Source organism: Miniopterus natalensis, chromosome 11, assembly GCF_054644295.1.
Source record: "Miniopterus natalensis isolate mMinNat1 chromosome 11, mMinNat1.hap1, whole genome shotgun sequence".
NCBI classification, from domain to species: Eukaryota; Metazoa; Chordata; class Mammalia; order Chiroptera; family Miniopteridae; genus Miniopterus; species Miniopterus natalensis.
In genome coordinates, this window is record NC_142091.1 from 43492489 (window position 1) to 43555573 (window position 63085).

Here is a 63085-nt window from a genome sequence, read left to right on the forward strand (position 1 = left end):
CAACCACTGTGGGAGACCTGGACTTTTACCCCTGCTTTAGAGACAAGAAAGCCCAGACAGAAGGCTTAAGGAGCTGACAAGATTCTACAGTTAGAACAGGCAAGGGTGGAATTATGATGGCTGTTTCTCTGCCTGCAGAATTCACGAGCTTGAGCCCTTTTATAATTTATAGTTCATTAAAATAAATTGGATGAGACTCCCACATTAAACTGAGTTTTTAAAAGGTAGGAATTGAGCCTTCTGTTCCCACTGCCTAGCTCTGAGCAGTATCTGCCAAATGAATAAATGAATGAACAAGCTAGAAGGAAACATGCATCTCTAATAGGGGAATCATATCCTAAGGCAGAAAAGAAATTTGAAACAGGGACCCAGGAATCCTCATAAATCAACCCCTCATATAAATGAAGGGAAATAACAAGGAAAACAGTTTATCGAGACAGTAAAGAGCACCTACATTATTTTTTTACCTTTAGCATTACATCACATCTAGATTGTTTTCAGTACATTTTAAACTGCATTTGTTACAAGTGAACCAAATGTTCCACACAAAGACAGATGCAATATGCTTTGTAGAGGCTCAATCTTCAGTGACTTCTCTCTAGTTCATTAACTAACAAGAAATGTCTTGTAGTAGGTGACATTATATTAACATGATCCCAGACCTGAGAGCAGTCTGTATGCGTATATGTGTGATTTAAAGTATGTTCCTCTACCTTTACATGAGTTCTTCAAGTCTTCCACATTTTGTGACTGAGAATGTCCTCAGGAATGTGTACTCTTTAAACTCTCAGGTATTATACATAAACTGAATTCACTCATCCTTACTAGACAGAATACCTGGGTGCCATCCTGTCTCAAGAAGACAGATGGCAGTTTAAAGATTAGGCCTGTAGTTTTGTCGAAGTTTTCCCAGGCCTAACCTACTTCCTATGTTCCCCAGGTCTCTCAGAGGACCCAGATATCTGATTACAGACAAGTAAACATCTCTTCCCCTGGGCACTGCTACACTGGTTCTCTGCACCAGACACACTGCAACTTTCCTGCTTGGGCTGGCACTTTGTCGACAAGTTCGGTCCTCATTTCAGATTCAATTCATGTGGTTGTGAAAACAAATTTCCCAGAGGGCACAGCATTCAGAAACAGTTTCAAGGCAAGGGCTGTCCTTAAATGAATAGGTTCGTGCCCATCACTGGCTCCCTGGCCATCTGAGCATCTTATGGCAGGACCACTGCCCTTGGCTTTCCTGCAGCCTCAAACCTTGGCTCTGCAGGGCCAGGACTAAAGTCTCTACCTAAAGCTTCCTCTGGTCATTGAAGACCAGAGGTACAAAGGTGTTGTGGGTTTGGAAGTTCTGTTAAGCAGAACAGGGATAAAGGAAGCTAGAGATCCAGGCAGTATCAGAGCAAAACAACCCCCAACAGTCTGCTGAGCCCATTTTCAGGTCCATGTGAGTCTTCTGGCCCTGGTTGTGAGGAAGGAGCTTCAGCTCAGACAGCAAAGTCCTGTCCTGCTCTGGCCCCACCATCCTCAAAAACAAAATGTTCTTTTTTTGAACCCAGGGGACCACTAACCTGCTCAAGGCCCAGAGAATAAGGCATCTTGGACTCTGAAATCTTCACTCTTGCAACCTTAAGTCCTCATCATTTGTAAGCTGCTCTTCGTTCACAGGTAAACCATCTGTTACTCCTAGCACGCAGAGTCGGACCTCTGTCCTTGAGTGGTCCCATCTGTAATCACGATAGAGCAAACAGTTACTCAGTGGATTAATTCTCTGATAGAGGAAAGGCAGGAAGAGAAAGAGCGAGGCCATCTTGTGTTCCTACTAATCTCTATGATGTTGTACAAGGTGACAGGTGTGTGAGCACCAGGGAGGATACATGATATCCATGGTAGCGACCTGATGGGGTATGATATTTAAACACAGAGAATGAAGTAGAGGGCACAGGGCCAAGGATGAAGTCTGAGAGAGAAGAAAAGGTCACCTTGGGACTAGAGTAATGGATATGTCACCAAACTGGCTGTGTTCACTCTAAATCCTGGGGGCTCCGCTTCCTCAATGAGCCCCCTGTACATGCTCCGACAGCGCTGATGCCCAGCCCCTCATCTCTGAAGTCCTGGGGCCGCGCTGCTTTGGTGGTCTCCTCCTGCTCGCTGTTACTGTCTGCAGTGAATCCAGCATTCTCTGCCAAGACAGCGGGATCCTCTTCTTCGTGAAGGCAGCAGGAACATGTTTCTGGCTTTGGGTCACCTGAAGTAACAGAATTCTCTTCCTGGGCTCTGCGGTGAGTGGGCATTTCCCAACCCAAATAGTCCGACTCTTCTTCTAGCAGTCCCATCCCTTCAGCTATTTCCTCAGCAGAGGGCTGTTTTGGGTCCGGGTAATCCACCAGGATTGTTTCTTGCCTACGCTTGATGCAATCTGAAAGGTCATAAATTGGATAAGTCTCTTCAGGGTAACCTAGAGAGAAAAGTAGCACAAAGTCTTATAAAGAATGTCTTCAGAATGAAGTGTCAGGCTCAAAGAGGCTTCTCAGGCAGCAGCCACCCCATCCTGACAAATCCATTCCAGAAATCTCTCAGATGACTAACAGCTCTAAAGTTTCACTTGAGTAAATTTGTAGTGTCTGGTGGACTATCCCAGTGTTCTTTGAAATACAAACCCCTTCAGAGGAAAATCCCTTCTTAAGCGCAGGGTGCTGGGGCAGAGTGTGAGTCTCACACCTCCAGCTTCTGCAGTATGATGAAGACTAAACAAACAACAGGAGCCTTCAGTGAAAAGAAAAAAAAACAAAAAAAACACACCACCAAACACCAGATGGACAGAGCACAGCTCAAGGCTAATGTTTATCATTTCTATTTGGAACCATTTCCAAATCTTCCCAGGGGGTGGAGAGAGGGGTGGGAGGGAAGGAACTCTAAACTCTTTGAAAAATACACCATGAAGCCTTCTACTAATCAAAACAACTGAAATGGCTTGCAAGTGTCAGAAACGGTGCTTTAGCGAGACAGGCCCAAGATCCCAAGGACAGTGCTGTGTTTCAGAAGACAGGATTTCCATTGCTGGCTTCATCGTCACAAAAGAAACAGCAAACTGGTAAACAAAATGACTAATACTGATACTGAATCCCAGCTACATAATGAGAAAAGAGAAAATGCTGCCAAATTAAAGAATGAAATGAAATAAATCTGTGTCAGCAAGCTGAGCCTGAGCAGCAGATGGGCCATGCTGAAACTCATGCCCATGCTGGCAACGGCAGTGAGCTCGCCCCACAGTGTGGAAAAAGCTGGAGGATCCAAAACTCATGTGCACATTATGATAATTGGCAAACCAGACCAACCCAGACGCAAACCACTTTTTGCCTACAAATTCTGAAAAGGGGTGTTCTTTTTGATGCAGTGTAGAGTATGGAAAGATTTTTTTTTTTAACTACATTTACTGGTGGTTTTTTTCTGATTATAAAAGTCACACAGACTCACTGTGGAAAATTTGAAAAATACAAGTTTTGGAAAGAAAACAAATGATCTAGAATCCCCCCCCCCCCCCCCCCACTGACAACGACTTGTATTATTTCTGGCTTTTTATCATATATAAGGATTTTTTTTAACAAAGGATCATACTGTATGTAAAATACTATACCCTGACTTTTTTTCAACATTACATCATAAGCATTTCTCCACGTCATCAGGCACTTTAAAGTTGGCTGCAAAATATTCCGTCACACAGCTGCATAACTGTCTTCCGTGAGACATTTAGATTCTTTCCAATTTTCCCTTGTTATAAGTACCATAGCAGTTAAGATCTCTGAATATAAATCCATGTCTACTTCCCTATTTCTTTAAGATACACTTCTAGACATATGAAAACTAGACCAAAGGGAATGGACATTTTAAAAGCCGCCTTTTACATTCTGCCAAACTGCTTTCCAGAAGAATGGTATAAAGTTTTAGTTCTACTGGTGACATAGATCCTGTCGGTGAACCTGTCCATCTTATCACACCCTCATCATCCCCAACAGGATCTACCGTCCAGGCCTAACTGACTGGATGGAATGCTGGGTACAATGGAGCTCAGCCACCCCAGGCCCTCAGCACCTCCTTGGTCACCGGCAGGGGCTGGGGAAACTTACTTGCTACTCAACTCCTAACCATGAGTCCTTAAGAGAAGTCAATTTTGTGGCATGTTCCTGTCCTCCCACACCAAGAGCAAAGCTTACCTTGGACTTCCATGGCTATCTGCTTTGGTTTAAGAGGGGGAGGCCTGAAGAAAATCGAACAGTGACTCACACAACTGCTGAGGTAGCCTGTATCACCCAACATTACTGGTTACTCAAGAACTTCATTAAAAATATGAGCAAGCAACAAAAAAGTGCTGGTTCTAGGAGGAAATCAGCAGTTCAAAATAGGGGAACCAAACTAAGCAAACTACGTAAAGAGCCCCTTAAAAACAGTCAATGCAGGAAACATGAGTTAATGTCTGTCAACTTTAAACTATATTCCCAGTAATATTCAGAAGGATAATGTACCAATAAAACCAACTAGCCTTCACTATAAAAAAGGGAGCAAAAAGGAAATCAGAGCTATCAGAAATAGAAAGTCATAATTATAAAAAACATTTCAACTTAATACAGGAGGAAAACAGCAGACTGAAATGGATGTGGCTAAAAACCAAATTAGTATATTAGAAGTCCAAGGACAAAGATAAAAATGACAAAGAAATAGAAATTATGAGAAAAAAAAGATAAGCTGCATGGAAGACTGCCCTAGGATATCCAATGTCAGAATTATTGGAATTCTAGAATGAGAGGGCAGATTAGGTTAAGTCGAAGCAACAACCAAAGAAATTATAAAAGAAAATATCCTTTAGCTGAAGAAAGACTCAATTCTTCAGATGGGAAAGATGCACTAAATGCTAGGTAAAAATACTATGAAAAAAAATCTACAGTCATACATACTCAGACATATGCAACTGGCTACAAAATATATGAGAAAGTATTTCAATCTCACCAGTAGTCAAGGAAATGAACACTGGAATTCCTTTTTCCTCCAAATTGCAAATGTTAATTATATAACCCTGTTCCCAAATAAGGAAAAACCCTTATCACTTTATTTTCTACCTACTTCTTAGGTGTTGTGAAATTTTAGCTACAAGTGATATTAACTTTTAAAGATATTAGTCTTTTCTGATTTAAGTATTTAACAATGGCATTGCATTTCTAACCACATTATCACTAGTTATTTTACCTTGATAATGCTTACTGATCATTGTTTGCCACCTTCTTGTATAGAGTATCTTCTTTCATAAAGCAGAAGCTTTTAATTTTGATAAGCCCAATTTGTCTATTTTTCCTTTTATGAATTGTGTTTCTGATTCAAGTCTAAGAACTCTTTGTCCATGCTAGATCCTTTGTTGGACATACGATTTGCAAAGTATTTTCTCTCACTGTGTAGTTTGTCTTTTCATCATTTAAAGGATTTTTTTTTCCTACAAGGATTACAGCTTCACAATTTGCATTTATGTCCACATTATCTGTTCATTTCTGTATAACATGAAGAAGTTAGGTTGAGGTTTCTTTCTTTCTTTTTGCTATGGATAACCAATTGCTCCAGCACCAATAAACTGCTTTGGCACCTTTGTAAAATATCAGTTGTGCATATTTGAGTGGGTCTATCCCTGGGTTCTATGTGTCTATTCCTATACCAATACCTCATGGTCTTAACCACTGAAGCTATATAATAAGTCTAGGAATCAGGTGTACCAATTCCTCCCATTTTTTCTTTTCAAAATAGTTTACTCCATTTCCTCTGCCCCTCCATATACATTTTAGAACACTCTTGTATCTACAAAAAGGCTTGCCAAGGTCTTGATAGGGAAAGTGTTGGACCTGTTTGTCAATTTGGGATGAATGGACATTTGCACTAACTTGAATCTTCCAATCTATGAACATGGTATGTTTCCCCATTTAGACCTTCTCTGATTTCTTTCATCAATGTTGTACAGTTTTCAGCCGACAAGTCCTGTACATGTTTTATTTACACCTAAGTCTTTCTCTTTTCTAATGATTCAAAATTAATTTTGATGCCAAATTGTTAATTTTTATGTCAACATATTCATTGCCAATATACAGAAATACAATAGATTTTTGTATGTTTTTCTTGTATCCTTTAACCTTGCTGGACTATCTTGTAAGTTCTAGGACTTTATAGTAGATTCCTCAGGGTTTTCTACATAGTCAATCATGGAATCTGCATACAGGGGCAGTTTTCTTTCTTCCTTTTTAATCTGTGTGCCTTTTTTCCCTTTTACTTGCCTTACAGCACTTAGAACTTTTAGCACTATGCTGAATAAGTCATCCTTGCCTATTCCCCACCTTAGGGGGAAAGCATTCATCCTTCATCATTAAGTGAGATGTTAGCTGTAGGTTTTTATAGCTTCTCTTTATCAAGTTGAGGAAATTCCCCTCTATTCCTATTTCTGAGAGTTTTTACTATTAATGGATCTTGCATTGCTTTTATTCTCAAAAAGTTCTTTGCTGCTAAAGACCCAATACATATCTGCAACTATTTTTTCTAGTTTTTAAGGTTCCTCTTTTCATCCTTAACTATTTATTATATCTGGAATCACTTGCTGTTAAATATGTAGGTTCTTACCTCTGCTCTGGAAATAATGGAAGTATGGGGACTCCTCCCACTAAACAACCAGAAAACCAAACAGAACATATGAAGCACCAGCTTTCAAACACTGTGTAACAGGTGGTGTAGTGTGATCCCTGAGAAAAGGGAAACAGAGTCCAGTGGTCTCACTGAGTTGGCAAAACAGATTAGAGTTCAGGGAGGCCAGGGCAGCTAGAATTTATAGCGAAGAATACTGGGAAGAAAGGAGTTTCATAGAGAAAGAGCTCCAGAAAGCTTCAGAGGGAATGCTTCATGTTTTTAGTTGAGTTCTGACCTGCGCATATATGGGAAAGAACTTCCCAAGGCCAAGAAAAGAACTACTGAGAACATTAGGCCTAAAAATTCCTGGAGCTCACATATGGCTGGGGGGAGTTCACATTCCTATCAGCCAGAGTAGAAATACTTTGTGGAGCATTAACTAGGTAGAGTCCTGAGAAGGATACAGCCTTACTAGGGGCACTGAATTAGCCACAGACTAAAAGCTGCTCTGGATCCACCCTAACAAATCTTAACAACAAGCCTTGAAGGGAACCAACTGATTTCTGGTAATTTAACTGTGTGCCAGAAAGAATTCCAACACTATCTAAAGCACTAGAACAAAATCCAGCATCCAACAGTGTAAAATTTTCAATACCCATCATCCAATCAAAACTTACTAGGCATGCAAAAAGGGCAGGAAATTAGGGCTCATAACAAGGGAAAAAAATAAGTACTAGAAACACACCAAGAAATGACACAGATGATAAGATCAGCAGGCAAGACTGTTAAGAAGCTGTTATATTAAATAAGTCTCATAATTTTAAGAAGGAAGAAGAAAATATATGGCAAGCACATAAAAAAATGTTCAACATTATTGGTCACTGGGGAAATGCAAATTAAAGTAACAACTGGGATACTACTATCCATTCACTAGAATGGCTAAAGTTTAAAACACTAGCAATACCAAATGTTACCAACGATGTTGTAACTACAATTCTCCTAGGTTACTGGTGGGAAGGCAAAATGGCAGAGCCACTCTGGAAAGCCAGTTGACTAATAAAGGTGAACATACACGCCCTAGAAAACCCAGAAATCTCATTCATAGGTATATACCCCAAAGGAATACAAATATATATACAAAGACATATACGCAAAAGTTCATTGCAGCTTGATTCATGACAGCTCAGAGCTGGAAACAACCCATATGTTCCTAAACTAGCAAATGGAGAGACAAATTATGGTATATCTATACAACAAAATATGATTCAGCAGTGAAAAAAAGAAAGTACTTATATACTCAGAACGCGAAACTCAAAAGCATTATGCTAAATCAAAGAAGCCAGAAATAAAAAAATACATGCAGTACGATCCATTTATATAGAAAAGGTAAGACTACAGAGACAGAAAGCAGTTCAGTTGTTCCCACCAGCAGAAGGAGGGAACTAGCTGCAAAGGAGGGAATGTTCTGAGATGATGGAAATGTTCCATATCATGATTGTGTAATTAAACAACTCTACACACCTGTCAAAACTCATCCAACCATACACTTAAAATTGGTGAATTTTATTGTATATACATTATACTTCAGTAATAAAGCTGATTTTTAAAAAATTTATAAGATCTCTTTTCTGGGCTGACAGCTATCAAAAAATGAGAAGACATTGTTTACCTTCCCAGTCCTCCATGTAAGGGGCCTCCTCAGCCTCTTTCTCGGGAGTGGGTCTGTCAGTGAATCTTCCTTTTTTCATGACCCTGGTGATTTCTCGGAGCTGATGCAGCAACCGTTTTTCTTGGTCAGAAGTCACAGTCTGTGCTCTGCTTAGAAATATCAGGCAATCCAGCTATTTAGTGGTAAGTACTCCTTGGCAATGAACATAAATTAACATCACTATGATCTGTCTGGATCCTAGAACAGGAAGTTCAACAGCAGCAGATAATTATTCTATGAATTGACCCTAGAACAGCATAGTTGGCAACTAGACATGTTAGTTCAACGTTCTGCTTTTATATATGGGAAAACTAAGGCCCAGAACAGATCAAGTGATTGCCCAAGGTCCCACAGTGAGTTATATCAATACTGGGAGCAAACCCCAGATGTCTCAGCTTTGATTCTCTAATTCTCCTAGCAATTTCACTGTTACTTAATATTACTCCATTTACTGCAAGCCACCTTTGTCTGAAGCAAGGTCATCAAAAGAAAATGTGCTGGGCCACTAGCCTCAACTAGGAGAAAATGTGCCACTAGGCCATCCCTACAATCACAAATAAGTTGAGAAGTACATAAAATGAAAGTAAGCAACCTAGAAATCAAAGGACAGCAAAATTTTGAATTTATTCTCTAAATGGGAAATAGTCTGAGTCCTGAAAACCTACCTTTCACCATTAGGTCCCACTCTATTGATTAATTTTTCCATGGCTTCTTCTGTCTCCTTCAGTTTTTCTTGCAGTTGAACAAGCTCAAAATTGGCTGAAAAACAAGCACTGATCTAAGAACCATCACACACAACTCCCTAAGCTCTTTTCTGAGACATAGCTGGCTGCAATACTCCACAGTAATCCAGGCTGGTCCTGAGGCTCAGAGAAGAGACTAAGAGTTTCCCCAGATAATCCAATCAGGATACAAAGGGTACATGTTTAGAGAGTGATGAACAAATTACTCTCTTACACACAGAAATACAGCAGGATGAGCTAAGAAAATATCTAGGACTGAAAAACATACCCCTATAGTCACCCAAGAAGAAATGAAGATAAACATATCCTTTTTCCCCATTTTCTTTTTTATTAAAATTTAGTTAATGTACAGTATTATATTAGTTTCAAGTGTATATTAATATACCTAACGAAGTGATTACCTGTCATCATATAAGGTTATTATATTGACTATATTCCTTATGCTGTACATTACATCCCTGTGACTTTTTTACTTTATAACCAGAATTTTGTACCTCTTACTCGCCTTCACCTTTTTTGCCTTTTCCCCCCACCTCCCACCCCCTCTGGAAATCATCAGTTTGTTCTCTATGTCTATGAAACAGTTTCTGTTTTGTATTGTTTGTTCATTTGTTTTGTTTTTTAGACTCCACATGTAAATGAAATCATACAGTATCTGTCTTGCTCTGTCTGACTTATTTCACTTAGCATAACACCCTCTAGGTCCATCCATGTTGTCTCAAATGGCAAGATTTCATTCTTTTTTACGGTTGAATAATATTCCATTGTATATATGTCCCACATCTTCCTGCTCCATTCATCTATCCATGGACACTTAGGTTGCTTTCATACTTGGCTATTCTAATTCAAATGATGCTCAAGGGTAAAGTACCAAACCTATAAGGTGCTTCGGAAAACTAAATAAAATAAGCAATATTTTACCTGCACCTAAGGTTAAAAAGATATCTGGAAGGTAAGTTTAAATGTCATGCTTCTTCAATAGAGGAATTCTTGAGATCTCCCTGGCCAAGACTGTCTTCCCCAATCATGTGGAGTAAAATGGTATAACCCTGCCTCCCAGAGGTAATTTTCTCAACAAGGGTCCATAGAGAGCATATCTATCTTTTGAAACTAACATTAAGATCTTAAAAGTAGAACAGAAAAAATAAGTCATTCAATCAGTACATGAAGTGAATTTTAAGGCAGTAGTAAAATAAACTGTTGTCCATTATGTAGATAACCTAGTTTTTCTGTTTCACACCCAGTACCATTCTCTACCCAGATGTATTTAATGGGTTACTATAAATATAGTATTTCAAAGGCCTTTTAGTACTTCTGGAACAAGTTCTTATTCATGCAGTTAATATCTATAAAGTGTCTGGAGGACTGTGCCACATAAATGCTTAAGTTATTTTTATTTTCTGCATGATTCAAAAATTGAAGGATAAGGAGCTGATATAACTGCAACTACATTATAAAACAGCGGCTCTTAGGAATTCATTTTATTCTTTCTGTTTTAAATGCACTATGTGAAAGGATATAGAATTTGCTAGTCTTTAAAGAGTCCACAAATCTTTTAAAAATTTATTTTACTGATGCATTTACCATCACTGTTAGATATTATCTCAATTAAGAACACAGCAGCTTTCTTAAAGAATTTCCTGAATAGTTAAGATTTCTAAAAAAGACGCAGTGTGTGACTAAAATATCTATTTCCATAGAGAATCTAGAGTAAATACAAAAAAGCAGTGATAGCCAAGGGCAGATGCCTCTGTGGTCCAGCTTCACTTCATTTGGCTGATGTCTGTCTTAAAAACCTCTGATGAGGCTTCGTTATGTTATCCACAGGATAAAGCAACTTGGCCTCTAAGGCCTCCAATAACATGGCTTAACCTCCCTACTCTTCAGGCCTTCTTTTTATTTTTCCCCACAGCTGCTCTGTGCCAGGCTGTATCTCACTTGCGCTATCCAATCTAGCTGACAGGTCCTCCTGCAGACACCCAGCTAGACATGATTTCCCATGAGGTTTTTGTCAAATCCCTTCTTTCTAGGTAGTAAACTTTTCACAAGTTATTTTTCCTGACATCCATCCTAGACTATAAATTCTTAGAGGGAAGAGCTATGCCATATACATTTCATTTCCCCAGAGAGCACAGAATATTCTTGTTGGTTAGTAAACATTTGATGATCATGTTTCAAGAGCCAGAAATGTAAACTCGGTCCCTGAATCTAATAACTGGCTTTGGCAATGACCTGATCTCTCTGCTTCACTTTTCCTCTGTGAAATAAAGGCATTTGCTACCAATATTCTGAAGTCTGGAAATGATAAGGAAATCATTCCAAATGTGAAATATTAATTTGCTAACACATAAAAAAGTGAGCTGGCGGGTTTTGTGCTCTTTGTAACTATGTTTCCCTTAAAAGCCAACATCAATATGGAAACTTTCGGGAACTCCCAGAGCTAAGGTAAAAATGGCATCAGATGAATTTGGGGCAACTTTTGAGAAATGCTTTTAGGACACATCTAGATTGCCTCTCTGGCTCCATTACAGTTGTCTGACTCAGTCAAAAGTGTGACCATTCTGAAAGGGGCACTTACTAATTTTCCTGTAGGTGTTTCCAGATGTGGTGGTAGAGCATTTCCGGTCCTCTGCAGTAGTTTTCCCCTTTGAAAGCTGAGAATTGAAGGAGGTACAGCACGTCAACAGCAGCTCAGAATCTCAAAGTCATGGAACCCCTCATATTAAATGAAAAAAGAAAAAGAGAAGGTTGGGAGACAAAAATTAAATCAGAAATCCAACTGAAGTGCAACATTATAGAAACATCTCAAAAAATAAAAATAAAATAAAAAGCCAATAGAAGGTTTCCAAGTAAAAAATTAGTGAGGAACAAGGGAAGCAATCTCTCTATAGATCATCTATAGATGCCATGCTCATCTAAGATTCAACTCAGGCTGCCTGCAGAATTTCTGGGCTGGGAGAAGCTCACCTCTTACTCTAGTTAGAAAGGCCAAGTGACACTCCTCCCTCTACTTCACAGTGCCTAGCTAGGCCCATGGCCTGCCAAAGTTGGCCTGGTCACAAGTAGACTGCTAACTTAATTAGCAGTCTACTTGTAAAGGACCCAAACCATGTCTTCCCAGAGCTAAGAAATATCAGGCTTAGTTTCAGGATGTGGCAGTTCAGAAGAATTACTGGAGATGATGTTAAAAAACAGCAGTCAGGCCAGGCGTGGCTCAGCAGCTGAGCATCCACCTAGGATCCAGGAGATCCCAGTTCATATTCTCGTTCAGGGCACATGGCCGGGTTGCAGGCTCGATCCCCAGTAGGGGGTGTGCAGGAGGCAGCTGATCAATGACTCTCTCATCATTGATGTTTCTCTTTCTCTTTCTCTCTCCCTCTCTCTCTCTCTCCCTCCCTCCCTCTGAAATCAATAAAGACATATTTAAGAAAAACACACAAAAACAGCACCTCACACTCCTGGGCAAGAAGGACAAAGTGAGGCCGGTACAGGCATCCTCTGGCCTCACAGACGCGCCTTTTCAGCTTGCAGATATGCCCAGCTGAAAAGAATTGGGGGGCTTTGAACTTTATTGCTAATGGATTAGCAACTAGCAGATCCAGGTTCAAGTCCTGGTTCTGCAGTTTCAGTTGTGAATTCTGGAGAAAATCATTTAAGCTCAGAGTGAAGATTTTCTCATCTGTAAAACTGAGATAACTCCTATCCTAAGTACCTTACTAAGAGGAGGCAAGGTTTAAAGAGATTCTCGATTTGAAAAAAGGGTTATGAACTGTAAAGGGTTTTATGCTGACAATGATTTTTATTACGATAAATATTAGATTGTCACTGACATAATATGATCAAGATGATTCCACTTACCTTAAATAGAATGTACAGTATGTATAGAAAAATCCCAAAACCATAGATTGGAATAATCTGCCCCATCAGGCCTCTTCCACTACCTCCTCCTCCTCCAGCGCCTCCACCTGCTCCTTTGGCCTTTGCAAAGGCCTCCGCAAGGTGAGACCTCTGGCTGCGAGCTGCAGGGGTCTGGCCATCTAAGGGTGCTTGGTGATGATGCATCATAGGTGGAAATTGGCCCAATTTTCCTGAGAAAATAAATTAACCAGTCTTTATTTCTTCTATGTTAAATATAGCTGTTATGAGAACACCTAATGCATTGAGGTACAAACAACAGAAGTGAACTCAAACAAGTTTAAGAAAAAACAGAAACTTGATTATAAGGATATAGAGGCACCACACTGATAATATGATGTGGCAGTCTCTAGCTGTTCACCACACCCATTTATTCTCTGCCTTTTGGGTCCACAGCTAGACATTTTTTCAGTTAAATGTGGCCATGTGACCGAGTTCTGGTCAAAGGAATGTGAGGGATATGTGCTAGTTCAAGGTCTGGCGTACAGAACTTCCCACGTATTCAACTCCATGTTCATTTCTCTTCTGTAAGCTGGATGCTAGCACCTAGGGAGACCTTGCACCTAGGGAGACCTAGCACCTAGGAAGACCTTGCAAGTCATGTGATGATCAGAATGGCAGAGCCTCCATCAACCTGGGGTCCTGAATAAGTGTGGCACAGAGCCTTCCATTGTTGCCACCCCACCAACTTAGAACCTTCTGGACCTGCCTATGTGGGGAAAAATAAACTTCCATTGCGTTAGGGCCACAGTACCCTTTGGAGCCTGTTACAGCAGTTAGCCACCCCTAACTAATACAGATAAGGAAATGCAATCTGGTCTCTGAAGAGAACAGAACTAAAACTGGAAGGCCACCAGGATCCAGGACAGCTACTCTCACCTTCTATCTCATCCTTCTCCCTCTCTATGGGGCTACAAGGCTTTTTTTTCTTTCTTTCTGTTTCTCTGTGCATATCTTCATTCTCCTTTCTCTGCAAACCATTTCTTTAACTTCTTTGGGAACATGGAAGAAGATGGTTATCCCAAAACCCCTCATTTGTATGTCCTTCAAAAGGCCAGCAGAGACTGGTCTCAATTCCAAATTCCTGGAGGGAGATTTTGAATAACCGCCTAGTGTAGGTATGCATACCATTCCAATCAGCTGAGCAGACAGGATTCATGTAGTACAAACACAGTCACAGGAGTCCCTCCCTGTGAGTGAGAGCAGGGCTTACAGAAAGAGGGTGTATCCATTTTCTTGCATTTTTCCTCCATCAGAAGCAGCCAAACATTACCACCAGCTGGCAAACCTACTGAGAGCCAGAGGTGAGAAAGAAAGGGAAGACATTTCTTCAAAAGGCCATGTAAACAGGCTTGTGTGGAAAAACTGCAGGGAGCTAGAATTATAGAGCAGAGAATACTAGAGAGCAGAAAGACTTCATAAATCAGACTCTAAAAAGACAAACTGTACAGTGAAAAACTGTACATTCAACAAAATTATAGATTTCTGTAGAATAAAGAGTACCATGAACAGAGTTAAGACAGATGACAACGAAAACCTTCTGCAACATTTAAAATTGACAAGGAATTAAAATACCTAAAATACACAAGAAATTCCTACAATTAAATATGAACATCACAGGAAACCCAATAGAAAAATGGTTAAAAGATATGAGTAGGGAACTCAGAAAGAAAAGCTTAAATGATTGAAAAAAAGTGTAAAAATTATATAAAGAGATGATCAAAGTAAAACCAATAAGTAAAATATAAATTATAGTATAAATATATTATAGTAGAATATAAATGAGATAGCCCTTAATGCCTAATCAGAAGGGACAATTTTAGAATGGTGGATGATAGAAGTACTGGCAAAGATGTGGGGAGGCAAAAACTCACGCACTGTGCGGTGAGTGTAAACCAACACAGCCATTCTACTAAGTGATCTGGCTACACTTAGTGACAGTAAGTATGTCTATGCCCTATGATCTAGTGACCCTACTCTGGTGCATAAATTACAGAGAAATGCTCAAATAAAGCTGTCTATATCCTGATATGAATTATAGATTTTACAGATGTGTGTGAGAATGTTTGCTGTTGATGATGATGTAGCAGAAGGCTTGAAGAAACTTTGCTTTCTATAACTGGAAAAATGAAATATCAATATGGAGTGGATCCAAATATAAAATTCTATGCAGCTTTTAGAAATCACACTTTAGATGTATCTACAGCAACATGAGTGCATCTTAAAAAGCACAGCATTTGAGTAAAAAAAATAAGCAAATACCATCATGCAAGCTGAAGACATACCACAATTATACTATGTCTTTTCAAGCAAATATTTAGAGGTGTAAAGACATAAAACAGAGGTGTAAAGACATAAAACAAATACATTAGAGTGGGTGTGCATATGAATGGGGAAGATAATGGGCATGAGGATTGAAGATAAAGGGTTAAAAAGAAAACAATAAAAAAAGGAAACTTGCACTGACGCTGTTAATAAGGTGCTATGAACTGCTCCTGAGGTGAGAGAAGGCTGGTGGGTAGGGAGGGAGGTAAGACAGCTAGACCTGCAGCTGCCACCTGCCTCGAATCCTTCCTCAGCCAAGCTCCACTTCTCTTTTCCTGAAAGTGACTTTATGATAAGGAAATCATGGGGAAAATGCTTCTCTGAAAAAGATCAGCAACAGAAACACAGCTTCACACAGCAGAAGAAAGAAACCAGGTTGCCAGTCCTTTTCTGGGTGCTGGTGACTATGCTGCTGTGGAATTAAGGATATTACTATATTAACTGGTTAGTGCTGGCTCAAGGCTATAATGCCCCTTCAAAAAAATGCCAACAGCTAAGCAGCTAGAATTAGATACATAAAGTGGCTAGTGTACAATAAACTAGATTTAATATTTGTAGTAATATGTTGCATTTCATTTTACTGCACTGAGAATACTCTTTTAAGACCTGGCATAAAATAAAAAACAAAAAAATTTTAAAACCAGGTGATGGCACAAAAAGCATTATTTTGCATTTCTAAAATTAAAAAGTGATGATGGTGCTAAACAGTACGCATGTCCCCTCAAAACTTTTACAGATCTGCCAGCCAGGAAGAGTTACTGAACAGTTACTATATGCAGGGCTCTGTGCTATCGGTAGGAAAGGTGGAAAGCCATAAACAAAAGAGCAACACTAGCTGCCACATGGAACAGTGCTTTTACAAAGGAGCATATCCAAAACAACAAAAAAAGGGCAGGGCACTGGAAAAATGCAAGAAGAAAAAATAAGAGGAGTCAAATGGGATCATCATTGCAGGGAATGAGACTCAGAAAAGCAGAGAAGGCACCCAAGAGAAAGAAGAATGTGCACCACGAGGAAGCCACAAGAACAGTGAGATAAAACAAAGAATAAGTGAGGCTAAGTACCAATTAGTCTGGCTCCATTCAGAGAAGTAACCAGATAAGCAGAGGGAGGTGGAGGTGGGGTGTGTAAATGCTCACCTGTGTATTTGGTGTATAAATTTGATAGTGTGGATCTAGGATGGGGAAATGACTTAATGAGAAAGTTGTTTGAGGGGGATTAATCTAGCAGCTGAGTATAGGGCCTAACAGAGAGAAATTAGGGTCTGGGAAAACAGCAAGAAGGCAGTAATTTAGCTCTGAGATGCAAGGGCCTATAGCTATAGGTGCTGGCTACAGCTATAAAGAGGAAAGAATAGGTCCAAGGGCCCCTACCATGTCAGTAACGATCAGCAGCATTTAATACTGAACAGAATACAGAGCTATTGGGGAGGGGGTAAGAATACTCCAAAGTCAGGAGTTTAAGATACATAGAGAAGACAATGAAGAAACTGGGAGGGCTTACAATCAAGGGAAGACTAAGTCCACATTTTTCACATGTTAAATTCCAGGGTTGGTGGCACACTCAGAAGAAATTGTTATTAGACTATAGTTGGGCTTGAGAAGAAACTCTAGGCTATCTAAAGGACAAAGCTAATTAAAATAAAGTGAGTGAACTGTTCCCATAACAAGAAGGTTGGAAGGATATGAGCATTTATGTGTAAAAAGCAGAAGAAAAGAAAACTGAGCTGGTCAAAGAGGGCCAGAAACAAACCAATATCAGAAAAGTCAGAGGAGGATAGACTTGAAAGCAACTGAGAAGTCTAGAAGAATCTGATAAAAGACTGGTAGCAATCCTGTTTTAGACACAGTGTATTCTTGAGAAAAGGGCGGCCATCACAAGAAACCCTGACTGTCTACCTACCTGTTTAGAGAGTAACAGAAACCAATGTTCTACAAAGCATCACAGAGCCTTGAGTCAGAAGGAGCCTTAAAAGTCATCCAGTCTTGGGACATAAAGTGCAGCATAGGAACTACAGTCAATAATATTGTAGTAACTATGTATGATGCCAGGTAGGTACTAGAAATGTCATAGGGGACACTTTGTCAAGCATATGATTGTCTGGCCACTATGCTGTACACCTGAAACTAGTATAAAATAATACTGAATGTAAACTATAATTGACAAATAAATTTTAAAAAAGGCCAGTCTTTTTCAACAAATGGCATGGGGACAACCAGATATTCACAAGCAAAAGGATGAAGCTGGACCCCTAATTCACATCATATTAAATTTAGAAATTAACTCAAAATGGATTAAAAACCTCAATGTAAGAGCTAAAGCTACTAAACTCTTAGAGAAAAACAGACATAACCTGTCATGACCTTGAATGAGGCAATACTTTCTTAGACACAACACCAAGCACAAGCAACCAAAGAAAAGTAAACTGGACTTCATCAAATTTTAAAACTTGTGTGCTACAAAGGACACTATCAAGAAACTTAAGACAACCCAATGAATGAGAAAAAATATTTGCAAATTATATATTTGATAAAGGTCTAATATCCAAAATACATAAAGAACTCCTACCACTCAATGATAACAAAAATAACCCATTTAAAAATGGTCAAAGGCTCTTAATGGACATTTCTCCAAAGCATATTAAAGGCCAATAAGTACATGAAAAGAAGTTCAGCACCACTAGCCATCAAGGAAATGCATATTAACCCCCCAATGAGATACCACTTTATAACCACTAGGATGCAATAATAAAAAAGATAGATGATAAAAAGTGTTGGGATATATCTCCTCAGGCAAGAGAAACAAAAGAAAAAATAAACAAATGGGACTACATCAAACTACAAAGTTTTTGCACAGCAAAGGAAGCAATCAACTAACGGAAAGACAATCTACTGGATGGGAGATATTCACCAATGATACATCTAATGAGGAGTTAACATCCAAAATTTATAAAGAACTCATACAGCTCAACACCAAAAAAACCTAATAACCCAATTAAAAAATGGGCAGAGGACTGGATTAGATAATTTTCCAAGGAGGACATACAGATGCCCAAGAGACATATTAAAAGATGCTCAACATCACTAATCATCAGAGAAATGCAAATTAAAACCAAAATGAGATATCACCTACACACCTTTCAGAATGGCTGTCATCAATAAATCAACAAACAAGTGTTGGCAAGGATGTGGAGAAAAGGGAACCCTCATGCCCTATTGGTGGAATGCAGATTGGTGCAGCCACTATGGAAAACAGTATGATAGGTTCCTCAAAAAATTAAAAATGGAACTGCCTGATGACCCAGCACTTACACTTCTGGGTATATATCTGAAGAAACCCAATACACTAATTCGAAAAGATATTTGCACCCCTAAGTTAATTGTGGCATTATTTATAATAGCCAAGATACGGAAGCAAACCCAGTGCCCATCAATAGATGATTGGATAAGAAAGATGTGATACATATACATAATGGGATATGACTTGGCCATAAAAAAGAATTAAATGTGCCCTGGCCAGTGTGGCTCAGATCGTTGGGCATTGTCCCATGCACCAAAAGGTTGCCAGTTCAATTCCAGATCAGGGCACAAGCCCGGGTTGTGGGCTCAATCCCTAGTATAGGGTGTGCAGGAGGCAGCCAATCGATGTTAACCTCTCATATTGATGTTTCCCTCTCTCCCTCCCTCTCCCTCTGAAAAAAAATCTTTTAAAAAAATGAATGAAATCTTACAATTTGCAACAGCATGGATGAACCTACAAGGTATTATGCTAAGTGAAGTAAGTCAGACAGAGTAAGACAAATACCATGTGATTTCATTTATTTGTGGAATCTAAAGGACAAAATAAATGAACAAACAAAATAGAAACAGACTCACAGATGCAGAGAACAAACTGATGGTTGCCAGAGGGGAGAGGGTTTGGGAGGATGGGTGAAAAAGGCAAAGCGATTAAGAAGTGCAAATTGGTAGTTACAAAATAGTCATGGGGATGTAAAGTTCAGCATAGGGAATACAGTCAATAATATTGTGATAACTAAGCATGGGGTGCCAAGTGAGTACTTGAAACACTGGGGGGAACCACTCTATAAAGTACATGATTTTCTAACCACTATGCTGTACATGTGAAACTAATATAGAATAATAGTGAATGTTAAAAAGAGAAGAAGTGTTCGCGAGGTTGTGGAGAAAACAGAACTTTCATACTCCGCTGATGGGAATGTAAACTAGTGCAGCCACTTTGAAAAACAGTCTGGCAGGTCCTCAAAAGGGTAAACAAAGTTTCCATATGACCCAGCAATTATCCTCTTAGGTATACACCCAAGAAGAGTATGCTTACACAAAAACTTGTATACAAATGTTCATAGCAGCGTTATTTACAATAGCCAGATGTCCATCAACCGACAAATGGATAAACAAAATGTGGTATATCCATATAGTAAAATATTATTTGGCCATAAAAAAGAATGAAGTATGATACTGCTACAATATGGATGAACTTCAAAAACATTATGCTATGTGAAAAAAAGCCAGTCATGCAAGACCACATATTATATGATTCCATTAATATGAAATGCCCAGAACAGGCAAACCTATAGAGACAGGAAGTAGATTAGTGGTTTCTTAGGGGGCGGGGCGTGGAGATGATAAAATATTCTGAAATTGATTGTGGAGATGGACGCACAACTCTGTGACTATATTAAAAACCACCAACTGTACACTTTAACAGGTAAATTGTGTGGTATGTGAATTATATCTCAACAAAGCTATTTTTTGAAGTCATCTAGTCTAACCACCTGTGTTCAATGTCCTTACCTCCCTTAAGTGGTGGTCTTGATTTTGCTGAATCCCATCCAACAGGAAACTTAGTGCTTCCCCCAGGAAGTTCAGGCTACCCCTGTATATCTTTGACAGTTAGAACTCTCTTGAGTTAATAAGTGAGTAATGGTAAGAAGGAAGGAAGCACAATACAGGGTTTCAAAAAGCAACATTGATTGCATGGTGATGAGTCAAGAAGTAGAGAAACATGATTAATAAAGAGAATGTAGACTGGGTTCAAAGAGGAGCTAAAAATGTAGAGAATACTATTTCCTTTTTAAAGATATTTATTTTTTAAAATTTTATTTTAATCTTTAGTGTTTAAAGAATTAGAGATGTCACCTTTTTTCCCCCCATTGACTCCTTCTACCCCGCACCTACCCCCCACCTCAGGATGGGTTGGGGACGAGATTAATCAAAGAATTTATATGCATAAATGCATAACCCATGGACACAGACAACAGTGTGGAATACTATTTTCAAAGGTCACAGAGGAACTGGAGTGCAATGGACCAGATAGGCTAGATAGTAAAAATATGTTTCATATCTTAAGAAATCTAAGCATTTTATATTTGGTGTAACAGTTACATATTTACTACTGAAAATGTACCAGGCACTGTTCCAGACACTGAGATTAAAATGATAAATAAAATACAGTTCCTGTCTTTAAAGAGTTTACAGACAAAAAGTATGATTATAATAATATGGTAACTGTGCCTTAAGCATCAAATCCAATGGCTTTTCCCTTAGTTCTCACTCTTATGACTCCTCTACAACACAAAAAAGTGACAACCACGTACTAGTCATTCAATAAATACTGCATTAATCTGTCAAACTTTTCTGTCCTACTCTCTACAGCACATCACTCTACTGAGCTCTTGTTTTCCCACTGACTGGTGCTTCAACCTATTCCTTCTCAGACTCTTGCAGTGGTTCTTCTTTAATCTTCTCTCCTCAAGATTTTGTCTCAATCTCTGTTCTTTCTTTATATTTTTTCCTTTGGCAAAAATCATTTATTTTCAAGGCATCCATTATTATTTCCAAAATGTATAGCTCTAGTTCTGACCCTTCCCTCAAGCTCTCATTTCTTATCCCTAAATCTCATTACTATATAGAGATCCTTTTATATGTCTATCATCTCAAACCTAAAAATGAGACTAATTTTTACCTTCCGACATCTGTTCTCCTGTATTTCTTTTCTTTGCAGTCATTCTCTCAGACCTTCAGGCTTGAGACCTGTAACCTCTGCCACCTGTGACCAAGGGTATATGTGATATGGCAGGCTTGGGTCAGAATGCTGAACTTGGAAGAGGTTTTTCTTTTTGTAAAGTTAACTGTCCTCAACAGGGAGCAACCTCACCTCTTGGATCTTGGTACCACCATATTTCTCAGAACTTAGCCCAGAATGTTTAAAAAGTCCATGACTATAAAACATTTAGAAATGTCTAGTTGATTTTAAAAAGAATTTAATGAACTACTCCAAGTTTACAAAAAAGTATAAGTAATATATGAGCACATGTATACCTACTTACCATGTAGATTAACTGGAACTCCCATGTACCCTCAGATAGGCACAACTCTGAAATTGGTGATTATTAGGTGTGCTTTTATTATTATCATTATTACTATTATTATTATTTTACTGATTTTGAGAGAGAGAGAGATCAATTTGTTGTCCCACTCATCTATGCATTCATTGTTTGATTCTTGTATGTGCCCTGGCCAGGGATCAAACCTGCAAGCTTGGCGTATCGGGATGATGCTCCAACCAACTTAGCTACCTGACCAGAGCTTAGGTGTGCTTTTAGACTTTACTATGTAAGCACGCATCCATAAACAACATACAATGTTGTCTTGAGTATTTTAAAACTTTATATTGCGAATGAATAGTAGTAATGGTTGTATAACAATGTGAATGTACCTAATGCCACTGAACTGAACATCTAATAGTTAAAATGATAAATTTTATGTTATGTATATATTTACCACAATGTAAGAGACTTTTATAATATGGTATACCATACTCATGCTTCTGCAACTTCCCTTTTTTTTGCCTTTTTTTCTGAGTGGGATCAATATTTTGGTCTAGAAATGCACTGTGTTGATACATGAGCTCTAGTTCATTCTCAAAGCATCTCTTCTTATACGTCCATATCATAACTTATTTACCCCTCCCCAGCTGACGAACATTTAGGTTATTTTCTATCTTTCACTATTACAAACGTTGTACTTTATAGCTACATTACAAACAAGATCTATGTTTTTTAAAAACAAAACGTGCTTAAAAAACTAAAGAGATCAGAACATTGAAGACAGAACATTAATATTGCAGAATTTCCAAATTAAAAAACAGCTGTTTTCACTATCTCTAAATATACCTAAGTATTTCCTAAAATGGGACCTGACTAAATGCTAATTGTTTATTGAAAGCTTTCCCATATATAGGCTTACTCAATTATTAATACTTCACTTAGCATATCATTTAAGCTTGACTAAAAACTTAATGGAACTTTACAAAGTGAAGCCTTTTCACTGTTAATAACCATCCCTACTGCTAAAGACAAAAACAAAAACTCTAGCACTATTAACAAAAGAGCTTCTGAAAGTGACATTAGACCATCTGTAGCATTTCATTCTCAGGGCAAAAAAATCTATAACGAATTGAATGTGTTTTTGTTTCTGATTACACAGTTCAAGAAAGGTCTTAATGGGCTAGTTCCTTCAGGTATGTAAGCATCTTTCTAAATACTGAGGAAGTTCTGGAGGGCATATTTAATTCAGCATTACTTAGTGTGGAGGCTGGGAAACAGCTGTTTCTTCACCATCTGTCTCCAAGGGCCTCTTCTTGTTCCATTCTCCTCCTAACTCTAATTTGTTTACCACTACTTTGATGTTTCTGCTAACTTAACCAGATCTCTCTTCATTTTTTACCAACCTCTCCCCTCCAGTTCATCCTACATATCACTAAAAGAGATATTTATGTGTTGCTTAGCATAGGGCCCGGTCCATGTCAACTATTACTGTTCTGTTACCAGAGTAATCTTCTTGAAGCATAATTCTAACTGGCCTTGTTATTTTTCTGATCCAAAGCTTTCAATGGCTCCCACTGAAGACAACAAACAAGAGGCAACAAAGTGAAGTAAAATGAGTACCATCTTTCTAGTCAGAGTTATTAGTTAAGATCCTGGCTGTGCCTCCAACAATTTAAGTGGAGGTTAAATGAACCTTTATAGAGCTCATTTTCATTACCTGTAAGATGGGAATAATGATACCTATTTCTCAGGGTCATTACAGGATTACAGACTAAATAAAATAACATATACAAAGCATCCAGTACACACAGGTGTTTAACAAGGTCCGATGTTCCCTCCCAACAAATGGAATTCCTAAGCAACGGAATTCCAAATCTAGTTCAAAAGTACCTCTTCACACTGCTTTCCCACCACATACTCCTGATTCTGCATAACTAGACTCCTCACCATGCTTTGAGCCTGCCTTATGATTTCTTGCCTCGAGGTCTTTGTATTCCAGTGATTTTGCGTTTCTCTCCAACTCCATGTAACCTAAACCCAGCCTATCCTTCAAGGCCCAGGCCACTGACCTCACCCCAAAGCATCTTCTCCCCATATACTCAGAACACACTTATCAAACGTCTTTAATTGCACTTATCACACCTGGCTTTATTCAAGAGTTATATTTATGTGTCATACATCCTCTACTTGAATGGACTGGGAAACAGAAATAGGTAAGATCTTCCACTAAGCACCATTTCTACCCAATTTTATTTAGTGCTGACTGAAACCTACAAATCATATCTGAGAAAAAGAAAAGCAGCCTATGACATCCAAAAGCTGACCTGGTTCTATCAGCTTGGCCTTGGTGTTGCTATGAGCTGGTCTGCCACTCACACTTAGGTCTTGGTGTTCTCCTGTTAAACATAAGCAATTTCAGGGCATCAACATCAGAAAAGGCCATTTTGTGACCACGATGGATCAAGACCAAAAAAAAAGGACTAGTCTATAATCCGCCAAAACAGAGACAAAACATGAACACTGTCCCAGCCAAATCTCCAACAGCCCCCATCCCTGGATAATGAGTGACTGCTGCTTCTTTACCAATTACAGCTTCAGTCTTTCTCTCATCTGCTCTCCCTTAGATAAACTCTATTAAGATATCACAGAATTTTCCCCACTTCCTGACAGCACTGCAAAGCCCCACATCCTTAAACCTTCCTCAAAATCACCTAATACAAGCCCAAATCCAATAATAAGGCTTTTCAAACACTCTCCTACTGAGATACCACATGATTCTCCCAGGTGTGCATCTCCCTGGCTACAGTAAGTATCAAACCCAACTTGTTCAACTATAGGTGTATCCCTGTTGCTTTGTGGCTGGAGGAGGAACTAAGAACTTCTTGAATAAAAGTGTCTTCTTGATGCTTGGGGCCCCCACAGGGCATACTCTAGTCTTGCATACTATACACCTTGTATAGTATGAACTGATCTGGATGACTTAAACTGTGCCCGCTGGCCTGTACTGGAATCTCAACACTCAGCCCAGTCACTCTCAGGACTAAAAATAGTTTTTTACTTCATTATTCTAAGTGTTCTCAATTTCACTGTTTTGAGAATAGAAAATGGCAGTCAGGGTGACTGATCAAGGTGTTCCACACATACCACAGTGCTCTACACCCACTTACCTATGTTTCTGAACTTGAAAAAGAACAATTTACATGAATTCACGGGCACTCAAACTGTCTCCTTTCTTCTCTGAACATTCATTCAGAGTAGATACAATTTAAGATAACAAAGGATTACGTATGTACATGCATGTTATATATGTATGCATGTATGCACAAACACAGATGTGTGTATTTTCACATCTCAGAGAACTCAAAATTCAGTGGGCACAACTCACTTGAGAATGTGATGACAAAAGAGTATGAGCTATTCCAGAGAAACAGGGCTACAAGGAAAGGCCTGGTAAGGAATCCTATTTATAAGCATACGAAGTGACACACTCACTCGAAAACATGGGCCAGCAGGGCCAGCAGGAGAGATGCTAGATATGACATTATTATGGGAGCGCTAAGTGGGGGTGGTGAGTAGGACCCCCCTGAAGCCAACTCCAGCACAGCAATTAAGGCTCAACTACAATAGGACAGTGCACACAGCACACACAGGGGCACACCTGGAGTGACCAACTCAGGTGACTGGGATAAAAAGAGAAATCTTGAAAGAATGGAGATAGATAACTATTGCTCCAGTTTGCAAAAAACAGAAGGCGAATGGTAGACTTTTCAACTACAGAGAAGTGAGTCAGCTAGATTCTGAAATGGACTCTTCCATTTTATGATGGAGTGGATGTGAGAGGGAAGAAATAAGTATTGTTTTTCTTATTATAAAAGAAATGCATACCCATGGGAAATTGAGAAAGTACAAAAAAGCGTAAAGAATAACAACCACCCATACTTCACCCAGAAATAACCACTGTTAAAATGTTGACCTATTCCTTTCTGGTAAATATATAATGAGTATATCTTAGCTTTTCAAGTATAGCATGTAATCCCCCCCCCATCATTTAAAGCTCTTCATTAATATAATTTACTGGATTCATAATAGTCCACACATGCATGCACAATAATTTATGTCACCTTTAATAATAATAATAATAATAATAATAATAATAATAATAATAATAGAAAGGTAATGGCTTACAAATGCTAGCAGAGGAAGCCATAACCCCTAGGAGCCAGCATCATTAATTCACTCAACTTACGTATTCTTCCATGCATTAGTAAATATTTACTGTCTACCGCATGCAGGCCTGGTCTAAAGCTACAAATACAGCAGTGAGCAAAACAAAAGCCCCTGCCCTCACTGACCCTCCTCTGTAAGTGAGAAAAGAGATAATAAACAAGATGGTGATAAATACTAAGGAGAAAAAAGTAAGCAAGCAAAGGAGGTAATATGTGTTGGGGGAAGATTTTAGCTCAAGTGGCCAGAGATGGCTCAGGAGATGTCACTCAAGTGAAGGCCTAAAAAAGATGGAGAAAAGGCAGATGGATATTCAAAAAAGAACATTTCAGGCTGAGAGGAAACAGTAAATGTGAAGCCCCTGAGATGGGAGCATGCCTGGCACGTTAAAGGAACAGCAAGAAGGAGGCCAGTGTGGTCAAAGCAAAGTGAGAAAGCAGGAAAAGCAGAAGGCAATGGCCAAGGGGGCTAAGTAGGGCCTTTAGGTCATGTTCAAACTTTGTCTTTTCATCTGACTGAGCCAGAAGCCACTGGAGGGTTTGGTGGAGGGAAGAGACTTAGGCTCTGACAGGATCAATGTGGCTGCTATGTTGGAACAGACTGAAGAGGGAAGGGAAGCAGCAGGCAGGCCACAGTCTAAATCGGACAGAATAATCTGGAGTAAAGCAATCCAGTGACCAACTGGTTGAATAACCTCACAAAAGGCCTCAGTGAATAGACTGGTGGAAGCCCAACAGCAGCTTCAAATGGCGGATATGCTAAGAAGGTAATCTGAGAGATCTGGCCAGAGGGCATGCTGATCATAGTCGAGTGAAACTGAAAAATACCAAGAGGCAGTGAGAGCAATCTGAACACAGACTGGATATTTAATGACATTATGGAACTGCTGATCTTTTAATGTGTGATAATGGTACTATGGCTATGCTTTAAAAATAATTCTCATTATTTAGAGATGGATATCCTATTTTTAAGTATTTAAGGATAAAATGATCCAATGTCTGGGATTTGCTTAAAAAATAATCGAGTATATGGGGGTAAAAAGTAGGTGGAGACACCCATGACACAAAGTGATAGTTGTCGAAGCAGGATGATGTGGATTCATTTTACTACCCACTCTACTTTTGATTATGTTTGAAAATGTCCTAAACAAAAGAGCTGTGTGTTTTGTTTTTTTAAATCAAGTATGGCATAGAGCTGAGAGAGATGGTAAATTAATCCACTGAATGGAAAAATGAATGCTCTAAAAAAACTTCAAGAGGCTAGAATTGTAGACCACATTTAAACAGGTAAAATGCAACAGGGGAGACTATAAAGTACTATATTTGGTTCTAAAACATCAAGTAAACAGTACAAAACAGACAAAAATCTGTTTTAAAAAAAAATCTTAGGATTCTAATATACAAAAAGGTCAGCAAGTGAAATGGCAAAAGTCTAAAGCAATCCCCAGGATGCATTACATATAGAATTTTAAAAAGGAGTGTGGGGAGAGGCAATAGGGGGCTCTTCCATGAGCTAATTGGCTTATACTTGCTGTTATTTGCTTTCTAAGTGGCTAGGTTGAGACACTTGCAATTATGTCATCATACACGTCATATGGGGAATGGAAGAGGGAGCTAGAGATACCAACATAAGAAAAAAAGACTGAAGAAGGGACATGATATTAGTCTTCAAATTCCTGCACTCACCATCTTTCCCCTTAAATCTACTTCTCCTTCATTCCCATTTTGGTGAAGGGCATCACCATCAATTTATTCACCTAAACAATGACCTGAGAATAATCCAAGATACCTGCCTTTCCCTCACCTTCCGCTCCTATTTAAAAATACCTCTTAAAATTGTTCTCCTCCGACCCACTGCTGGCAGTCTCTCGGCTCCGTTTATTTTTCCTCTGGTACGTTTCCCTTTGGGGATCACTCTCAACCTCGAAGTAGTTAATCAGCATGTTCTTTCCACCCAAGCACTGCAAGGAACTTAATTCAAGCCATCAAGATGGGTGTATATGTTAGCTGGAACTACAGGGGAGTAAGAGTGAGGTGGGAATGAAGGAAGAGTTAAAAAAAAAAAAAAAAAGACACACTCTCTCTGAATAGAATGTGAGGAGGTGATGTCAACTGCTGTAACCATTGTTACTACCCTGAGACCAGTCAGAGGACACAACCAATTTGAGAAGGAACCCAGAAGTGAAAAGGTCACAGAAAAATCAGAGCTGGAGCCCTGATGAGACTGTGAATCTCTGGATCAAACAACACTGGAGGCCAGTTCTAACACGGGATCTTTTCATTTACAAGACAATAAATTCCCTTTCTGTGTTAAGACCACAGTTCAAGATGAATTTTCTGTCACTTGTCATGAGTATCCTAACTGAGGAACTTAATGATGCTCATGATGTGTCAACTGGAATACTGCAACAATCCTCTCCCTGAAGAAATCCTCACAAAGCAGCTTCTCTACTGCTGTTTTATAAAACCAAGCTGATGTCTCTCTTCTACTTACAAACTTACAATGGTAAGTTTACCTTTAGAGTAAAATTCAAACTCCGAAAGTACGGCACACACAAGTCTTCGGTTTGGCCCCTTCCAATTTCTCTGGTCTCTCCTCTTACAACTCTAAAGCTATTTCAAGATTCTGTTGTTGTTTTTCTTGTGTTCCCTCCAATGGGAATGCCCTTCTTACTCTGAATGATAAAAACACTTTCAGAGATACCACCTCAGTTTAGCCAAGGAATGCAAGTACATTTTTGCTGCCATCATGGACCCAGTACCCTTGGGCTCACCGCTGTGCAGCCTTTCCCTTTGGATAGCCTCATCCCCCATCCCCTTTAATTAAGCAAATTCAATTTTTCTTTATTCACTGTCTGAGATGGCTATTTAGTCTGCCCGTGCACCACTGACGTTAACCGTTCATTTTGGTGGTGTGTACAGGGATATCCAGAATGGAAGCTTTTCCTTCCTTCTCCTTCCAGTTCCCAAAGATTCTAGAACAATGAGGACCAGCTCTTGAGTTCTCAAGGGAAAGAGCCATGTCTAATCTCTACTCTACACTCTACAACACTCAGAAGAGTGTCTCTCACTCACATTCAATAGAACTTATTAAAGATAGTTCAGCATAATGGGAATTCAACTCAGTAAAAGTTTTAGAAGAGTATTTACTGCTCAAGATCATGAATTTAATCTTCTTCAAGGCAGATAATGTCATTAGACAAGTGAGCAAAACCCTTAGGATTCTGTGATAAAACAAAGAAAAAAATAAGAACATGTAAAGATTTTTTTAGGAGTCTCTTCCAGGTAAACTGTTTGCAAGTATAAAGATTATCAAGCAGATTCCATCAACAGAATTCTGGGTTCCATCTGCCCTCCACCCCTAGAGCCTAGTGCTCTGTATTCGTAGTATTTACAATCTATGATGTGCAAGAGGGTGGAACTACATACAGCCAGTGTGCTCAAATTAGAGGGAAATGGATTTCAGTTTAAAAGGAGCTGTCCAATAGTCAACAGGTTGAACATCAGTGGGAGTGTCTGGAGGCTATAAAACCATGTCTCAAGGATGTTTACAAAGATAATTTACAGGAGACAAAGTATAATCTCATCACATACAAAGAAATGTTCTGGTTCCCTCTCCCAGCCTTTGGCATTCACCTTTACACTCATTCATTACATAAAAGCCCCCGAATGCAACCAACAGTATGAATTTTAAAACGTGATATTATTGACATCATGTCAATAACAAAGGATTAACAAATAAATACTTGTTTAAGTAAGGGGACTATACTTAATTATTCACCTCAATAATTAACAGCTGGAGTAAAACCCAAGTCACACGCATACCTCGCTTCATTGCGCTTCACAGGTGCTGCCTTTCCTTTTTATAAACAAACCGAACGCAAGACCCTCCACCAGCAAAAAGATTACGACTCTCTGTACTGTGATACTTGCTTTATTAGGGTGGCCTGGAAACAGACCCGCAGTATCTACGAGGTATGCCTGTATATAGCCAAAGGCACGCAAAGAGCCCGAAGCAGTGAGCACCCAACATCAATTCAAAACCGCACAACGCATTAAGGTTACCACCACCAACTCCAACTAACTTCACTATATATAAAAGCACAACAGAAAGCACACCCAAGCCCCAAAGAGGGACCCCAGGGGGAAGCCCTCCTGACGCAAAGCACCTGAGAGAGCTGAGCCCGGGAGGGAAGGGCTGGAGTGCGGGGTGTGCGGGCCACTTAGTGCGGGGCGCGTCAGCGCGCATTCCGGGCCCTTGAACGTCCGGAGGGACAGGGCGCCGGGGAGTCGGGCCGCTGCCCACTGACGATGCCAAGGGAACCGTGGGGCTTGGCACCTCCCAAACGCGCCGCCACGTCTGCCTTCTCCAGCCCGTTTTACAGATATGCGGGTGGGGACCGGAGCCTCCAGACCGACCCCTCCCCGGGGCAGCGGGGATGCCGGGCGGCTGGCTCCAGGGGAGCTGGCCGGCGCTTCCTTACCTCCGGGCGCCGGCGGCGGCTCCTGCCGCTTTCCGCGAGACAGGAAGGCCTTGGGCAGCAGCAGCGACACGGCGAGGACGAGCCCCGAGGCCAGGGCCACCCTCTGCACGGTGGAGTACGCCATGGCCGCTCGCGCTCGCCCTCGGCCTCGCCTCAGGTGCAGACGCGAACGGGAGCCGGAACCGGAACCGGAACAGGAACCGGAACCGCAGCGCCGGCCGCCTCCTCAGAGAACTGCGCGTGGCTGCGCCGACGGCGACGCGCGAGGGACAAGCGCGCCAGGCGCCCGCGCGCGCTGCGGGGCTGACCCGCGCCTCCCGCGAGGTTTCACAGTAGATGGCTCCGCGCGCTCCGCACGAGGGAGGAACCGCTCCCTCCCCTCCGCCCCGCCGCCTAAGGGCCCCGCGGCCGCGCTGCTCTCCAGCCCCGCCGCCCGCCGCCCGCGGCCCACGCGGCCCGCACCATCGAGTTCCTCGTTATTTCAAGGCGCTCCCAGCCCTCAGCGCCCCCGCCCGTGTCCCTCGCATCCGTCCTCTGTCGCCTGACTTCTGTGACTTACATTAGTCATTCTCATACTTGACTTTCTCTGACGACAGACCTTGAGTCCAGAAAAGCAGAGTAAGCGGAAGGCTTGGGAAGTCAGGGGTAGGAGACAGAGCCAGTGAAATAGGTACTGAGCAGGATGGCCATAGAAAGATGGGTGGTCTTGGAGGCTTGGACTTAGGGCGGTGGCCAAGGCGAACGGGCGGGGCCATGATCGCATTAGTCCTGGAAGCGGCCTAGAGCAAAGTGGAGACTCAAAGTGATAGTTCAGAGTAGTTAGCTGGGGCCATTTTTATGGCTGCAGCCTGGGGGGGGGGGGGGGGGGAGCTGCAGGAGACAGGTGCCTCCTGCTGGGCGGCTCCTGGAGCTGGGGAGCGCTTGGGGTGGAGGCCTGCTGGCTGGTGGTATTGTGGAACAGGAGTGCAGTACGTATGATTCAAGACCTCTTGAAAAACTCAGGTCTTAGCCCCGAAGTGAGGGCTCAGTTTTTCCAATAAAATATCGACGGAGAGCTGAGATCAGAAGTCCGGTGGCTACAGGCTAAGGAAGGAGTGAGTGACAGGGAAGTAGGGACGCCAAGTACAGCCCACACTCTGGAGCTTTCATGGAAAGAAAAGCTGAAAGGTATAGTGATAACTGGAGGGTGTCTGGGATTTGAGGAGGGTTTGTTATTTTTTAAACAAAGAAGAAGCTTGAGTATGTTTATGCGTTCAGGGGGAAGACATTAGCAAGGGGGAGATGGAAAGTGTGTAGGAGCAAGAGGACCAGTATTGGAGCAAAGTCCAGATTCTGGAGCAAACGTGGGGAACAGACGTTAAGAACCCAGAAGTAGCCCCGCCGGGCGTGGCTCAGCGGTTGAGCATCGACCTAGGATCCAGGGGATCGCAGTTTGATCCCCAGTCAGGGCACATGCCCAGGTTGTGAGCTCGACCCCCAGTTGGGTTGTGCAGGAGGCAGCCAATCAATGATAACTCTCTCATCATTGATGTTTCTCTCTCTCTCTGAAATCAATAACGACGTATTTAGAAAGAACCCAGAAGTAGGAATCAGCTTAGAGGATAGGAAATGGGAGCGAGTTCGGGCATGCATAAAAGTTGTGCAGGGACAGCAAATCAGGGGTTCATTTTTCACTGTGTCAGTCTTCTTGGTAAAGGGTATAGTCAGGCCATTGACTGAGAACGAGCAGGGTGGAAGAGGACTTGTTAGTGTGCTGAAGGGTTGGAAATGGGATAAGAGTTCTTCAGAAACCACTCTAACTTGGCAAAGGAGTTCCCTTTGGGGCTTAAACACAGCCAGGGGTTACCTGTTCTCTCTCTCTCCGGAAACTAAGAGCATCTTCCAGGCAGCACATTCTGGGCAGGACCTGGCACTCCAAAGTGTCCCCTGACACTGGCAGCCTCCAAGGGACCCATGCCAGAAGAATGAAGGTGGAGAGTAGGGGAGACTGGAGAGGCCCTTAGAGAATAGATAGTTACTGTCTTGTTATTGGACCTAACGAAGAACTGAGGTCTGCATCAGGATTGAAACCCAGGTCTCCCAACTCCCAGACTATGCTTCTCTATACCTGCAAGTCTGCCAGTTCTTTTGGGTGGTAATGAAGAAATTGTCTTCAAAAGTAACAGCTAGGCCCTCAATTTGCTGAATTTAACAAATGTGTTGCTGCCCTGGCCAGTGTTGCTCAGTGGTTAGAGGGTCAGCCCACACATCAAAGGGTCATGGGTTCAGTTCCTGGTCAAGGGCATGTACCTGGGATGCAGGCTTGATCCTGGCCCTGGTTGAGGCGCATGGGTGAGGCAACCAATTGATGTGTGTCTCTCACATCAATGTTTCTCTCCACTCCCCTCTCTTTCTCTCCGCACGTGCACCTGAGCGCGTGCACACACGCACACACACATACAACCAATTAGTTCTGTTTCTCTGAAGCACTCTGACTAATACAGTGACTTTGGCTATTTCCAAAAATGGAATTCCCCCATTATTGAAGCTTTTCCACCTCAGAGTAGATTCCAAGGATGTACCTTTGTCTCTGAAAACAATTTTTAAAAAGCCCATAAGGAACCACGGTAGCCCCATTGTAGAGAGTCCTGGACCCTCATTATAGGCAGGAAATTGGGATGGTTAGCAGGGAAATGAGACCCAAGTGCCCAGGACACTGAGCAGAAGGGAGCAAGGCCTACACCCCCAAAGCCCAGAGTGGAGAGGCTGAAGAAGAAAGGCGGGAGAGTGACAGGATGCACACAGAGGGTATGGTGGATCTGGGCCTTGAAGGATGGGTAGAATTCCTGTTGGGGATAAGAGGAGTATGATACACACCTGTCAATTGTGGTTGTCCAAAATCTTTTAACAGGCTTTTTTTTTTTTTTTTTGGTCTGATGCTATTCCCATTGACAACCTCCCGTTCTTAATGTATAGTCCCACAAACTAGAGTTCCCCTTGCCACTAGGTGTAGATACATAACTCTCTTTCTCCAGATACACACCCATCTCTGAGTTTGGTTTGGAAATGATCTCTGAGAGGAAGCAGCAATGCCTGGGCTGCCTATTTTGACTGCTGGAGGTGGCAGCAGAGGACAGATATTCCTGCTGTTAGCGGTGGCCACAAGCAGCTTCCTGACAGGCAGACTGGGGGCCACGCAGGTCTGGGGTTGGTGGCAGCAGACCTCCCTCACGAGGCCAGCTCCATGGTGTGGTTCTTGGAGTTGGTCCAAGCTCCAGAGCCCCTGTGTACTCATCTGTGAAATGGAGTCTGTGTGGCTTCTCTCCCCTGAGGTAGCAAGTGTGATGGAGCCTGGAAGGCAATCGTGTGTGAGGCTGTAACAGCAGCGGTAGCTGCAGCTCAAAGGCAGGTTGGAAGGGAGAAAATTGGAATCAGAGAGGGGAAGACAATTTCAGAGGAAAGCCTATACGGAGGAAGCCTCTAGAAGGCCCATATTCATCACCTAAAGCCATATCCAGATGGGCTGGGTGGGTAAAGATCGGCGGTTTGAGGACCCAGGCTTCCTGGTTGTGAGTGGTCAAGGTGAGACTGTCCTCACCGCTTTCCTACCAGCTCCCCTCACTGGCCCTTGCCCCTGGCTAAGCAGAGCAGAGCAAAGTCACAGTTGGATACCTTGGGCCTTTCTGCCTTGAATGAGAGAAAATAGTCTTTGGCTCCAATTAATTAAGCAAACTGATAGAAATTCCCCTCTTAAGTCACACTTTGCATATCCATAATCTCTGCACTGCATTTTCTGTATACTTTACCCCTGGGTAAAAATTGGTGAGCATTTAAATGCTTCCTCACATAATCTTGCTACAGCACATTCTTGCCTATAAATATTCATGCCACCGCCAAAACATTTGCAAGCTTTCCCCAAAGGTGAAATGTGTGTAATGTACTTTGTCTTCTGGGTATAAATATTATCCAATACATTTTGGTTAATATGAATACACTAATTATTCCTGTAACCCTTTTAAAAAGGGTCATCTCCATGATGTGAATTTTTAAAAAATGTAATTACAGTAATTGGATACTTAATCTAATTAAAATTTGCTTTATCTTTAATGAGAATTTTTCTAAAGAGGCAGAATGACAATTGGCTTTTTGATAATGACTGTTTTCCTTCTGCAGGGGGATCAAGCTGGTACAAACTGGAGAACCAGGCAATTTTGAGTCTATCAGTGTCTTTCTCCTGACTCAGTACTTCCATGGTGAATATGGGTTTTAGTTACTGAGTTACTGAAGAGGGTAGAGGAAAGGACTAGAGGAATCTTTTCTATTTCAACAGATAAAGCCGCTCCCCTTCCTAGGAAGCAAACTTGTGCTTCCCTGGACCTGTGATTGGTCCACGATGGGCACTTGATTTAAGCTACTGGATCAGAATCCCTTACAGGGGGCTGGAGCTGGAGCTGGAGGAGCAGCCTCTCCATGCTGCTTTGGGGGCCATGGTGCTGGAAGGAGGAGTAGTGGATCTTATAGGTGTGTAACTCCTACCTCATTGTTCCACGCTTGAGCTCACCTGAAGCCAGTTTCTGTACACAGGTTAGGGTCCTGTGTTTCTCTGTATAAGGTCATTCTCTGGCTTGGGGAGTAGGCTAGGCGTACTGGAGAGCCATCATCCACAGAGCAACTCTCAGATGCTAAGCTGGTAGGTAAATACTTCAGCCTCCTTGCTCTCTAGGTGGGCAACCTACAGGGTTCTCTGCACACTCTTTCCAAGGCATCCCAGTGGGTCTGATCTCCAGTTGCCCCAGCTGCAACCTGCTCATTCACACACACATTTGGGGGCTTCCTCTCCTTCCTGTCTCACTTTCTACATCTCTCATTGTGTTTCTTGAAATCATCTCCCAAATAGAGTACTGCACCCAACTCTTGCTTTGGAGTCTGCTTTAGGGGAGCCCAAACTAAGACCAGATACAAAGTTGGGGTTTCCACGCAACTTTCTCCACCACATGGAATAGTCCTTTCTGAAGGAGGAGAGATTGAAGCCAGCGGAAATTAGCAGAAATGAGGTGGATGGAGAGTGAGCCTGGTGGTGTTGGATCCTGGCTCCACCTCTCAAGACTCTCCAGCTCCTCCTTTCACTGTGAGCTGCCCTCAACCCTTCCCAGCCACCTGAGCCAGTACATTCCTCCCATTCTTTTTGTATACGTGATGCTTGCTTGAGTTGGATTTCTATCTCTTGCAATGGAAAGTATCATAACTTGCAAAGAATAAGCGAGTTTGCATGGACAGCACTTAGAATAGAGCTGGCCTCACATTAAATGCTACTAGTCAGATGGGTACTAGATTTATCAGGGTGATCACTTTGTAAGTTATATAAGTGTCCAACCACTATGTTACACACCTGAAACTAATATAATATTGTATGTCAACAGTAACTGAAAAAATATTTTAAATTAAAAACAGTATTTTACTAGCTTTGTAACAAATAACCTGGAGATTTCCTTTTCTTTTTATTCACTGAAACAGTTCAATGTCAGAATATTTTGTTCCTCACAGGTATGAACGAATTCACTTGTGAAACTGTGTGTGTGAGTGAGCATGTGTGTGTTCATACAGGAGAAACTTTTTTTTGGCAATTTTCTCAGTATCTCCCATGGTTATTAACATTCTTTAGTCAATTTTGGTAATAACATTTTTCTAGAAATAATTTTACATAGTTTTAAAAATACATTAACATAGCCCTGGCCAGTGTGGCTTGTGGTTAGAGTGTCAGCCTGCCTTCCAAAGGGTTGCAGGTTCGATCCTCGGCCCTGATGTCTCTCTCTCTCTCTCTCTCTCTCTGTCTCTCCACCCCCTTCTTTTCCCTCCCTCCATTACACTTTCTCTAAAAATCAATGGAAAAAATTTCCCCAGGTGAGGATTAAAAACAACAAAAAATACATTAGCCTGGCCGGGCGTGGCTCAGCGGTTGAGCGTTGACCCGGGATCCAGGCGATCGGGGTTTGATTCCCGGTCAGGGCACGTGCCCGGGTTGGGGTCTAGGTAGCCCCATCAATGAGTCTCTCATCACTGATGTTTCTATCTCTCTCTCCCCCCCTCCTTTCCTCTCTCTGAAATCAATAAATATATATTTTAAAAAAACAACAACAAAAAACAAAAAATACATTAACATAGAGTGTGAAATTTCAAAATTATAATTATTTTAATTTTGTACAGATTTGTGGTTATCTCCCTGTTTCATGTGCTTGTGCTTCCTTGCTTCTTTTTTATCTAATTAATTAATAATTTATCTATTTCTATATTTATTATTAATTTCTTACTACTGTTCTTAGGATGATTTTATTTTTTTTCTAATTTCTTTAGTTGGATACTTAAATTACTTATTTTAATTGTTTCCTGTCTAACGTTTAATGCATGGCTGAGACAATGCTCATTGGGTACATATGTGCTATTCTCCTATATATTACACTGTCCCTTGAAGTTTGGTTTCAGCCATGTGACTAGTTCAGCCAATGGACTGTGAGCAGAAGTGATGTATGTTTTTTCTGGGTTGAAATAGTTAAGAGTCAATAAGTTTTCCCCCTCCTCTTCCTTTCACTTTTGCCACAGTTTTGTAGGCCATGTGTTTCAGATGGCCTAGCCACAACACAGAAGACCCTCTATCAGCCTGCATCCCTAAGTGACTGTTTGAAATAGGCATGGAGCATGAACAAGAAATAACCTTTATTGTGTTAAGCCTCTGCAATTTGGGGGTTTGCCTGTCTTGCTAGCTATTACTTATCTTGTCTTACAACGTATTTGAGACTATGACGCTCCCTCTGAGTATAGCTTTAGATATATCCAGAGGTTTTGATATGTAATTAAAATAATGATTTGTTTTCTCCTGCTCAGAAATACATGTACCAGTTCCCCTTTTTTCAGTCTCACAGCTGCAGGATATATCTGCTCAGTCTAGTTCTTTAAATTCCAGTCTAGCCGGAACTCCAAGTCCTCCCACTCCACTTAAGCCTGTCTACAAATGTAAACTATGATTGTCCACCAGGCCCCTCCTTTACCTGCTGCATCCACTCCTGACTCACTTCTGCTCAAATGCCATACCCAACCCGGTTACTAATTCTTGGCTTTTTCTCTCCTTCTCAAACCTGCTTCTCCTCCTTTGGTCTTGGCATTTGCAATCCATCTGTCTAATGTCTTGAGGCTTTCCCATAGACTAACTTGGAGTCAGCTCACTACCTTCAGATGGCCTCAGGCAGCTGGTGCCCCAACCCAGCCCTGCCTGGCCAGTTCAAGAAAGAGGTATGGGGAAAATGCCATCTTTGGGTTTCCCTGTAGATCCCACCCACTCTCATTTCTCCTCCTTCTTATGTTCCCTCTATTGAGGGTCAGATGTACACTCTGCACTAGGTGGGTGCTTGGGGAGGTCTAGCTGGCCTTAGCTTGGCCTAACGAAGGCTTTCTGCAGCTCCTTTGGGAGGCCCAAGGTGGGATGGAGACACAGTGCCACCACCACAGTTTTCACAGCTTTACAACAATCTGTATTCTTGGGCCTCTTCCTTCAGAGGGAGTGTGGGAATGCATATGATTTACAATGTAAACGATATACATTGACAGGACTGCATGAAAAAAGATGGATAAATAAAAGTGCAGGAATCAATAAGCCTCCTACCTTGGTCTTGCTCTGGGCAGTGAGGGAAATGGTAGGAATATCACACAGTAGGGGAGGGCGGCCGGTGGCTGCTGCCTCAGCCTCCTTCGTCACCAGAAGCTGGGCAGCCTCCCTGCCCACTCCGTTCCTAGAGCCCCCGTCCTAGTTGGCCACCCAGATCCTACTTTAGGAGCTGACCTCTTCATGCTGGGGCAGTCTGAGGCACAGACAGAGCACAGGACAGATGCTGACTAGCATTGCAACCTCGAGTGGGTCAGCATCCCTCCCTCCCATGACCCTCCAGGCCTTGGTGTCCCCATCTACAGTCCCTCAGTTTTCAAATGTAATCCGTTCCGGAAGACGGTTCGAGTTCTGAAACGTTCCAAAACCAAGGGATCAACAGATGACACCTAAGCCTCAGGATTTGGCCCTCAGCAGAAGCCGTGTGGCATGTTCCACTTCCGAGGCCAGTCGGAAGACCTAAGCATTTACTTCCAGGTTTATGGCATTCGTAAACAGAAATGTCAACGGAGACGTTTGAAAACTGAGGTACCTCTGTATAAGTGAAAGACTTAGACCAGATGTCCTCTGAGTCCTTCAGGAACGAGCTTTCATAGTTCCTCTTATCAGAAGGGTGGTGTGATGTGCCCTATTTCTGGGCCTCGATTTCTCATACATAAAGTGGGGGCTCTGATGGGAGGTGTCAGAGGGCTCTTCCCTTTCTGGTGCTCCGCTAGGTGGCTCTGACTCGCCTAACTTCCTTCCATATTTCACAAGCAGGAGCACTGCCTGCTCTTCCCCTCCCGTCTTCGGTGCAGCCAGCTCTGGAATGGGGTGGGTCTCTGGCTGCCAGTCCTCAGGCAGACTGAAGCAGCACATCCAGGCAGCCTCCCTCCTGGACCTATGATGGGTCAGGCTCTGTGGCCACCTCCTCCCTGCCTGGCCTGGTCCAACATGACAAAGGGGCAGACATCATTTCCTATGCAAGAGGCCAAAGCCCCCCCCAAAGCCCTGTTCTGGGCTTGCACCTCTGTGCTAGGGCAGGGAGCAAGTACCTAAGGTGGGGAGCTGAGGAAGAGGAACCCAAGGCAAAGAGGGATCAGTACCCTAAGGGAGTGTGAGAGGGCTTGGGAGGCCAAAGGAAGCCAGCAGGGAGTCAGGAAGGGAGGCTGGGGACCTTCTGCCCAGAACTAGCAGGAGAGAGGGGCTTTCTTCGGCTGAGACTTCTGCCTTGGGCCCAAAGGCAGGTCATTCTTTGGGTTGCTCCTCTGTCCTTCCAGCAGATGGCAGTGTGCGTATGGGAACCAAAGTGATGACAGCTCCTGGGATCACCAGAGGACGATTTTACAGGCTAGAGAGCAGGAAGGGGACCACTGTCCCTCTTATCAAAGAGCTGGATGACCAGATAAGGGATCCTCTAGCCTGCTGAAGAGTCATCAATCACCTTGGTGAGCGGCTAAGGGGAGACTTGTCTGGGAGTGCTGACCCAGTGGTAGCGGGTCCCTTCTGTCTCACAGGGATCAGATCCACCGTGCCCTGCCCAGTGCTTGGGCTCCTATGGGCCTGGGCGGGGCCAGGATTTGTCACAGGTCTTCAGGGAATCCCCACATGAGGAAGCCCACCCCTGTGCAGCCAGCTCTGTGGCTGCAGCTTGTCCCTAACTCTCAGGTTAAAGCTGTTTCTGGGTACCTCCCACCTATCTGTCTGTTCTATCCTGTCTCCTGGACCCTGTGGCATGGCTGGCTTATGTGGGCCTGATCTTGTTCTCAGTGGCCCTTAAAGCTCTGTCTCACTGACCTGGCCCCTGCTCCCGACATAACTTTACATGTCCCCCACAGTGCCCTAAAGAACGGGGCCCACAGAAGCAGACAGCTAGCTCTTGTTGCCCCACCCCGGAGCCCCAGGCTGGCCTCTCTGCCCAGACTATAGAGAAGAAAGCGAGCAGATGGGCAGTGATGGGCTTCACCCGACTTTGGCTCTGTGAGGCCTCTTCTGCTGTACTCAGGGGTCTTTGGTGTAAAAGGAACAGAGCAACCCAAGGAAGGGAGGCAAATAAGCAGGGCATCTGAGACTTCCAGCTGTCCAAGGACAGGACCCTAATGAGGCAAGGTGTCAAAAGCCTGACTGGAAACTGGTCCCAGACCTCTGGTGGCTGGAGGACCTCAGCAGCAGGTCGTCACAGTCCTCACTGCAGTGCTCTGTCACTAACCTGACTGGGTCATTCCCTGTGTGCCTGCTTCTCCTCTTCCATACACCTTCTGTGTGCCTTCTGAGTTTCCAGCTCCTTTTTGCTCATAACTTCTCAATTCCAGCTTCCCATGACCTTCCATGGCCCTTCAGAACTTACTGCCTTGTGCTCGACTGCATGGCCTTTCTGGATGTGTCTTTTTTTACCTTCTCCTCCTGGTACTAACTGATTTTCTCCACATTTTATGATCCAGATTCCAAAAGCAAGAATCTTATTTGCCATCTCCTGATCAGATACCAAATTCGTGTTCAATTGGCTGTATTGGGGGTTTGTGTAGTACAACACTTGCTGCCTGGAGAGAGCAATCTCAGATGCTGTGATGGCATGCCAGGAGGCTATTTACTGATGGGCAAGGGTGCCTGGCTGAGGGGTAAGTGGGGGCTGTCATTCCATCTGCCCTCCTTGGCGAGCCATGCAGCTTCGTGTGGGGCTGCATCTGCCCAGAGGAAGGGAGGAGGGATGCCTTTGGCAGAAGAGAAGTGGTTCTGTGATGTGTCAGATGCTATGATTAGCACATAATCTTTTTCATTACTTAGGAGAATACATCTCTTATCTCTTTCCATTCCACCCTGTATTAGCTAGCTTTGCTGCATAACAAACCAACCCTCCCTACTATAGACTGAATGTTTTGTCCCCTCCAAATTCCTATGTTGAAGCCCAATGTGCCCAGTTTAATGGCATTTGGAGGTGGGAACTTTGGGAGATAATTAGGTCTTAAGAGTAGAGACATCATGAATGAAATTAGTACCCTAATAAGAAGACTCACGAGAGAGATGATCTTTCTCTCTCTTCCACAAGTGAGGTTACAAGAAGATGGCCATCTACAAACCAGGAGGAGAATGTTCATCAGGAACCACATCAGCCAGCACCCCAATCATGGCCTTCCCAGCTTCTAGAACTGTGAGGAAAAAGTATTGGCTGTTTAAGCCACTTGGCCTATGGTATTTTGTTATAGCAGCTCAAGGTAAGACACTCCTCCAAATTAGTGACTTAAAATAACAACCATTTATCATTGCTCATGAGTCCATGGGCTGGTTGGGTGGTTCTGCTGATTTGGCCCTGGATCTAGGCTAAGCTTCTTCAGGTGTCTGCCTTTGGCTGGAGGCTTAGCGAGGGGCTGGGTGACCCAGGATGTCATCACTCACGTGACTGACAGTTCTGCTTTTGAAACTTGGGTTGGCTGTCAGCTGGAGGAACAGGGGCAACTGGGCTACATGTTTGTCATCAATTAGCAAGGTAGTCTGAAACTGTTCACATGGCAGCTCAAAGTTCAAGGAAAGCACACAGAAGCATACAAGGCCTCCTTTGTTTGGTACAGGTTCAGAGTTTGCACGATGCCTCTTCTGCCATATTTTACTGACCAACAAGTCACAAAACCACCCAAGATTCAAAAGGTAGGAAAAAGACTCTTGATGAGAAATGCTACAAGTCACATTTCAAAAGGGCAAATAAAGGAAGTATAATTTTGCAGCCATTTCTGCAACCTACCACACACCACTAACTCTGACCACGAGGTTCCATTGCAAGCAGGGAAATGGAGGCCAAGAGGGGACCTAAGCATAGCCCAAGGGAGCTCTTGCAGGTAGAGCTCCTAGGACTGCTCCTAAGCCTTGTATACAGACTTAATGTTCTTAGATATAAGCTGGGCATTGGATGGAGGGAGAAAACCATGGAACTTCTTGTTCACTAAGTGCCCTGTCTTTGCTCTCACAATTCATATAACATGAAATTAGCAAAGCTGTCAATGGCTTCCTGAAATGTATGCCCCCCTGAACACACTTTTTGCCAGCATGAGTGGTGGGGTGAGAGGCTTTGATATCTGTGGTTGGGCCCCCTTAATACCCTGACCTCTCAGCATCTCAGCCTCCGTTCCCCATCTGCACATGGCTCCATTCCCCACCTTCACACTACGTTGACAGTTTTTGCTTAGGGACATACTCTTGACCCTGTTCTTACCCAAACTACTTCACCTGTTAAAGCCTTATTCTCTAGTATTTTCTGGTGACCGCAACCTTATATTTTTGGGGATGTTCACACTTCCTTGCACCTGGAAGCTCTTCGAGTTCTTCTTTGCCTAGAAATGTTTCAGTCTTTTCCTCGCTTCAGTTCCTCTTGATCCTTCCATTGATCCATCACTTCTACCACTGTCTTGTCAACACACTCAATTCAATTGACCTCTGTTTTCCCACTGCCCTTGTTAGTAAACTCCTAATTCTGTGTCAGGCCAAGCATTTATCTTTTCTTCTCTGCATCCCCAGAGCTGAGTGCTACTGGGGAAAATCACCCAAACACAAGGATCAGAATCTTACAAACTATGGGCTCCTCTCTGCCAGACACTCAGTACTGCCCATCCTTCCCTCTGTTGGTCCCCAGTATCTCTACTTCCTGCTTCCCACAGAAACTATTTCAGAATTTTCTCCCTCTTCTCTAACTTTCCTCTTTTTCACTCATATCAGAAGGCCTTAGGAATAGAAACCTTCATAGGGCAACTCCTTTGATGGTCTTCTCTATCAATAACAAATTGCAACCTCTCCCAGTCTCTTGGCTCTGATCTAATTCTAAAACTTCAGCTCTTCCTTTCTCTTCTAGTGAGCCACTTTGAAGATATGCCCATGCTGATCATCTCTTTAGGTTTAACCTAGAGAGGACACAGCCATATAACTGATGCGAGGGGTGCCATGTGGGGGCTCCCACCCAAGGTAAGACCGGGGCCAACTAAAAGACACCTGATTTCAGGAAAAATCAAATTTCATGCATTAGAAACACCCAGAACAAACTCAAAGTCCAAAAGGATAGTGTCAGGAGCAGAGTTTGGGTTGTGGAGCAAGAGTTAAAAGCCACGTGAGATAGTATCACAAGAAAAAGCAGATGAGGAAGGGACAAGGGAGAGTGGGCGTAGATGATTTCTCTGAGCAGCCTTAGAACATCCAGATATACTTTCTTGGCTCTGGGTGCCTTCTGCCAAAGGGATGGGGTATAGATTGATTTAAATGTGTGGGAGAAGTAGGGTGAGACCAGGTTTCCCCTGGATTCTCCCAGGGGAAAAGAGAATGTTCCTACGAAAAGAGGAGGTGACCTGGGGCCTTCTGCCTGCCTTCCTGGCCTCTTCCTCTCATTGACAAGTGCACTGAGCTGTCCATGGCACCTTCCTCTTCTGGGTTGACAGACAGACTGAGGGCTGGAGAAGGGAGAGGGAAGAATGGGGATTGTGACCAGATGTCCTCCACATCCAGGATGTCTTTCAGGACAGTGTGTGGCACATAGTAAGATCTCAGTTAATATTTGCTGAATGAGTTATAAATGACTCAGGACATTCATACTGGTGTGGGCATGTCTGGAAGACGATTTGTCCATTTGTTGCTTTCTTCCATCCAGATGAGGCTATTTGCACCCTGGCTTATTGAAGACTCATCCTCTGTGTGGGTCCCAAGGGCCAGATAAGTTTTACCCTGTTCATACCACACCAGATCAATGCTAGCAAAACAAAGTTCTCCCCCTCCCACCATCCCATCCCGGGAGGTAGTATACTTTTGTGGGAGGAATTCTGGACTCAGAATTAAACACTGATGTCATGGTCCTTTCATCATCACTGACTTGTTGAGTGAGCTTAGAAAGGTCGCCTACTCTTGGGCTCTCCATTTCCCCTGGGAATAATGATCTCTGTCTTTATAGGGTCATTGCAAAATTCAATAAAGTAATGAATTGAAAGAGTTTTACAGATCATAAAACATGGTGCATGGCAGTAGGTCTGTGATGGTAATGATACCAAATGAAGCATTCAAGATAAGATAAGGTCTTAAAATATGCAAGTTCTGTGAGAGCAGAGCATGTGGGTGATTCTTCTCTGTAGTCCCCCAGGACACAATAAGGGAAGTATATGGATGCCAAGTAAGTCATTGAATGGAACTGAACTTTTTTCTTCAAAAGACCCAGGAGTATTTCAGACCTGGAGGTTTCAAGCCCAAGGAAGGTGAGATTCTCCATCACCTGCTATTCCTCAGGGATTAGCTGTTCTTCCTTTGGCTCCCATCCACCCATCCCTCAGCGTCTCAAGGAACAAGCCTGAATTCTGAAGCCTCCAACTTCACCAAGTACCTCTCCTGAACCTTGTCACCATGGACTGCCAGCATCCCTATGTGCAATGTGACTGGCTACCCAAAGGGAGGGAAATGCACAGCATCAACGTCTGCTCATCAATCACTCCCTTGCAGAAATGCCACTCAATGCAAAACCAAAAGCAATAATTATGCTAACTACATCCATCTCTCTCTCTTTAAAAATATATCTTTATTGATTTCAGAGAGAGGAAGGGAGAGGGAGAAAGAGAAATAAAACATCAATGAGAGAGTTATCAATGATCGTCTGCCTCCTGCATGCTGCCAACTGGGGATCGAGCCTGCAACCTGGCATGTGCCCTGACCAGGAATTGAACCCTGATCTCCTGGGTCCTAGGTTGATGCTCAACTGCTGAGCCAGGCCAGGCCAGGCTACATTCATCTTTTGTTATTGGAAGCTATTCAGTAGGGTAGCTATAATTATTGTACAGCTATGTGTCATTTTATAGTTTTCAATTTCTTAGTTATATTTGACAAAAACTTGATAAACACATAAATTGTAGCCCACCCACTGATTCATACCATGCTTAAGACCATGGGGCACGTCCTGGAGCTGCTTTACCAGTGCCCACATGCCTTTCCCGCCCTCCACTGCTGGCCACTGAGGATGCCCAACTTCAGCCCCTGGACATTGTCATGGCGCAATGTTAAGAGAAGAGAAGAAGCTGAGGCTTAGGTGGCTGCAAGGGGGCAGATTTGACCTGAGCCCAGAGAGCAGACCTGGGGCTCAGACAGAAAGGACTGCAAGCTCTCTGGGGTCCATGTGGCACAAGGACTCTCTGATGTTAGTGGACATTTCACAGCCTGTTTGCAGTTGGTCTGGATGGGGAATCCAGATCCAGGGAGGCTGTACTCTCCCAACCCAGTCAAGGTGGCTCATTGCACGATAGTTCTGCTCAACCTCGTCTCCCTTCCTCTGTTCTTCCAAGATGACCCCTGTCCTAGGGCTCTGCCCCAGCCATGCAGCCCCTGGGTCTATCTCTGCCCCATCACACACATCCCTATGGCCATGTCCAGCCCCATATTTGATTCTAAGAATGAACTTGGTGGGGGAAGATTGGGAGAAGAGAATGTGAGGAGCCTCAGCCAAGCTTTCAATGGCTGAGTAGTATCTACCAGCCCACTTCTGTATACCATCCTGATACTGGAGCCACAGGCACCCCTGTAATCAGTCTTTAATTCATGATTTAATAAACATTAATTGTGCACACAGCATGTACCAGGTTCAGTTTAACCACATTGGTTGATTGAAACATGTGAAATACTTATGGGGACATTTTGGTAATAGGTAAAGTGTCAGGGCTAGATGCTTATGGAGTCAGAGCTCTTGGTCTTCCAAAGATGGCATCTGGCTCCACTTACTTGCTCTGTAATTTGGGTAAATTACTTAATTTCTGTACCTTATTTTCCTAATGTGCAATATGGAAAGAGTATTGAGAATGGTAAAGGTATGGTAAGAATTAAATGAGATATTAGGTTGAACCATGTATGATGACAACTAGTTGGCTACTTTTGAGCTACAAAAACACTAATTTTATGTGGTTTGACTTACAAAGTGCTTAGCACAGGGGTTGGTACAGGACAACTGCTCGGTATGTGGTAGCTTTGCTTCGTATTATCCAGATGGTACAGGCCTAGCAGTGAGTTCTCAACTGTTTGTCTATCGCTAACATTTGGAGATGAAGCTCTTTCTCGCACTCAGGAAGGCTTTGACTCAAAGTTTACATTTGAGTTTATGATCATGTCAGAGCAGGCAGTGATGGATGACAGTTAAAGGCCAGCTAAGGAGCTGTCTAGTGTTGGCCTAGGAGTTGGCATTTTATTAGGTCTTATTCAAAGTGGTACATAGCAGTTAAACATAGAGTTAACTATTAAGGCTAATTAATACTCTCTTGATTACTTTGAGTTTTATTTCTAGGAAACCATAAAGGAATGGGAATTATCTCTATACCTAATAACAGATAATGTGTCCATTAACCACAGATACGTATTTTTAAGAGCCAGGGAGAGGCAGAAGCAGGAGCATGGTGACCGTGAGCCCGGAAGAGGGCAGTCCTCTGTCCTAGAGGGGCGAACAGGGGACTGGGAGGTGGGAAGAGAGTCTGTTTTCTGGAAAGCTTGAATCCAGGAGGAACACAGAGCCTGGGAGCCAGAGCCCTAGACAAAGCCCTTCTCTCTCTGCATCTTTTTCTCTTGAATGATCTTCTCAGGCAGCTCTGTCCCTGCAAACATCAAAGGCTCTACCCTGCCAGAAACCAGCCTGCCTAACCTTGCATCCAGAGCTCCTCCCACAGCAGCACTGGTCTCTGTTCTGATGCCGAGAGGTGAAGAGCATCTGTCAGCTTTTTCATGAGCACCTGTCCGCAAGGCAGGCTTCCCAGGGCTTCATGGATTTTCTCAGTGCCCACAGGGCTCTCTTGCATTCCCACCACCCAGGACATAACCCCTGGTTCTCAAGGAAGTGAGAGGAGGCTGCTAGCTCTGTAGCCTCCCAGGCCTTCCAGCTGGGCAGAGCAAATCTGCACCAGTACCTGCTGCAGCTGCGATCCCCCCTCTTCTCCTTGCCTCCCTCCTTCAGCATGCTTCCAGTCCCTGGAAAGAGTTGGATGGGGGCCCTGAAGTTCTTTTGGCTTTTAACAAGGAGGCTGTACTTTTTTTTTTTTTAAATCCTTACCCAAAGATATTTTTTTCATTGGCTTTTCAGAGAGAGTGGAAAGGAGAGAGAGAGAGAGGGGGAGAGGGAAACATCGATGAGAGACATCGATTGGTTGCCTCCTGCATGAGCCCTTACTGGGGCCGGGGATCGAGCCTGCAACCGAGGCATGTGCCCTTGACTGGAATCCAGTCCAAGACCCCTCAGTCTGCAGGCCACTGAGCCAAACCAGCCAGGGCTGTATGTTTATCTACAGTGCCAACAAGCTGAGTGGCGAAGAGAAAGCAGGAATACACGGTGGTTTGCCAGTCATTGCCTCAGAGAGAAGAACCCCACACCACGTGTTGCACAGCCACAATGGAGGCTCCGAGAAGGGGAGGGGCTCACCCAAGGTCACACAGCGAGTCTCTTTTCCTTGCTCTAATAAGCTTTTCTTTCCACAGTTTTGTGCTAAGTGCCAAACTATAGCCCCTCCCCCCCAGAAGAAGAACCAGAGAACCAATCTCAAAGTCTGCATCTTAGCCACAGAGCCCTCTGTGTTACGAGGCTCTAGGGAAATGCAACCCCCCCCCAAGTTTGAAGTGAGGAGGCCCCCCTCTTGAAAAATCAGTTAAAATGCCCTCCTTTATGCACATGCCAACTTTGACTTCAAAAAGACTTTATTCCCAAGGATAAACAACCCCATGTTTGTGTAATATAATTAAGTGAAGGCATCTTTAAATGTCATAGTAGCTTGTGCCCATTTCAAATTGTTATGCATCAACAGAACTTAACGAGATAGCCAAGCCTTCTCCGTGCTGTGAGACTGAGATAAGCCACAGCGCTGTGGGCCCTTTAATAGATTGCCAAAATAAAGCATTTTCTATGCAAATTATTCATGCCGTGGGACAGTTAATCGCTTGCCAAGAGCCCGCCCACTGCCTCTCTGCAATTAGTCCTGAAGTTGAAGGAGCTCCAGACTCCGCAGGCGCACTTGGGGCCTCCTGCCCCGACTGCTGGTTTTCAGGTGAGGGGAAACTTTCTTCCCCCTGGAGGGGGGGCTGGGACGCAGGTGAGGGGAGTGAGGGGCAGGGCAGGAGGTAAAAAGTGAAAGGTGAAAGGGGAGGGCTGCTCCTGGGCTGTTTTACTGGCCCAGCACTCACTGGATGTGTGTGGTGTGCCCTTGGGCAGCCTCAGTTTCTTCATCTGTAAAGTCAGGGTGCACACTGGCCTGAGGCTCTGATATTTCAGGGGCAAATGGCAAAGGAAATCAAGAGCAAGCTTAGTTAGCCCTTCCCCTGCTCAAAGAAGAAGCCACTTTGGGCTCACAGGAAACCAGGCTCTCAAGGCTAGAATAGGGATTTGGAGTCAGGAAAGCCTGCAGATCCCAACCCGCCACCACTCCTGTCCCGGCAACTGTCATCGTAGACACAGGAAGTCTCTGTGGCAGCCCAAGGAGGGTTCCAGGTGATGTAACCAATAACTAGAGCTTCACCTCACCCGCACACAAACCAACTCACTCTCTTGAGGTCCCCTCTTTCTTTCTCCCAAGTCTGTCTCTGAATCTCTCAATGCCTCTCTCTCCATGTCTCTGTCTATCACTGCCTCCCCCTCTCCCTCTTTTTTTCTCCCACCAAGAGCTGGCCATGGGAGCCTCTCCGAGAGGGGCTGGCATCCAGCGGCCTCCTGACACATAACCAGAGCAGATTTGATCAGGGAAAAGATCAGATTGGGCTGTTTTGCTCTCAAACCGGCTTGTGCAGGGCTGCACCCCCGACCTGGAATCACATGTTCACTCCCCAGAGGGGATGGGGCCAACACTATAGCCTACCTTTGGCCTCCAATCCCAAGACTTGATGAGATGGGCCAAATCCAAGTTGTCTAAAGGAGAAGACTTTCTTAGTGAGGGACAAAGGAGGCCTATGAGGGTAAAAGTCATTGGTGTGCACACATGTGGGAGAAGGGACTGCTTTGGGGTTCTGGGTAGCTTTAGAGGCTAATTGCTCACTTGGTAGGTTAGAGCCTATGCAAATCCCTGGGTTCTAAAGTCCACGCTTTGCTTACTTAACGCAAGGTGATTTTTCTCATTAGGGTTTGTTAATACATCACAATGGCAGGCATTTAACAGCAGAATGAAGGGTGATGGATACTTGCCTTGATATTCTTCCACAGCTGTTTGATGCACTGAGAGCCCCAGGGAGGAGTGCGATGAAAGGATCATTTGGTTGGGACCCTGAGCATCTTCCCATGCTGAGTGCTGGTGGCTCCAGCAGCCCACGCAGGCAGAACATGTGGCCGAGCCACCCTTCCATGTGGACATCGTTTCTGTAGAAAATGCATTTTGAATACCTCATGGCTCCCAAATGGATCTCTGGAGCATAAATCCTGCATAGCCAGAGCTGTCTACACTGGTGGACATGTGCAGCCTTGTTCCACTGGACAGGACCCCCAATGGACCATGACCATCACCATGGTAGCCTGTTTCCCTGCCTCTTTGCTAGCCAGTCCTACTATTCCCAGAGTGCCCACCAGCGCTCAGGGCACACACCTCAGTGGGTGAGGGAAAAGTAACTTTCCACCGCATGACCCAGGAATTTGTATATTTAATTCTTCCCCCACCCTAGGTGATTCTAAGACACAGCCAGGAGTGGGAACTCTGGTCTCCTCAATTGCTTCTTAAATTTTAGTGTGCCTCAGAACCACCTAGAGAGCTCACTAAAGCATAGATTCCTGGGCCCTACCCTCTCGAGTTTCAGATTCAGGAGATTTGAGGTGGGGTCCAAGAATTTGTGTTTCGCCCAGCCAGTGCGGCTCAGTGGTTGAGTGTCGACCTATGAACCAGGAGGTCACAGTTTAATTCCCAGTCAGGGCACATGCCTGGGTTGTGGGCTCCATCCCCAGTGGGGGGCATGCAGGAGGCAGCTGATCAATGACTGTCTCATCATTGATGTTTGATGTTTCTATCTCCTCTCACTCTCCCTCCCTCTCTCTAAAATCAATAAAAATAAAATAAAATAAATATAAAAAAAGAATTTGTGTTTCTAACAAGCTCTAAGGTGATGGATGCTGCGGGTCTATGGACCACACTTAGAGTAGCAAGGGCCTGGTCCAACATCTCAGCAAAGCAGGGCAGGAATGCTGGCCACCCATAGGAACGCGAGGGATTGGGCTCCCACTTGAGGAGGGCAACAAAGCTGAAGTTAAACCGAAGCGCTCCCTGTTGCCACGTGTCGGGCCTCTTTCCTGGCCCAGATGGCCAGGGCATCAAGAGTGTCAGCTACGGCCATTGGCTGGTTCCTCATTGACTGATTGTCACTGTCAGCAGAAGCTTGGCCAATGGCAATCAATCAGGGGGCCCGCGCTGCCTTAAATACCAGCAGAGCAAACAGCCTTAGACAAAGCTGCGCCATATATCAATTACCAAGAGGCTGCGTGCTCCTCTGGGCGGCGGGAGCTGGAGCAAGCGGCCAGGGCTGCTGCCCCAGCTGATAAGGGCCCGCATTGTTCGGGGACAGCTGGCGGCCCGATAAGGGCCTGCTCGCCCAAGATAATGGCAGTGGGCAGGCGCCTCGCGGCAGTTTAGAATTTCTTGGGTCTCCAAGAAAGGTTCTATTAAGCCCACTGACCCCAATTGAATATTAATTAGCTAATTAACGGATTTATTGTTCCACGCCATTTCTGGAGAGGCCATTTTTTTCGAGTGCCATTATTTTCGTAAATGATTTTTTGCATTGTGCATAATTGAATCTTTGCAGCTGCCAGCATCTTCTGCATGATTTGGCAAAAAAAGGAAGCAGAAGCACTTAGGGTTCCCCCCCCCCTCCGAACAAATGTTTTCGGCCCCTCCTGCTAATGCTGGAGCTGGGGGAAGAAGGGGGGCTGGCTCTGTTTCACAGGTTTATTTTTTAAGCTGAACTGCAAAGTCCACACTCCTTTTTCCTCTCTTTTGTAGACAGCTGAGGGCCGAGGCACTCTGGGCGGTCCTGAGCTAGGCCTTTGTCTGGCTGTCTTCAAACTGGCCAGACTTAGCTCTTCTCAGCCCAAACTCCTTAAAGCATTCTGCTTTGTATTGGGGGTAGGTATAGGGAACAAGGCCTGAGCATGTCCCACCCAGAGTTCCCAGTGGAGGGATGCCAGCTCTGACCAGCAGGCCAGCATTCCCAGTGGCTCTGCCTCCCTTCCTGCCCTTACCTACCCCAGCCTAGCCTTCCCTGGCTGGAACTACCCTGGATCTGGTTGCTGAGGAGGGAGGGGGGACAGAACCCCACCTGGCACCTCTCTGCTGCTCTTTAATAAGTCTTTGCTCCAAATTCCACGCTAGGGCTGCCTGACTCCCTGGAGCTGGCAACTGCCCATAATAAGCTGACCCAGACGGTCCCACAGGCAAATGGCTGATTGAATCAAACCCATTCCTCAGCAGAGGATCTAGATTGGGGGTTGGGGGTGTATGTGCGCTGGGGTGGAGCTGGGTGGGCGGCTCAGCAATATTGTCAGGCAACACTGAGGAGCCCCTCCGACTCTCAGCCCCTTCAGCATTGTTAATGAAGCTGGGGGCAGGCACAGGCTCCAGGAATATTAGTCAGGGCCCCCCCAGTGGGCGGGTCTAAGAAAGGCTTGTGCCCAGGACCTGCCCTTGGCCTCCAGGGGCCTCAGAGCTTTATTGGGATTTTTTATTAAGCCACCTCTTCCTGCCCCCATCCCTGTCCCTATCCTGCTGCTTGCGCTCAGAAAAAATTTCGAAGGCTTTTCTGAGCAGAGAGGTGAGGCAAGAAAGAGTTCTTGCACCCCTCTCTGCAGACACTGGCCGAGACCAAGCCATCTGCTCATTTCCTTTGCTTTGGACTGGAATAAAGTCCCAGCGGACAGACTGACATGGGCAAAACTGGAAAGGAACCCAAAAGTCGGACTAAGAACTGGAGGTGGCCCTTAGAGTTGGGGAGGGGGCTCAACAGCCTCTGTTTGAACCTCCGGGGGTGGGAAGCTCACAACCACTGAGGCAGCTTTAATAATGGGAAGGGTTGTCCTTATATAGAACCTGCTGCCCCTCTTTATGACCATCCCCTAGTCTCCCTCTCCCCATGACAGCCATTCAGCTAATAACAATAATAATCACAGCAGTATCTAATATTAATCAAAGAACCACTATGTACTACACACAGTACTAGGCACCTGTCTTAGTCTTCCTAATACCCCTGTGAGGCAGGTGGGATTCTGAGGCATAAACATGGGACGTAACCTAGGCAAAGCCACAGATGAGAGCAACAGCACCGGACACGAAACCCCACTTTGCAAGACCCACTGTTGATCACTCTACTCCTCAGTCAGAAAAACCATGGCCCTGAGCTGCTCTAAACAAGCTCAGTTGCCACAGATGCTCCTTGTTTAACAAGATCTTTCCTCTTTCTGCTGTCCTGGACCTGGAGTTCAAAGCCCAGAGGCGGTCTGGCCAGGAGAGAGCAGAGTGAGCCCATCCCCTCCTACATTTCAGACACTCTGCTCTGTTAATGCAGCCTGGTTGGCAGTAAGGTTCTTAGCAAGTGGCCGCACCCCTTTACAACACCTTCCTCCCCTCCAACGTTCAGACTCATTGTTTTGAAAAGAAGCCAAAAAGATCAGACTTGAAAAATAAAGACATCAGAAGTAGGGTGGGCCCCGAGTGTGGACCAACAGGAGCTTCACGTAGGTGTTTCTGTTCCTTCATTCCGCCGTCCTCGGTGTCAGCTTCATGTCAAGGCTGCTTTCCTTTGTGGTCTATAAGATGCTTCCAGTGGCAAACAGGGCTACCTGTTTCCTTATTTATATACAAAAAGAAAGGCAGAAAATCTCTCCTCCAGTAGTAGGATATATGTCCTTAATTTGATCAGGACAACATGGATACCTGTTCACCTGGGCCAATAATAGGCACCAGGTACACGCTTTTGATTTAGACCAACCATCTGTGGAATGGAGGCTGGGAGTCAAGCAAACATCCACCACACAGGGTGTCTCACTTGGATGCTCCTTGTTCCTGTGGGAGAGGGAGATGTCCATCCTTTGGCTCTAGTTCATTCTCTCAACCAGAATGCGCCGCTTCCTCCTCGATTTACCCACGAGAAAGTCACCACTGCAGCAAATGTGATTCTCACTGGAGGAGAGCAGATTCCTCTGAGTAGCCTGATTTTTATTTCTCTCCAATAATGATGGCCTGGAATTATTGTGCTAAGAAAGTGTTTAACTCATTTCTGACCCTGCTTTCACCGGATCCTCCATTCACAGAAAATGCCTCACCCGAGTCTTTGGGAAATTGACACCATTTTCTATTCATTTCTCTATGAGCCCCAAATGTCTTCCTTGATAACGGGGGGCAGAGGAGGTGGCCACAGTCCATCTCAACTCATCCCCAGTTGTTTGCCCAATATGAACACCTTTCCTTCAGCCTTTTATTCTCTGTCCTTGGAAATGCCCTAGAAGCAGGGGGCAGGGGAAAGCCCTTGGGAGGAGATCTGGGAGGCTGGGTTTCCTGAGAAGGGAAAAAGCAGACCTTGCAAGCTGTGGTGGCAGTGGGGTGGGGGGGGAGCATTTCACCTTTGCATCCCAGGAGGGTTCTTGTATATACATTTTCTGAATGGATATAAAAATAAAAAAGCCCAGCAGGGGATCATGAAGAGCAGGCCAGGCAAAACTCATTTCTCACCTGGGCAATTGAAACCACAGGTGTCCCCACCCCTGGTGGCTGCTTCCTCTGATTCACCCCGTGTATCACCCCAGAATGAGCTTTCAAAGAGTGCAGAGCTGGTCGTCCCTGTTCTGCTCACAAAGCTCTGACATTTTCCTGTTGTCTCGAGAATAAAGGCCCCTCTCCCCAGCCCTGCATGAGAGTCTGTGCCAGCAGCCTTGCCGCTCTCCTCCAGGGCCTCTGCGTTCTCCAAGCACAGGGCCACACTCCACCCAAGGCCCGCTCTCTCTCACTTCTGGGCCTTTGCCCACTGCCTCCTTTGTTTGATAGTTCAAGGATCCTTTCCTCAGGAACTTTCCTGTCACCCAGGTGGTTAGTCACCTTCTCTCCCTTCTCTCTGACTCTGTGTCTTCACACGGATCACACTGAGTAGTGACTGTTTCACAGGCTGTCTCCCAACTCCTCTCCTCTCTGTGAGAGTTTCTGAGGGCAAGGACTTTGCTTAGTTTCTTTCGTAGCTCCCTTGCCTTGCACTACCTTAGACACTCTGCATATGTTGGGTAAATAGAAAGGTAGGTTGGAAGGAGGAATGGAAGGAGTGGGGGAGGGTAGGAGGGATGAATGAAGCCAACCTCACTTCTTCCTGCCTAGATCAATAGGCACCCATTGGGGATGCTTTGCGATGTGTGGACTTTTGATACATTTTTTCATAACCTCACCCATGCCTGTGATGGAAAACTGCATTTGACATGGTCCTACTCAGCTGTTTGAAGAACTGCCCCCCCAAAAACACCAAACAATGGTAGCCTGATGGGAGATGCGGAGTGACTAGCCACAGGGCTCTGCCCTAGGCAATACCACACTCAAGTTTTAGCCAAGAGATTGGCCTCATCTCTGCTTTTAATCGATAATATGACTCCTTGGCAGAGGCTGTGTTTAAACATCATCCTATTGTGCTGAACTCTGCCCCCTGCTGAGCCTTCTGGTCTATCAGGCTTTGGAGTCCTCCCCAGTGAAAGGCACTCCTTAACCCCAGTCGTGTGTCTTGTTCCAAAAGACAGAGACCACCCAGTATCTCTGTGAACTGCACCCCTTCACCTGTAGTGTCCTTCCCTACAAGCATAGCCTGGCAGCCCCCCACCCCGCACACCTGGCCTCCTGCTCCTCCAGGAGTTCCCCAAGCACGGTCCCACCTCTAGGCCTTTCCACTTGCTTTTGTCTCAGCCTGAAATGTCCTTTCTCCATGTCTCCACCCAGACAAACCCTAGACCAGCTCAGACAAGCACATTCTGCTTCGTGGGCCCCAAACTGACCCACCAAAAGGCTTCTTCCTCGGTACTCTGGTTCCACCTTGGCTATTCCTCTGCTCCTTCCTTTGTATGTAGTTGTTATCCTTGCCCATTTCTCTGAACAAATCAGAAGGCAGAGCTTGAAAGGTGTACAGGACCGGTAGGGTGTAGGAAAGGGAGTTGGGAATATGATGCCTCACACCTCAATGTGCTGCTGCTGGTGAGGGTCACCAGAGACAAAGCCAATGGTGGCTGGGCAAGTCTGAGCTCTACTTAGACTGGGGAGGGCCCAGGGCTTCACTGAAGAGGCCATGGGGTCCCCAACAGGACAAATGATGCCACTTCTTCCTTATATTCCCACTCTAACAGGGCCTGGTTATGGGCTAAATATTGTAGGGTATCCACTGCTGGTGGGGCTGGGAAAAAAGCATGCAGCAACAGCCCCTCAAATGTCCCTTGGGAGGGGACTCAAGGGCTCCCATAAAGTGGGAGGGGGAGAGGCCTCATGGATTATGTAGCAAAGCTCCAAGTAAATCCAGGGGAGCAGAGCCAGATGGAACCAGTAGTCCAAATTGAGGACCTAAGTTACAGAAAATATGTTAAGTCCTTCCCTATGTGATCTAAAATAAGTATAATATCTAAAGTGCAAAATAAAATTATATTTTTGAAATAGAACAAACTTACATATATGCCGAAACTAGGAATGCCTCTTTTTAAAGAGTCTGATTTTTTAGTTTGGTTTTTCCACTTGTGTGTCCCTGTCAGGAGGCACAGGGGAAGGGTCACAATGGTCACAATGAAAGGCAATGTTGGCATCATTTCCCGGAGTGAGAGGGGCCTGAGCAGGGGCCTCCCTTTGTAGGATAAAGCTGCTTCTGGAGGCAGTGAGCTCCTATTTTCCAGACAAAAACCACATGATAATACTTGGAGGTGCTTTCCACTGCCCCTTCCACTCTGTGCTGATCATGAGCCAAAGCTTGGGGCCAGAAAACTTCAGGACCACGGACAGCTCTAGAGAGGTCTCCTGCCCAGATCTGGGGTCCCTCCTACAGGGTGTGTTCAGCCTTGGATTTGGGCAGCGAAGATTTGCAGCACTGAGGCCCCTGAAAGTCTAGGGGCCAGTATTCAGGGCTGGTTTTCCCTTCCTCCCTCCTCAATACCTATTCTTTGTCTAACCCTGCCAGCCTCCCTGCACTCACTGGGACATCTGCCTGGAGGGGAAAGAGCCTCTGATGCTTCTATCGTCCAGAAATGCTTCTGTGATGAGCCCATTGACTGAAGTAGGGAGGGTGTCAAGACAAGGAGCAGGGTCCCTCTTCAGATGAGAAGTGGTAGTAATTAGCTTTAACGGGGAGGGAAGGGGAGCCCATTCCATTGCAGAAAAATGGAATTTTTAAATCATTTTAAGGGCTGTGTCAGCTCTCAAATGGCCTGTAGTGGGGTCTCAGAGGGGCTGGTAATTAACTCTCTTGTCTCTAATGAAAGCAGAGGGGCAGAAGGAGGGGTCACTTAAAAAACACAGGGATTAGCTTCAAAAATAGGCCCTAAATAAGTAGGCAGGTGCAGGGGAGGGGGTGAGGACAGCTTGGGCCACCTGGGTCCCATGCTGAGGAGCAGGCAGCCTGTAAACTTGGAGAAGGGAATCCAGGGTCTTCTGAGTCCCATGGAACCAGTGTCCACCCAAACCTACACTGTGCAAAGTCCCCCTCATTCCTTCACTGTGAGAGGCTAGGGGTGGATGGTGGCTTCCCCAGCCTAGAAAATCCATAGCCCTGCATGAAAGCCCATGATGAAGCAAGGGGGGGGGCACGGGAGCCACACAAAACAACCTTTCCTACAGGGTGCATGTTGGCAGCAAACATGAGCCCCCATACTTCCACCCAGTGATGCACAGCCAGGACCAACCCACCTGCCTTGGCCTCCCTCTGGACCCCAAGAGACAGGAATGTCCTTTAGGAGCCCTGAGGCTGAGTCTCAGTCCAGAGCTCTGCCCCCCTCAGAACCGACCAGCCGGGCTGAAGAGGGTGAGGTCTAGAGAAAAGGAAAGGAAGGCTCGTCATGCCAGCCCCCATTGTCCGTGGCCCTCTGGGCATCGCCAATTCCTGCTTTTATAGCAGATCCTCCTTTTCCCTGGAAAACTGGTCATGCAGAATCTGCAGAGAAACCTACTTTCTTGATGTGTCCTCTGTGGAGGGCAGGAATTCCAAGAGTTCAGAACAATCAGGCTAGAGTCCCTAGATGCCATGGATCCAGCCACCGTGTCCCAGGTTAGTGGCATCATGGGGCAAGGGGGCTGGCAGTGGCAGCCAGGAACCTGAGCCCAATTTTGTGGTATTTTAAGGAATAATCAGGAGCCAGGGCTGAGCAGTGCTTTCTCTCCTCCACAAAGCTGTGTGCCCCAGCAGGATCCTGGGCTGGAAGGAAGCCTCAGGGTGTAGGAGACAGAACCCTGGGCCAGGCTGAGAGCCAGGATGCCAGGCTTCCAGCCCAGGCTGGCTGCAGTGTACCCTGGCCATCGCTTCCTCTTCGGGCCTCAATTTCCCCAAAGTGTGCACATTGGATGAGATGGTTTCTAAGGGTGGGCGAGAAAAGGTCACTCCTTCCCACTCTGTCTGAAGCAGGCCTCCCTCCAGCCACTTCCCAGCACTCAGCACTATCTGTAGCTCGCTATTGATCTATTTACTAGTTTACTGTCTGTCTGCCCCGCTGCACTGTGGACTCCACATGGAGAAGGACCCTGTCTGCCTGCTCCCCTGGTGCCTCCATGCCTCAGCATCCAGCTTCAGCCTGGCATGTGACAGGCACTTGATTCATCTTGGCCGACTAACCGGCAGGCTGGCTTCCTGACTGAACGAAGGGTGATGCACTGGGGCCTGTCTCACTGAAACACCTCCAGGCCGGGGATCGGGTGAGCTGCCTGGGGTCGGACCACTGCTCCACCCTGCACTGCCTCCGACTACATCATCTGAATAGCTCATCCCACCCAGCACAGCCACCAGCACTCAGTGACAGCTCAGCTAGGATGTGCGAGGGGCAGAGATGCCATGGGCCCTCCTTACCCAAGGACCAAGCCCTCACTGGGGAATGGGTTGTAGAGAGAAACATGGGCTTTGTCATGGGTAAAATCTACTGGATGATTCCACTATGGGGATGCCTCTATGTGTCAGTTTCACATGGAAATTACCAGCATGGAGTCTGGAGTCAGGTTCTATTACTTACTAGAACAGCTCCTTGGGCCTTCGTTTCTTCAACTGCAAAATGGGGCAATGATCCTAACAGTCCCCACAGCAATGGGGATGGTAAAAATAGCACCTCCCTAGTAGAGCTACGGAGGGGCTTGAATAGGTTAGACGTGTTTTCATTTACAAAAGCTCACTAGGTTTGTCCCCCGCTGGTACCAGGGTGCCATGCCCTTTACAAGATCACAGCTGTGGGCCGAGGCATGAGGCTGCTGCGGGAGGGGCCCAGCCTCGGGCCCAGCAGGCCTAGCGTGGGAGGGTAGCGTGAGTGTTCAGCAGCCACTGCGTGTCCCGTGTTCACCATGAGCCAGGGCACCTGTGAACGGGCTGTCCTCGCGATGACTCCTCGGATGTGCAGGGCGGCCCTGAGAAGTCGGCACGGTGACATCCCCTCGTAAAGACGAGGACACTCATCTGTGCGGCTGCCAAGTGGGGGAGCTGTGATCTGAGCCACGTAAGCTGGCTCCTGGGCCACATGCCACCACCGTGCCACACCGCCCTTTGCTGCCATGGCTGCCCTTGTTCCACGCCTTCCGGCAGCTAAAAGATTCTTGCCAGACCCTTTGCCCGTGTCTCTCTCTTTCTCTCCTCTCCTGCCCACTGTCTCATCTCTTTCCGTCTGTCTGTCTGTCTGTCTCCCTCCCCGCTCCTCCTCCCCCATTTCCTCTCTCTCCTTGCCTCCCTTCCTTCCCCCTCTCTCTTACTCTCTCTCGCCTCTCTCTTTATCTCAGGCAAGTGTGCTACCTCTGATGCCTGATCTGTGCTGGCAGGTGGGGAGGAAGGCAGAGGGGAGACGGGGTCATTCTGAAGAGCCCTTGCACCTCCTGTGGGGAGAGCCTCATGTTCTCCAGGTGCTGCAGGAAGACCCATTAGAACAAGGGGTTGGCCCAGAAACTGCCTCAGTCCCTTAGCACCTTCAGACTCTGGAAGACAAAACTACACTTGGCAGAACTGTAGGAAACCCCAGGCTCAGCGGGGCTCCCCACTCTGCTCAAAGAGCAGATCCAGGAGGTGAGGGTCTATAAATCAGACCCCGGGAGGAACCCCTGCACCACATCCTCTCTGGTTGTGCTCCTAGAGAAGGCAGGGGATCCAGGGACTGCAGACCCCACCCTGGTGCCACAGGCAGCCAAAGGGCTCCTGAGCCCCTGAGGGCTCACAGTTTCCCTGCAAAGGCCATACACTGTGCAAAACCCAGTGCCAGTGGGATAGTCTGGGGACCGGGCTGTGTGTCTTGGGCCCAGAGAATCAGGGCCTGGGTAGCACCCATGGCAGTTTCATAGTAAAATACCTTATCTCTGCCCATACCCATGATGGATCCCCTGAGCCCCTAAAGAAGGTCATGAGATCTAACCCAGGTACAAGGATCCCAGCAAGGATGCTCCCTGCTCCAGGAAGAGGGCGCAGGTGGTGAGAGGGAGAAACCACGGGGTGGAAAAAGTTTGATGTGAAACTTATGATGTGAGCGCTGGACCCAGTGTTGAGGGGAGTGGTGAGTGTTGGAGACCACTGGGGCCTGGGGGGGAGTCAACATGTCAGCAGGGGCAGGGAGGTGCTGAGATGGGGCAGACTCAGTGTAGGAGGGGCTGTTGCTGGGTGACAAAAATGGCACCAACTGGAGGGAGCTCAAGAACAGTCTGCCTTGGAGGTCCCAAGAGTCTGAGGGATCTGGGACACCCTCAGCCTCATGTCTGGGGCGGGCAGGACGCTCCCACCGTTGCTGGGGTAAGGTGGTATGAAAGTCTGCCCAGGGCCCAGGTGCAGAGCTGAGGCATACTCATGAGGTTCTGATGAACTCCTTTCTGGGTTTTAGCTGCACACGAGAGTGTGTATGCGTGTGCACATGTGTTTGGTTTATCTGATTGTTTCAAGATGAACGAGGCTTGACCTAGTTTTTTTTTATTGTTGTTGTTTTTAACCCGGACCAACTCATCTTCATATCAGCCTGCCTTTGCTCATTCATTTTTAAGCAATTATAGTTTCAGAGGTAATATATAGCTAAATATCAACTCATAGACGGCCAGCATCCTCTCACAGGAATTTTCACCAAGGGTGATGCCACAAATCACCTTTCCTGAACCTACCCACTTGGTGGCAGCATTCCCAGATGGGTGGTGCTAGGTGTCACTTGACACCAGATTAGTGAGTCTGACCATAGTGACTCTGACAGCTTTAAGAGGGAGCAATTGTCTCCATGTAGAGGTGAGATTTCCCAGGCTAGAATTTCATGTGGATTCTGCCCATGGCCCCTGTGTGTCTCAAGATGTACGGTGTGGTTTCTGGGACCGGGCCCAGGAGAAGAGAGGACCCATGTGAGATTTCACGATGGGCCCTGCAGCATTGTCACGATTAGCATCAAACTTCTTTCCAAACACAGGCTGTGTGGTCCAGCTTTAGTCCAAGGAGGGGGGGCATAGGCAAGTGTCATATTCCATGGGTCTCAGGCCCCTTGTTAGGGTATCTCTCACACCTGGCAACCGAGGAAGGCAGGAGGGAGAGACAGTCCCATGGGCTGGTTGGGGGAAAGGGCACTTGTGCACAGTTACAGCCCAAGGCCTGTCCACATCCCCATCACCCCCATGCCCCAGGCTAAGAACAAAGCTGTTGCAGACTCTAATAATGGTTCGTGTTCAGTGCTCCCTTGCTCCCCTGGACCCCAATCCCTCTGTGATGGGCTATAGCCCAGGCCAGGACCATTTGTGCCCTATACTTAATCAAGCAAGTTTCTCCTATGCAGTGTCTGGGGGGCAGGTCAGGCTTTTCCTGGGTCTCCCAGGGGGCTGCGAATCCTCTCCAAGTGCACAATCCCTGGCCTCCAGTAACCATTCCAACCCTATCTCGGTTCCCCTGCTACAGAGAGAGCTTGGCCTCCACTCTGCTTCCCTCCCCACTGGTTCCATACCTGCACAGGCAAGTATGTCCCCTCCTTGGGGACAGCTCTGGGCTGCTATGAGGCTTCCTGGATGAAGGATCTTCTACTTAGGACCTAAGATGGGCCTCAGGATGGTAAGCACAGCACATCACAGTGCAGGACTCAGCCTTGTGGCTGCCCTGGGAAACAGACCATCCCATTTGCTGGATGAGGGTGGTGAAACAGCATTAAGTGGGCCCATGGTGCTGGACCTGGCATATTCCCGGCCATGCTGAGCTGAGGAAGCTCCCTTCAAGGTCTGGGGTGGAAAGTGTGGGGCTGGGGTCTTTTCAAAGGCCAGTTCTGCTCTTGGGGGCTTTCAAAGCCTGGCTGCCTGACTTTGAGTCTATCTCATTGTGAGTGAATTAATTGTTGTGCAACCTAGAGTGGTGAGACAAGTTAATTACATAATTACTACAAAATGACATGTTATTTCATGGCTGCAATATGGTAACTCTGTTGGAAACAATTGTAATTGCCCAGAAACTGCATTCAAGTGGCTCCGTTATCTCGATAACCATGTAATTAACTTGTGTTACAACTTTTTATCTGCAGCAAACTCAAGTTAGTAGTTGGGAACCTTGGGGTGGGCACAGCCATCTGAGACCTAACGGCCCAGGGAGGGTCTGGTGTCGGGTGCTCTGCTACGATCCAGGAAAATAACTTGCCTTTTCATGTTCTATAAGAAAAATTCCTTATTAGGGACTCCAGCCCTCAAACTCATTCACAATCTCATACGGATAGCCCCCTAGTTTTATCAGACTCATGTTGCACAGAAATAGCCACAGCAGCCAGGCTGACAGTCTCTCTGCCTCTCGTCTCTTACACATATGGATACAGTTCCTTCGCAGGAGGGGGGAGCCCCAAAGCTGACAACTCCTACCCCCAAATCCTTGGCCCTAGCAATCCCTTCCTGTGGAGGAGACCACAGACCACAGAAGTACAACTTAGAGACAAGTGCCCATTAGACCCCAGCTGTCCTCAGGAAGAGCTTGAAGCAGTGGGCTGCCTTCATCAGCCCTGGGCTCTGTTCTGAGGCCAGGATAAAAACAGTCCCTGGGTAATGACAAGCAAATGGCCTGATGGTGGGGGGAGCCTGTCCATACAACCTTCCCTGTCCAGGCTTTAGACTAAGGAATCCCCTTTTCATAATACCTTTTCAGTTCTAGGCTCTGTGCTCCATGCTGTGGCTGCAGCCAGGATAAGACAGCATGCCTGTTGCCCTAGGTGAGCCTGGCCCAGCAGGTAGACAGAAAACGCCCTGGGTGTCTGCCTGTCTGGCTATCTTCTGGCCTGAGTTGAGTGCCTGCCAGCTTGCCTGACTGTCCCTGTCTATCTCTGCCTACACACCCGCCTACATGTGTGTCCATCTCTCCTGCCTGCAAGCACATGCACCTGACTGTGTGTCCACTGGCTGATCTGCCTCTGACTCTCTGGAGCCGTCACCAGAGGTCCTATGTCTGCCGTAGGGAGCTGGCCTGTCCCTGTCTCCCTGCAGTGTTCATCCTCACCGTGACGCGCTCTGTTTGTTTTCCTGGCTTTCTCTCTCCTCTTCAAGGGCACAGACTGTGTCCGATTCATGATTCATTCTCGGGTCTGAGACAGAGTGGATTAAGGTTTGCCGACTGAATGAACGAAGGCCTCCAGCTGCGTGGGCTATTACAGGGCAACAGGGTTGTTCTCAGCCACCCAGAAAAGCAGAAAGCTGGGCCCCATGTCAGGCCCGAGCTGCAGGGAGGAGACGGCAAATGCTGCCCATCACCCCAAGAGCAAAGAGGGATTTTAGGATAGTCCTCCTATGGCAGGGGGCTCAGGATTTGGGGTCCTTTGTGGAGGAGGTCAGAGCTAGGTTACTGTCTGGGCAGACAGAGGGGGTCTCAGTGGATGGATGTAAAAGAGGAACCCAGGGAAGAAAGGGTTTCATCTTGTCTCTCGTCATCTTGGGGGCCTGCTCAGAATCGGGGTATATGCTCAGCCAGGGAAAGGGAA

General features: G+C 45.0%; 1 protein-coding gene across 1 annotated transcript; it reads right to left on the minus strand.

Annotated features, from left to right (window-relative positions):
• Positions 1 to 427: 427 nt before the first annotated feature.
• On the minus strand, positions 428 to 30540 carry RIC3 (RIC3 acetylcholine receptor chaperone). The gene is made up of 7 exons (XM_016213971.2): positions 30396 to 30540; positions 12961 to 13190; positions 11681 to 11756; positions 9025 to 9118; positions 8321 to 8466; positions 1983 to 2458; positions 428 to 1727 (listed from the first exon to the last, which is right to left on the minus strand). The coding sequence occupies exons 1-6, from the start codon at positions 30517 to 30519 to the stop codon at positions 2025 to 2027; spliced, it is 1104 nt and encodes a 367-aa protein (XP_016069457.2). The 5' UTR covers positions 30520 to 30540; the 3' UTR covers positions 428 to 1727; positions 1983 to 2024.
• Positions 30541 to 63085: the final 32545 nt, after the last annotated feature.

Bases quoted from the DNA above. Each gene is read 5' to 3' on its own strand.
- RIC3 (XM_016213971.2), bottom strand. From the start codon at position 30,519: ATGGCGTACTCCACCGTGCAGAGGGTGGCCCTGGCCTCGGGGCTCGTC. The intron at 13,191-30,395 runs GTAAGGAAGCGC...TTATTTTCTCAG, and splicing joins GCCGCCGCCGGCGCCCGGAG to GAAAATTGGGCCAATTTCCA. The intron at 11,757-12,960 runs GTAAGTGGAATC...TTCAATTCTCAG, and splicing joins TACTGTACATTCTATTTAAG to CTTTCAAAGGGGAAAACTAC.